At 46.4% G+C, this 72,089-nt stretch overlaps 1 pseudogene; it reads left to right on the forward strand.

Moving 5' to 3' along the window:
* The first annotated feature begins 27,247 nt into the window (after positions 1-27,247).
* Positions 27,248-28,192, forward strand: LOC141167352 (olfactory receptor 5AR1-like; annotated as a pseudogene).
* Positions 28,193-72,089: the final 43,897 nt, after the last annotated feature.

Consider the following 72,089-nt stretch of genomic DNA (forward strand, 5'->3'; position numbering starts at 1 on the left):
AATTTTTTATCTGCATCTAGCTCTGAAAAAATATTTGGGCTTGGACTTGTAGCAGTGTGTGGGACTTGTTATATTAGTCCATCTAAACTAACCTACACCTGGTTGCAAATTCAAAATAATTTTTATTTGCATCTACTTCTGAAAAAATATTTGGGCTTCGGCATGTAGCAGTGTGTGAGACTAGTTCTATTAGTCCATCTATACTAACCTCCACCAGGTTGCAAATTCAAAATAATTTTTATCTGCATCTAGCTCTGAAAAAATATTTGGGCTTGGGCTTGTAGCAGTGTGTGGGACTTGTTCTATTAGTCAATCTATACTAACCTCCACCAGGTTGCAAATTCAAAATTTTTTTTATCTGCATCTAGCTCTGAAAAAATATTTGGGCTTGGGCTTGTAGCAGTGTGTGGGACTTGTTATATTAGTGCATCTAAACTAACCTACACCTGGTTGCAAATTCAAAATAATTTTTATTTGCATCTACTTCTGAAAAAATATTTGGGCTTCGGCATGTAGCAGTGTGTGAGGCTAGTTCTATTAGTCTATCTATACTAACCTCCACCAGGTTGCAAATTCAAAATAATTTTTATCTGCATCTAGCTCTGAAAAAATATTTGGGCTTGGGCTTGTAGCAATGTGTGGGACTTGTTCTATTAGTTCATCTATACTAACCTCCACCAGGTTGCAAATTCAAAATAATTTTTATCTGCATCTAGCTATGAATAAATACTTGGGCTTGGGCTTGTAGCAGTGTGTGGGACTTGTTCTATTAGTCCATCTATACTAACCTCCACCAGGTTGCAAATTCAAATAATTTTTATCTGCATCGAGCTATGAAAAAATATTTGGGCTTGGGCTTGTAGCAGTGTGTGGGACGTGTTCAATTACTCCATCTATACTAACCTCCACCAGGTTGCAAATTCAAAATAATTTTTATCTGCATCTAGATCTGGAAAAATATTTGGGCTTCGTCTTGAAGCAGTGTGTGGGACTTGTTCTATTAGTCCATCTTTACTAACCACCACCAGGGGGCAAATTCAAAATAATTTTTATCTGCATCTAGCTATGAATAAATATTTGGGCTTGGGCTTGTAGCAGTGTGTGGGACTTGTTCTATTAGTCAATCTATACTAACCTCCACCAGGTTGCAAATTCAAAATAATTTTTATCTGCATCGAGCTATGAATAAATATTTGGGCTTGGGCTTCTAGCAGTATGTGGAATTTGTTCTATTAGTCCATCTATACTAAACTCCACCAGGTTGCAAATTCAAAATAATTTTTATCTGCATCTAGCTAAGAATAAATATTTGGGCTTGGGCTTGTAGCAGTGAGTGGGACTTGTTCTATTCGTCCATCTATACTAACCTCCACCAGGTTGCAAATTTAAAATAATTTTTATCTGCATCTAGCTCTGAAAAAATATTTGGGCTTGGGCTTGTAGCAGTGTGTGGGACTTGTTCTATTAGTCCATCTATACTAACCTCCACCAGGTTGCAAATTCAGAATAATTTTTATTTGCATCTAACTCTGAAAAAATATTTGGGCTTTGGCTTGTAGCAGTGTGTGGGACTGCTTCTATTAGTCCATCTATACTAAACTCCACCAGGTTGCAATTTCAAAATAATTTTTATCTGCATCGAGCTATGAATAAATATTTGGGCTTGGGCTTGTAGCAGTGTGTGGGACTTGTTCTATTAGTCCATCTATACTAAACTCCACCAGGTTGCAAATTCAAAATAATTTTTATCTGCATCTAGCTCTGAAAAAATATTTGGGCTTCGGCTTGAAGCAATGAGTGGGACTTGTTCTATTAGTCCATCTATACTAACCTCCACCAGGTTGCAATTTCAAAATAATTTTTATCTGCATCTAGCTCTGAAAAAAATATTTGGGCTTCGGCTTGTAGCAGTATGTGGGACTTGTTCTATTAGTCCATCTATACTAACCTCCACCAGGTTGCAAATTCAAAATAATTTTTATCTGCATCTAGCTATGAATAAATATTTGGGCTTGGGCTTGTGGCAGTGTGTGGGACTTGTTCTATTAGTCCATCTATACTAACCTCCACCATGTTGCAAATTCAAAATAATTTTTATCTGCATCTAGCTCTGAAAAAATATTTGGGCTTGGGCTTGCAGCAGTGTGTGGGACTTGTTCTATTAGTCCATCTATACTAACCTCCACCAGGTTGCAAATTCAAAATAATTTTTATTTGCTTCGAGCTATGAGTTAATATTTGGGCTTAGGCTTGTAGCAGTGTGTGGGACTTGTTCTATTAGTCCATCTATACTAAACTCCACCAGGTTGCAAATTCAAAATAATTTTTATCTGCATCGAGCTATGAATAAATATTTGGGCTTGGGCTTGTAGCAGTGTGTGGGACTTGTTCTATTAGTCCATCTATACTAAACTCCACCAGGTTGCAAATTCAAAATAATTTTTATCTGCATCTAGCTCTGAAAAAATATTTGGGCTTCGGCTTGAAGCAATGAGTGGCACTTGTTCTATTAGTCCATCTATACTAACCTCCACCAGGTTGCAATTTCAAAATAATTTTTATCTGCATCTAGCTCTGAAAAAAATATTTGGGCTTCGGCTTGTAGCAGTATGTCGGACTTGTTCTATTAGTCCATCTATACTAACCTCCACCAGGTTGCAAGTTCAAAATAATTTTTATCTGCATCTAGCTATGAATAAATATTTGGGCTTGGGCTTGTGGCAGTGTGTGGGACTTGTTCTATTAGTCCATCTATACTAACCTCCACCATGTTGCAAATTCAAAATAATTTTTATCTGCATCTAGCTCTGAAAAAATATTTGGGCTTGGGCTTGCAGCAGTGTGTGGGACTTGTTCTATTAGTCCATCTATACTAACCTCCACCAGGTTGCAAATTCAAAATAATTTTTATCTGCATCTAGCTCTGAAAAAATATTTGGGCTTGGGTTTTGTAGCAGTGTGTGGGACTTGTTCTATTAGTACATCTATACTAACCTCCACCAGGTTGCAAATTCAAAATAATTTTTATCTACATCTAGCTTTAAAAAAATATCTCTGCTTGGGCATGTAGCAGTGAGTGGGACTTGTTCTATTAGTCCATCTATACTAACCTCCACCAGGTTGTAAATTCAAAATAAATTTTATCTGCATCTAGCTCTGAAAAAATATTTGGGCTTGGGCTTGTAGCAGTGTGTGGAACTTGTTCTATTAGTCCATCTATACTAACCTCCACCAGGTTGCAAATTCAAAATAATTTTTATCTGCATCTAGCTATGAATGAATATTTGGGCTTGGGCTTGTAGCAGTGTGTGGGACTTGTTCTATTAGTCCATATATACTAACCTCCACCAGGTTGCAAATTTAAAATAATTTTTACCTGCATCTAGCTTTGAAAAAATATTTGGGCTTGGGCTTGTAGCAGTGTGTGGGACTTGTTATATAAGTCCATCTAAACTAACATACACCAGGTTGCAAATTCAAAATAATTTTTATCTGCATCTAGCTCTGAAAAAATATTTGGGCTTGGGCTTGTAGCAGTGTGTGGGACTTATTCTATTAGTCAATCTATACTAGCCTCCACCAGGTTGCAAATTCAAAAAATTTTTTATCTGCATCTAGCTCTGAAAAAATTTTTTGGCTTGGGCTTGTAGCAGTGTGTGGGACTTGTTATATTAGTCCATCTAAACTAACCTAAACCAGGTTGCAAATTCAAAATAATTTTTATTTGCGTCTAGCTCTGAAAAAATATTTGGGCTTCGGCATGTAGCAGTGTATGGGACTTCTTCTATTGGTCCATCTATACTAACCTCCACCAGGTTGCAAATTCAAAATAATTTTTATCTGCATCTAGCTCTGAAAAAATATTTGGGCTTGGGCTTGTAGCAGTGTGTGGGACTTGTTCTATTAGTCCATCTATACTAACCTCCACAAGGTTGCAAATTCAAAATAATTTTTATCTGCATCTAGCTCTGAAAAAATATTTGGGCTTCGGCATGTAGCAGAATGCGGGACTTGTTCTATTAGTCCATCTATACTAACCTCCACCAGGTTGCAAATTCAAAATAATTTTTATCTGCATCTAGCTATGAATAAATATTTCGGCTTGGGCTTGTGGCCGTGTGTGGGACTTGTTCTATTAGTCCATCTATACTAACCTCCACCAGGTTGCAAATTCAAAATCATTTTTATCTGCATCTAGCTCTGAAAAAATATTTGGGCTTCGGCTTGTAGCAGTGTGTAGTACTTATTCTATTAGTCCATCTATACTAACCTCCACCAGGTTGCAAATTCAAAATAATTTTATCTGCATCTAGCTCTGAAAAAATATTTGGGCTTGGGCTTGTAGCAGTGTGTGGAACTTGTTCTATTAGTCCATCTATACTAACCTCCACCAGGTTGCAAATTCAAAATAATTTTTATCTGCATCTAGCTATGAATGAATATTTGGGCTTGGGCTTGTAGCAGTGTGTGGGACTTGTTCTATTAGTCCATATATACTAACCTCCACCAGGTTGCAAATTTAAAATAATTTTTACCTGCATCTAGCTTTGAAAAAATATTTGGGCTTGGGCTTGTAGCAGTGTGTGGGACTTGTTATATAAGTCCATCTAAACTAACATACACCAGGTTGCAAATTCAAAATAATTTTTATCTGCATCTAGCTCTGAAAAAATATTTGGGCTTGGGCTTGTAGCAGTGTGTGGGACTTATTCTATTAGTCAATCTATACTAGCCTCCACCAGGTTGCAAATTCAAAAAATTTTTTATCTGCATCTAGCTCTGAAAAAATTTTTTCCCTTGGGCTTGTAGCAGTGTGTGGGACTTGTTCTATTAGTCCATCTATACTAACCTCCACCATGTTGCAAATTCAAAATAATTTTTATCTGCATCTAGCTCTGAAAAAATATTTGGGCTTGGGCTTGCAGCAGTGTGTGGGACTTGTTCTATTAGTCCATCTATACTAACCTCCACCAGGTTGCAAATTCAAAATAATTTTTATCTGCATCTAGCTCTGAAAAAATATTTGGGCTTGGGTTTTGTAGCAGTGTGTGGGACTTGTTCTATTAGTACATCTATACTAACCTACACCAGGTTGCAAATTCAAAATAATTTTTATCTACATCTAGCTTTAAAAAAATATCTGGGCTTGGGCATGTAGCAGTGAGTGGGACTTGTTCTATTAGTCCATCTATACTAACCTCCACCAGGTTGTAAATTCAAAATAAATTTTATCTGCATCTAGCTCTGAAAAAATATTTGGGCTTGGGCTTGTAGCAGTGTGTGGAACTTGTTCTATTAGTCCATCTATACTAACCTCCACCAGGTTGCAAATTCAAAATAATTTTTATCTGCATCTAGCTATGAATGAATATTTGGGCTTGGGCTTGTAGCAGTGTGTGGGACTTGTTCTATTAGTCCATATATACTAACCTCCACCAGGTTGCAAATTTAAAATAATTTTTACCTGCATCTAGCTTTGAAAAAATATTTGGGCTTGGGCTTGTAGCAGTGTGTGGGACTTGTTATATAAGTCCATCTAAACTAACATACACCAGGTTGCAAATTCAAAATAATTTTTATCTGCATCTAGCTCTGAAAAAATATTTGGGCTTGGGCTTGTAGCAGTGTGTGGGACTTATTCTATTAGTCAATCTATACTAGCCTCCACCAGGTTGCAAATTCAAAAAATTTTTTATCTGCATCTAGCTCTGAAAAAATTTTTTGGCTTGGGCTTGTAGCAGTGTGTGGGACTTGTTATATTAGTCCATCTAAACTAACCTACACCAGGTTGCAAATTCAAAATAATTTTTATTTGCGTCTAGCTCTGAAAAAATATTTGGGCTTCGGCATGTAGCAGTGTATGGGACTTCTTCTATTGGTCCATCTATACTAACTTCCACCAGGTTGCAAATTCAAAATAATTTTTATCTGCATCTAGCTCTGAAAAAATATTTGGGCTTGGGCTTGTAGCAGTGTGTGGGACTTGTTCTATTAGTCCATCTATACTAACCTCCACAAGGTTGCAAATTCAAAATAATTTTTATCTGCATCTAGCTCTGAAAAAATATTTGGGCTTCGGCTTGTAGCAGTGTGTAGTACTTATTCTATTAGTCCATCTATACTAACCTCCACCAGGTTGCAAATTCAAAATAATTTTATCTGCATCTAGCTCTGAAAAAATATTTGGGCTTGGGCTTGTAGCAGTGTGTGGAACTTGTTCTATTAGTCCATCTATACTAACCTCCACCAGGTTGCAAATTCAAAATAATTTTTATCTGCATCTAGCTATGAATGAATATTTGGGCTTGGGCTTGTAGCAGTGTGTGGGACTTGTTCTATTAGTCCATATATACTAACCTCCACCAGGTTGCAAATTTAAAATAATTTTTACCTGCATCTAGCTTTGAAAAAATATTTGGGCTTGGGCTTGTAGCAGTGTGTGGGACTTGTTATATAAGTCCATCTAAACTAACATACACCAGGTTGCAAATTCAAAATAATTTTTATCTGCATCTAGCTCTGAAAAAATATTTGGGCTTGGGCTTGTAGCAGTGTGTGGGACTTATTCTATTAGTCAATCTATACTAGCCTCCACCAGGTTGCAAATTCAAAAAATTTTTTATCTGCATCTAGCTCTGAAAAAATTTTTTGGCTTGGGCTTGTAGCAGTGTGTGGGACTTGTTATATTAGTCCATCTAAACTAACCTACACCAGGTTGCAAATTCAAAATAATTTTTATTTGCGTCTAGCTCTGAAAAAATATTTGGGCTTCGGCATGTAGCAGTGTATGGGACTTCTTCTATTGGTCCATCTATACTAACCTCCACCAGGTTGCAAATTCAAAATAATTTTTATCTGCATCTAGCTCTGAAAAAATATTTGGGCTTGGGCTTGTAGCAGTGTGTGGGACTTGTTCTATTAGTCCATCTATACTAACCTCCACAAGGTTGCAAATTCAAAATAATTTTTATCTGCATCTAGCTCTGAAAAAATATTTGGGCTTCGGCATGTAGCAGTATGCGGGACTTGTTCTATTAGTCCATCTATACTAACCTCCACCAGGTTGCAAATTCAAAATAATTTTTATCTGCATCTAGCTATGAATAAATATTTCGGCTTGGGCTTGTGGCCGTTTGTGGGACTTGTTCTATTAGTCCATCTATACTAACCTCCACCAGGTTGCAAATTCAAAATCATTTTTATCTGCATCTAGCTCTGAAAAAATATTTGGGCTTCGGCTTGTAGCAGTGTGTAGTACTTATTCTTTTAGTCCATCTATACTAACCTCCACCAGGTTGCAAATTCAAAATAATTTTTACCTGCATCTAGCTCTGAAAAAATATTTGGGCTTGGGCTTGTAGCAGTGTGTGGGACTTGTTCTATTAGTCCATCTATACTAACCTTCACCAGGTTTCAAATTCAAAATAATTTTTATCTGCATCTAGCTCTGAAAAAATATTTGGGCTTGGGCTTGTAGCGGTGTGTGGGACTTGTTCTATTAGTCCATCTATACTAACCTCCATCATGTTGCAAATTCAAAACAATTTTTATCTGCATCTAGCTCTGAAAAAATATTTGGGCTTGGGCTTGTAGCAGTGTGTGGGACTTGTTCTATTAGTCCATCTATACTAACCTCCACCAGGTTGCAAATTCAAATTAATTTTTATCTGCATCTAGCTATGAATAAATATTTGGGCTTGGGCTTGTAGCAGCGTGTGGGACTTGTTCTACTAGTCCATCTATACTAACCTCCACCAGGTTTCAAATTCTAAATAATTTTTATCTGCATCTACCTCTGAAAAAATATTTGGGCTAGGGCTTGTAGCAGTGTGTGGGACTTTTTTCTATTAGTCCATCTATACTAACCTCCACCAGGTTGCAAATTCTAAATAATTTTTAGCTGCATCTAGCTCTGAAAAAATATTCGGGCTTCGGCTATTAGCAGTGTGTGGGACTTGTTCTATTAGTCCATCTATACTAACCTCAACCAGGTTGAAAATTCTAAATAATTTTTAGCTGCATCTTGCCTGTAAACTAATTTTGGGCATATTAGCTGTGTGTGGTACTCATTCTATTAGGCCATGTATACTAAGCTCCACCAGCTTTCAAATTACTAATAATTTTTAGCTGCATCTTGCCTGGAAAATAATTTTGGGCATAGTATCAGTGTGTGGTACTCATTGTATTAGGCCATCTATACCAAGCTCCACCAGCTTTGAAATGAATAATAATTTTTGGCTGCATCTAGCCCGGAAAATTTTTTTTCTTCCCAATAGTGGTAGCAATAGAAATATGGGGCGCGCTCCTGGCTAACCAAAATATACGCTTCATAACAAAAAACTCCAGCCTAGCACACTCCATTAATAAGATGGCATCATCGTCTCTCCCGTCTACGCCGGCTAGCATTCCTTTGCCTAAAACACAATGCATTGGTCCGCGCTAGCCACGATGCTGAGGGGTCTAAAGCTGCTGCTAACGCTTTATCACAATTCTATTGGCAGATTTTCACAGAGCTCCTCCCCAAAGCCCACCCATCGGGCAACAGTTGCCCACCCTCCCTATGGGATCTAGTTATGAATAGTTGATGCCATTAATCAGAGTGTCAGTTGCCCCGTCGCCTTGGCAAGCATACGGTAAGGAATAGGAAGAGTGAACACGACTAGTAGCAGGCAGATGGGTTGACCAATGTGAACAAGCCAGATTACAAGTCATCATAGAATTTCTCCACCAGCTAATGATGAGGGGCATATCAGGGGCGTCAGCGCAGCGATGTCTGACCGGAGTAGCATTTCACTTCCAACTACTGAATTGGGGAGATGTGACAAAGAGATTCATCATCAGACAATCCTTAAAAGGGTGGAAAAGGGGTCAGCCAAGTCAGGAGAGTAGACGTCCCGTCCCGTGCCACTAAAACTGATTTCTCACATCATATCCCTAACACCATTAACATGACACTCACAATTTGAAGCAACACTACTGTCTACTGCATTTGCGATCGCCTTCTCCGGGGCGCTATGCATAAGCGAATTAGTCCCTCTATCCAAAATTACCACCAGTGGAGGCTTATTACACCAGGATGTAGTCATAGCCAATAATGCAGTACGTCTACGCATATGCCAATCGAAAACGGTTCCAGCAGGCAGGGGCACTTGGGTACTTCTACAACCCAAAAACGGTACACTGAGTCGGGTAACAATAGTAAAACATATATAACCATGAGATCACAAAGTAATTTCTTCCTATCACACATTGATGGAACACCATTATCAAGATACCAGTTCCAAGCTATATTTAATAAATGCGTAACATCGGCAGGGAACCACCCCAAAGATTACGGGACACACTCAATCCGCATAGGCGCGGCCACGGAAGCAGCAAGAGCAGGTCTGTCAGAAACGGAAGTTCAGAGGATAGGGAGATGGCGATCCACGTGTTTGGCGAGATACAAAAGACCGGACTTGTTATCCTAACATGGTTTGTTTCTTTTACAGGTGACGCTAAGCCAACAGTGTGGGTGATAGGCCACTCGCATATATATTGGGCAGAAAAAAGGCGGGAGGAAATTAGAGTTTCATAACACATATTTCAACTGGAGAGGTATTGGAGGCCTGCTATGGCCACAGGTACTAATGGAGGTAATCAAGGTAGGGAGAGAGGCAAGAGGTCCGGTCATCTTAGTAATACAGACCCGGGGAAACGACCTAGGTCATCACAAGAGTGCATAACTAATGGCAATAATGGAACTAGACACTGAGCGCTTCAGAGAATTTTTCTCAAAACTAACTATAGTATAGTCAGAGATTGTGAAGATAGCAGTATGGCAAGGAGCGCGAGACATCACGGCCATCGAACGGACAAGGCGGGTAATAAATATTCGGATGGCAAAATTTAGAAGAGACAGAGGCGGTGTAGTGATACAACACCGACAACTGGAAGGAGATAAAGCAGACCTCATACGGCCCGACGGTGTTCACGTAATGGATATTGGACTGGACATATTCCTGTCAGGACTCCAGGATGGAGTGGAACAAGCGTTAAGAGTGATGGATGGGGGTCAGAGTCCTGCATACGAGTACGCAGGATCCTCCGTCGCCTGGAAATAGAAAGGACATGTTGGAGAGTTACACTTGTTGGCCAACTTGCCAGTGTGGAGACCCAGGGCATACTGCAACAAGCTGAATTATTTTAGAAATAAAATGCCTTTCTAATGGAATGAGTATAAAGAGTTAATAAAGCTGTGACCGATGCTCACCCATCCAGTTGTAAGAGTTACATTATTGTATTATCAAGGAAAGGGGGGCAGTAGGGGGGCTGAGCGTCTGGGTTTGGTTGGGGTTCCCCACAGTCTGCCTAGGCTAGATGCATTTAAAAATTCTTATTAGATACACAGGCGGTGCAGCTTGTTCGCAGCTCGACTACTACGCCCAAAGTATTGCCTAGGCTAGATGCAGTTAAAAATTCTACGCTGACTAGCAGACACTGATGCTTTGAAGCAGATCTCTGAGTAAACAGCTCTTCAGACTCAACCATCTGTGTTACCCCAAGCCATAGTGTATGTAGTTTCTTACAGTTAAAAGGGGGGGGGTGACGCAACCTACCTGGAATTGACGATGCCAACATCACGTAAAACACAGCAAGGGGACTCCAAAAAGAGTCTCCATTTTTTCCAAAAATTGTGGCACAGACACCACTTAAGTGGCATCAATTTCCCCAGAGTTGCTTAAAACGGTTGGTGAGGTGATTTTACCAAATCCTCAAGCTTTTAGTCTCCCCAGGATGACACAGGGGTTGAAAAGTCCTTGCGGATCCATGATTTGTTCATCTTTATGAACGTGAGTCTGTCTACATTCTCAGTGGACAGCCGCGTGCGCTTATCAGTCAGCACACCACCAGCAGCGCTGAACACACGTTCAGAGAGAACGCTGGCTGCAGGGCATGACAAGATCTCCAAGGCGTGAGTGGCGAGCTCCGGCCATTTTTCCAGATTGGAAGCCCAAAATGAGCAAGGGTCCAGTGACACAGTCATAGCTACGATGTTCACTTGGAGATACTCCTGTACCATCTGTTATGTTCTGCTACCAGAGCTAAGGAAAGAGAGGAAATCTGTCCCTACGATAGAACTCAGCTGAATCCCTACGATGTAACAGGGAACCTGATCCTGCGATCAGACCTGCTAAAGTCCTAAGCTAGTCTGTACGGAGACCTATAGATGTGGGGAAGGAATCCCTACAAGTACTAAGGACTGGGAGGAAAATGGGACACCTCCTAACAGAAATAGTAGCAGACAGACAAACAAACAAAATATATAGAACACTGAGGTCCGTAGACCAAGCAAACTAACAGAGTTAGATACAGAGCACAGGCTAGCTAGAAAGTAGTTATACAATGAAGTCCAGCAAAGCCAGAAGGGCGGAGCAGGATTAAATAGGCCAACGAGGTCATGTGACCAGCAAAGGAAAAAACCTAAGAGCAAGGTTCTAACAGTACCCCCCCTTCTAAGAGGATCCTCCGGATCCCCTAGGACCAGGCTTATCAGGAAATCTCCTATGAAACGCTCTGATAAGTCTGGACGCGGAAACATCATCTGACCTCACCCAAGAGTTATCCTCGGGTCCGAAACCTTTCCAGGCCACCAGATACTGCAAACTACCTCTATACCGTCTAGAGTTAAGGATGCGAGAAATTTCATATTCCCCGTCCTCCACCACCGGAGGAACAGAGGCAGAGGCGTCACCATCCGATACAACAGCTTTTTTTAACAGAGAGACATGAAATACCGGATTAATTCTCCAGGAGGTAGGAACCTCCAACCTAACAGCAGATTGGTTGACAACCTGAAGCACCTTAAAGGGCCCTACAAACTTGGGACCCAATTTCTTAGAAGGAATCCTCAACCGCAGATTCCTAGAGGACAACCAAACCATGTCACCAACAGCGAACAAAACCTCCTGTCGTTTCCTATCAAAGTAGTCTTTAGATTTTTTGTTGGCCTCCTGAAGATTACCACGCACATCCGTCCAAACTCTCTCCAAATCACCGGAAAAATTCTCCTCCTCAGGCACGGCAGATCCCAACTTGGAGAACGACCCAAACGACGGATGTCTCCCAGAACAACAAAAAAAAGGCGAACAACCAGCAGAAGAAGATGTATGATTGTTCAGAGCAAATTCAGCAAGTGGCAGAAACTCAGACCACCCCTCTTGATTGTCTGCCACAAAACAACGCAAGAACTGCTCAACATCCTGGTTTTTCCTTTCTGTCTGGCCATTAGATTCAGGATGATATCCGGACGAGAACGACAGATGAACTTCCACCCTGTCACAAAAGGCACACCAAAAACGAGCCACGAACTGAGGACCCCTATCAGAAACAATGTCAGTAGGAACGCCATGAAGTCTGACAATTTCCTTGACAAAGGCCTTAGCGAGCGTTTTAGCGCAGGGCAGTTTGACGAAGGGAACCAAGTGACACATCTTGCTAAAACGGTCCACGACCACCCAGATGACAGTAAAACCCTCAGAGGGGGGAAGGTCAGTTATAAAGTCCATAGCCAAATGTGTCCAAGGAGCTCTGGGAACCTCCAAAGGACAAAGCAACCCCGCAGCAGGAGTATGTGAGGACTTAGATCTAGCACATATAGTACATTGACGCACCCACTTAATGACTTCCTTCTGCCATCCAGGCCACCAAAAACTGCGACCCACCAGTCTCTTGGTCTCAGAGATTCCGGGATGACCTGCCAACCGAGATTCGTGACACTCAACAAACAAATCTCTCCTAAAGGTCCCAGGCACAAACAACCTCCCATGAGGAGTGTTAGATGGGGCATTCTCCTGTGCTTTAAGAATCTCATCTTCCAAAACGGAGTCCAAAGCAGCTATCACAACACCTTCTTGTAAAATGTTCTCCTCTTTCTCAGCACCGACTATGGGAGAAAAACTGCGAGACAAGGCATCCGCCTTAAGATTCTTAGTACCAGGGATGTAAGTAACGGAGAAATTAAACCGCGAGAAAAACAGTGCCCACCTAGCCTGACGGGCATTCAGGCGCTTGGCAGCATCAAGATATATCAGATTTTTATGATCCGTAAGAACCTGAACGGGAAATTCCGCACCTTCCAAGAAGTGGCGCCAGTGTTCAAATGTGAGTTTAATAGCCAATAATTCCCGATTACCAATATTGTAATTCAGTTCAGTCTCCGAAAAATTTTTTTGAAAAAAAGGCACAGGGATGTAATCCATCCCCGTTATCCTGAGACAATACTGCGCCAACCCCCACCGAAGAAGCATCAACCTCAACCAAAAACGGCTTAGTCACATCAGGCTGCATAAGGATGGGAGCAGAGGTGAACCTCTCCTTGAGATACACAAAAGCTTCAATGGCCTCAGAAGACCACTGAACCGCATCAGCACCTTTCCTGGTGAGATCGGTCAGAGGTTTGACAATACTAGAAAAATTTTTTATGAATTTTCTGTAATAATTGGCGAAACCTAAAAACCTCTGTATCGATTTCAAACCAATAGGCCTAGGCCATTCCTGTACAGCTTGAACTTTAACCGGGTCCATCTCAAAACCTTCGCTGGAGATAATGTAACCCAAAAAAATAATTCTCTGTACAGCGAACTCACATTTCTCCAGCTTAGCAAAAAGCGAATTGTCCATTAACAATTGTAATACCTCACGTACGCTCCGCCAATGAGACTCCAGATCCGGCGAATAAATCAAAATGTCATCCAAATACACAACCACATTTTTGCCGATCAAAGGTCTAAGGATGTCATTAATAAGATTCTGAAAAAATGCAGGAGCATTAGTAAGACCAAAAGGCATAACCAGATTCTCAAAATGACCCACAGGAGTGTTAAAAGCAGTCTTCCATTCGTCACCCTCCTTCATGCGCAACAGATTGTATGCCCCCTTAAGGTCAATTTTAGAGAACCACTTGGCCCCCATTAACTGGTTAAACAGATCAGGAATCAATGGCAGTGGGTAAGGATTGCGTACAGTAATTTTGTTAATCTCACGAAAATCCAGACAAGGACGTAAACCGCCGTCCTTTTTTTTTACAAAAAAAAAATCCAACCGCCACAGGAGACTTAGAGGGCCTAATGTGACCGGCGGCCAAACTTGTCTGTATGTATTCATCCAAAGCCTTCCTCTCAGGAATAGTAAGGTTAAATAAACGACTTTTAGGAAGAGTCGCTCCAGGGACAAATTCAATAGAACAATCATAGTCTCTATGGGGAGGCAAAACCTGCGATTCCTTCTCAGAAAAAACTCTCCAAAAATCCTGAATAGGAACAGGCAATTCTCCCCTATCCAAAGCTGCAATACGCCCGTTACAACACTTGTCATAACATTTATGGCTCCAGGATTTAATTTCATTGGTAGACCAATCCAGTACAGGATTGTGAAATTTTAACCAGGGCAATCCCAATATTACTGGAGAAGGCAAGTTATTCAAAACTACCAAATCCAATTTCTCATGGTGAACACCATTAATAGTGAGAGGAAATTCACAGACCTTGAGAGTAATATTCTTCAAAGGGGAACCATCCACAGAAACCACAGCAATGGGGGATGATAAAGGTTCGGGTTTTAAATTGAGTCTTTCCAAGAATCCCCCATCAATTACATTCAGAGTAGATCCACAATCAACTAACACCCGAAATTCCATTAATTTTTCCTGAGCAATCGTGGAAGCAGCTAAAAATACACCCTTGGAATTTAAACAGGCAATACGGGCATGACTGACCATTTTTTTTTCTTTCTTCATACGAAGCTCACAGCCTTTAATCAAATGACCAGATTTTCCGCAATAGAAACACAAGCCTTCAGAAAATCGACGGTCTTTTTCTTGAGAGCGAGGTGCCACCGATCCAATCTCCATCGATTCACCACTGTTAGTACACACATTCTCATAACCAGAAACTGACATAGCAGAGGATTTGCTCTCATTAACCCTTGCACGCAGTCTCCTATCCACCCGTATAGCTAATTGCATAGCCTGTTGCAAATCTTCAGGTGTAGGATAAGCAATTAGCAGGTCTTTAACCCTTTCATTGAGCCCAGCAAGAAATAGACTTTTCAGAGCAGAATCGTTCCACCCTGTTTGAGTAGACCAACGACGGAAATGAGTACAATATTTTTCCACATTACCTGATCCCTGTCTCAAACGTCTTAACTCAGTCTCAGCTGATGCGACACCTGTCAGGATCATCATATAATAGTCCCAAAGCAGAAAAAAAACTATCCACTGATCTGAAGCATGTATCACTAGGTTGCAAAGAAAAGGCCCACTCCTGAGGCTCTTTGCGCAAAAGTGACATTATGAACCCTATGCGCTGGGATTCATCCCCAGAGGACTTGGGTCTCAAACGAAAATACAATAAGCAAGCATTTTTAAATGAAAAAAATTCTCGGTGTTCACCAAAAAATAAATCCGGCAAACATACCTTAGGCTCCAAGAAATGTGCTCCAGGACAGTTACTCAAGTGCTGACGGAGCTCGGCCACCTCCAGAGAGAGTCCCTGCAGGCGATGAGCCAAATCCTGAACCGACACCATGATGGAACAGAAAAATCTTTCCTTAGAGAATTTGCAGGCTGGACTTACTGTTATGTTCTGCTACCAGAGCTAAGGAAAGAGAGGAAATCTGTCCCTACGATAGAACTCAGCTGAATCCCTACGATGTAACAGGGAACCTGATCCTGCGATCAGACCTGCTAAAGTCCTAAGCTAGTCTGTACGGAGACCTATAGATGTGGGGAAGGAATCCCTACAAGTACTAAGGACTGGGAGGAAAATGGGACACTTCCTAACAGAAATAGTAGCAGACAGACAAACAAACAAAATATATAGAACACTGAGGTCCGTAGACCAAGCAAACTAACAGAGTTAGATACAGAGCACAGGCTAGCTAGAAAGTAGTTATACAATGAAGTCCAGCAAAGCCAGAAGGGCGGAGCAGGATTAAATAGGCCAACGAGATCATGTGACCAGCAAAGGAAAAAACCTAAGAGCAAGGTTCTAACACCATCCTCTCTAGGCGTTGACTATGTGTCAGACTTCTTGTCTCCTGTGGCCTTGCAAAGGATGGGCTTAAAAAGTGGCGAAACGATTCCACAAAATTGCTGTTACCAGCAGATACTGTGTTACTGTTACGGTTTGAGTGATGAAGTCTCGACAGTACCACGGTTTGCAAGTTAGAACTGTGAGATTCACTACGAGCACCACTGGTGTTTTGTGGAAAAGCACATGTAAGATTCTGCAACAGCCTCTGCAGATACTCCTGCATGCGTGAATCCCTTTCTATGGCAGGAATTATTTCTGCAAATTTACTTTTGTACCGGGGATCTAAGAGTGTGGCAACCCAGTAGTCGGGATTACTTCGAATTCTGACAATCCGAGGGTCATGTTGCAGGTAGTGCAGCAAGAAGGCACTCATGTGTCTTGCGCATCCAGGAGGACCAAGTCCTTGTTGTGTTGGTAGTGAGGTAAGAATCATGCTTCCTTCTTCTGCCCTCTCCCCCCAACCTCGCACAACAGAAATGTGATCAAGGTCTCCCTCATCTGATGAGTCTTACATGCCCATCGCCAGTTCGTCCTCCACTTCTTCCTCGGCTCCTGCACCTTCCTCAACACTTTGGCTGCCACCATGCGCCCTGGTTAATAGCTCTCCCCCACCCTCCCATGCCTGCCGCCTTGGTGCTGCCGACCGTCTGGACCTTGGAAATGTTATCCCTTCCGCATATGACTCCTCCTCTACTTCCTCCACCTCCTCTTGTCCCACCACCTGACTCTGAATTCTTTTTAACGTGTGCTCCAGCATGTAAATCACAAGAATAGTCATGCTGATAATGGCATCGTCGTCAGCACTAAACATCTTCGTCGCCATTTCAAAATTGTGCAGAAGGGTGTGTGGCGCCCTTGAGGGTTCAGTCGCCACAGAGGTACTGCATCTCACCCAGAGATGTGGTATCTCACCCTCAGGTAAGGAAGGAGTATGGCTCGGGACCCTAACACCTGCATCCAACACATACCCGCAGTGGGGGTAGGGCGAGATTGCTCTTAAGGGAGAGCACAGTCCCAGGTCCCTAGCTGGTGGGAGGGTCCTATGTAGTGGGTGTGGGTGGAGAAAGCAGCTTAGGGGAGCACATGACAGGGAGAGTATGAATAGGAAGCCATCTTAGAAAGAGCAAGCCAGTCAGAGGAGGAGAAGTGACAGGAGCAGAGGCTGTGCATGAGCTCTGCTCCGGAGGCGGGCCTAGCCTGGGAGGCCCAGGACTGAAGGAGAGAAGAGAGGAGTGGGAGCAGGAAGGCTCCAGGAACTGAAGGGACCCTAGGGGTACGGGCCATGCAGAAGGCCACCCGTAAGCCCGCTGCTACCAGGAGGTAGAGGTCTCAGGCCAGATAAGGGGAACCAGTCCCTCAACTAGCGGAGAAACAGCAAGGCTCAACTAGAAACCGGAGGCTACAGCATTTCATGTACTGCAGCCCAAAGTCCACACAGTCTCACTAAGAAGGTAGCCACATAGGACGCTGGGGATGGAACACACGTCGCCCGCCAAGGCCCGAGGATACCGGATAGAAGTGTCACTGGGTGTGAGGTGCAGGGAGAATGCCAGAGAAAGGACACACAGAAGGGGGTCCTGCTAAGTACTCCGGAGCTGTCTGGGGGTGGACTGAGCCCCTCACGGAGTACGCACAGCACAACGGGGGAGATTGCTCTGGTACCTGTAATCTGGACTGCAACAACTGTGAGTAAGATCTTGGGACTCCATCACACGGACTCTGTGTTCATTACTGACTCCCTGCACTACAACCACAATCATCCACCCACACTGACCTGAAGCTACACTCTTCCTGTGGGGAGTAATAATACCATTGCTGCAAAACCACCAGCTTCAGAGGACTGTTCCGCAGCGGCGGCCCCTTTGGCCGAACTCCACAGGTGGCGAAGTCGGACATAATAAAACCCATATATACAAATTACCCTTGGATTGACCGCCCTGGGTCACGGACTGGGTCGCCGCCACAGTGACTACAACCCCCAGCGCCTACTGGCCCGGCTCCGGGTACCCCACGGCCCAGGGGGCGCGTCAACTTCATAGGTCCCTGATCTGAGACCACTCCTGCAGCGTGATTTGCCTCACCTCTGGATCTTGTTGGCCCAGGCTATACGTCAGAACGTATTGCACCAGGGCTTGTTGGTGCTGCCACAGTCGCTGCAACATGTGCAGAGTTGAATTCCACCATGTCGGCACATCGCATTTCAGCCGGTGAACTGGCAGGCCCAACGACTTCTGTAGATATGTAAGTCGTTGATCTGCGGGATGCGAATGGTGGTAGTGAGCACACAGCGATCGTGCCCTCTGCAGAAGGCCATCTAGTCCGGGATAGTGGGCTAAAAATTGCTGGACAACCAGGTTCAACACGTGAGCCATACAAGGCACGTGTGTGACATTGCCCCGGCGAAGGGCCGCACCCAGGTTTGCAGCATTGTCACACACAGCCTTCCCTGGTTGCAGGTCCAGTGGAGACAACCATTCATGAAACTGGGTCTCCAGAGCTGACCACAACTTCTTAGCTGTGTGACTCACATTTCCAAGACATTTCAAAGTAAACACCACCTGATGCCATTGAGCCCTGCTGCCAGCATATTAAGGAGGTATGAAGGATTCCTTCTGCGCAGTTAGAAAGCGTGTGGCATTACCAGACAGGCTTTGTGTGCAGGTGGAGGACCGAGAGGAGGTTGAAGAGGCAGAAGCAGTGGAGGAACTTCTAGATAAAGAGGATCGACGTACAACTCATTGGGACGGCAAGACTTGGACAGCAGCCCCTTGTCCTGCTGTCACCATAGTTACCCAGTGTCCAGTCAGCGACATGTAACGTCCCTGTCCATGCTTACTCGCCCAATTGTCTGTGGTGAAATGCACCCTGTCACACACATAGTTTCTCAAAGAAGCGGTGATATTGTGTGCGACATGCTGGTGGAGCGCAGGCACACCTTTCTTTGAGAAGTAGTGCCGACTGGGCATCTGGTACTGGGGCACTGCGACGGACACCAGGCGGAAAGACATCATTTCTGTAGCCAAGAGATTGCAGATGGTGAAATTCAACCTCTTAGCTTTGTCATGGCTAGGAGGAAATGGTCTTTTACTTGTCCACATCTGAGGGTCCGAGGGCTGGCTGTTGTGCTTAGACGGGGTTGAGTAGGGTGTCCCCGGCAAACTTGCTGGTCTGTGAGGAAGATGCAGGCGGAAAAGTTAGGTTGCCTTGTTCCAAGGTGGTGCTCTCGATGTTGGAGAGCGCTCAACACCAGCTGGTGTTTCCACTTCCAAATGAAATGATGACCTGCAAATCACACTGGCTGTTGCGGGTAAAGAGGTGGCAGGTCTGCATCCAAAAACATGTGTGACTGCTGTCCCCCCAGTCACAGAGGATGAAGAGGCCGTGGATGCACAAGATGTGGCAGACGGTGGTTGGCACGGCCCGCTAGGCTGCATTGTAGCACAGTGAGCTTCCCACTGCAACTTATGCTTCAAGTCCATGTGACGGCTCATGCATGAAGTACTCAAACTATGGATTTTTTGGCCTCTACTTAGCTTTTGGTGACAAATATTACAGATAACACGAGTTGGGTCATCCTTATCTATCTGAATAAATACCAAGGCTATGCAAGGCTTAGAGAACATGCGACCTGAAGAGCCACTACGACTTGTGGTCAGAGGCAGAGTTGTGGTTGAGGATGCAGTTGTTGACGTGCTTCCAATACTCCGTCTCTGTCCAGGAAGGCGCAACCTAACCTCGTCGTCAATAACATTTGTGACGCTCAGCTGTGCTTGGTATCACAGATCCTAGAAGAGTGCATTGATGGAATCCTCCACAAGAGGCCCCCATAAACATTCACACATCTCCACCTTCCACCTCAGACCAGCAGAGGGAGCCCGTTAGGGAAGGTGGAGCTAGGCAGTTCAGTTCCTCTGAAGAGTTCCTGCAGTAGAAAAGCCTAAGAGAGGTCAGTCTGCAGTGGAGCTCAGTCTAGTCTAGAGAACTCTGTTAATAGTTCAGCAGTGGAGCACGAGGCTCCTGTTAGCTAGATTCAGGGAGCCCAGTTAGAGCTTAAGGTGTGCCGGCGCCATAAGATCGGTGAAGCGCGGCAAGTTGCCATTAGTGTGTATAGCCTAGAGAGGGCCCGAGTAGGCCGAAGGTGAGTGGAGAGTTAGTACTTAACCCCGAAGCATTTACCGGACACCATATCCGAGCTTACCGGGATCTCTATGACCCAGTAAGGCATAACCAGAATCCCTGGAGAACTACAAGTCCCAGAATCGCTAAGGTGCTAATACGGAACAGAGCCAGGAGACGCTTAGGCCCCGCATACTGGGAGCGTGAACTCCAAGACAAGGCCCTACCACAAGGTCAGCCAGCCCAGGACAGAGACAAAGTTAGGCCTAGCTCCAGGCAGGTCCGAAACTTACTACGCAGAGGCAAGAAACAGGAGGCCCTACACCCGCTCATTGGGGAGGATCCTGATATGCACCTTTCACCCTACAGTGCTCCGGGATGTGCCTGAATTTCCACCAGTAAAAGGTTCTGAAGTGACTGCCGTGTCCGTTCCCGCTCTTGCTCTGACTCAGCTGGGTCTCGCCTGTCCTGCATTCCCCCTTGCATACGCTTTTCTGAGGCCTAGCTCTACCGGTGGGGAGCTATACCATCGAGCTTCCTTATCACCGGCCCCAGTGGACTACTGCAGTGCTGGTGTTTCTCACCAGATACCACAGGTGCATCACGAACTCTTATAAAATTAAAAATTATCCACCCTTTTTAAGACTGACCTCAGGGTACGGGCCCGGAAGCTGACCACCGCGACATCCCAAAGGCCAGGCAAAGGCCCGGGTACCGAGTCATCCCCATCCCCTGGGCTAGTCACATCCTCCTCCACCTCCTCTGCTGACCTCATCGACTGGCTGACTGTGGGTTGACAGTAAGTGGGATCTCCAACCTCGTCATCATCACCCTGTGTGTTCTCACACCCGTCATCCTCAGAGCCAACCTCTTCCTGCCCTGACCGAAAAGTCAAGCTGTTGCTCCAATCAGGTATTTGAGTCTCATCATCGTCTTCATCATTGTCTCCACCAACAGGAGTTACAGTTTGGGAACTAGGGTCTACATTATGCTCAGAGCCTTCTTCATCTGGTCCTGGATCCGACTCATAAAGATTCTGGGCATCAGTGCAGATCATTTCCTCGTCTGGAATAACAGAAGCTCTGGAGCAGACCTCCATTTCCCAGGCTATAGTATGAGTAAACAGCTGTGCAGACTCAATCATCTGTGTTACCCCATTCTCAGACAGGCAGCTGGAGACTTGGGAACTGTGAGGAAGCAAGAGCGATTGGGGTGACACCTCTGAGGACTGGAGTATTTGTGATGTTGAAGTTGAGGTGGAGGAGAGCCCACTTGAAGGAGTACTTGATATACGTTGAAGCACCTGCCCTTTTTGTGCCTCATCTGGAATTTGTAGCGATGGGCGTGTCCGTAAGAAAGGGATCGTATCACATTGTCCACGAAAAGAAGTAGACATCTTAGTTTGGCTGGAAGATGGTCTTTCTTCTGCAGATGTTACCCCCCCCACCGCGGGGGGGCTTGACCCTCCATCGGACAGGCACCAGTATTGAGAGAGGGGGAATGGCCATCAGGGTCCACCGCAGCTCTGGCACAAACCCGTCGACACGGAGGTCGCATGGGCAGGAATGGACTGGCCGTGTCGACTTCGCACTTTTTTTGGTTTTAGAAGGGCATGACATGCCTATATCTGTGTCTCCCCCTCCTTTTACTCCTCCACCTCTTTTCTTTTCGCATGACTATATGTACTTGTCACTTTTCCATGTGTTAGTTGTGTCTTCTGAGCAGTTTGTCAGCTTTTGGACACCTTTGAAGGTGTTTTCTATGTGTTTTTGTTTGCCTACCATTGGTTTTAACAGTGTTCGACGAACCGAACTCGAACACTACGGGGGTGGCTCAACACTAATTGTGATGTCCAGAAACTCCACCTTACTTGTATTATATAAATAGGTCAACTTAATGTTGAACACGTTCACATTGCCCTGATCCATGAATCAATGCAAATCACATTCTGTACATTGCTAAATGATAAAGAGGTCATCTATGTAAAGTAACCAGCATTGCACATATTCGCACCCAGCGGCAAATATCTCCCTCTCCCAGTACCCTGGGAAGAGGTTGGCAAATGTAGTCACACAGGCCGTACCCATTGCAGTGCAGCATTTCTGTAAATATATATATATATATATATATATATATATCTATCTATATATCTTGAGATGTGTCTGCTACTTGATGCCTGTTAATCCTATCTGACGTGCTGTTAATTTGTGTTTTTTGAGGCTGATAACTATATTGAACTTATCCTCTGCAGCAAAAGTAATTTTTAGTCTTACTATATTGATGAAGTACTGCGTAAAAGTTTTAGGCAGGTGTGGAAAAATGCTGCAATGTAAGAATGTTTTCAAAAATAGAAATATTAGTAGTTTATTTTTATCAATTAACAAAGTGAACAGTGAATGAACAAAATCTAAATCAAATCAATATTTGGAGTAATAACCTCCCTTTTCCTTCAAACCACATAATTTCAATGTAGCATCGGCGTCTCTGCCTCCTGCTAGGCAGAGACGCCGTCCCTCTCACCTTCCTGTTCAGCGAGCAGCGTCCTCCAGCGCTCCTTCCCTCGCTGCTGACGGTGCGTGCTCCTTCCCGGGTACTGTGCTTAGGGCGCGCGCGCGCTCCCCCTTTCTTAAAGGGGCCGCGCGTGTCGTCCTAAGGAGTCCCCGGCCAATTGCTGGAGGACTTCCCATATGTAAGGCACCTCCTCCAAAATGGAGGTGCCCGAGCAAAGTTGTTTGCACTGTGTCTCACCTGTGCTTCAGCCCTCAGGTTCCGCTGCTAGCCTGACTTCTCGTCCTGCCTGCCAGCCTGTTATCTGCCTCGTCTGTCAGACCGCTCACCTGGGAGCGTCCACCAGTTACCTGCCTGTTACCTGCCTCGTCTGACAGACCGCTCACCTGGGAGCGCCCACCAGTTACCTGTCAGTTACCCGCCTCGTCGGTCTGCCCGCTCACCTGGGAGCACCTGCCTGTTTTCTGCCAGCCTGCCTGGAGACCCTGCCGTCACTTGCTGTGACCACCTTCCTGGTAAACCTAAAGACTGTTACTGGCCCTGCTTTCTCGAACTGTGACCACCTGTCAGCTACCAGAGACTTCCGCCTGCTTGCTGTGTCCATCCACCATACCGGTCAGTCCCAGCCATCTGACCCATGGGAGTCACCTGCTCTCTTACAAGGTCGTCCCCAGAGTAGCACCTGGTCCCTCTGCCCGGATCCTCCCTGGTCACGGTGTCGTTTGCTGCCGTACGACCAGGGTCGGTTCGGGTGGATACTTAGTCACGCCCCTCTGGGTCCGTCCTTGCACCTCGGCACAGAGGTTCCACCACCCGGACCCGTAACATTCAACATGTGCTGTTCAATATCTTTTGTAGAAGCACCAAGAAATTGGCAACTTTGAGGACTGTAGGTAGCTTAGTGCAGCAGATGAAAAACACATCAAGCTTACTTCCCTTCGAAATTGGAAAACGTCAAGTAGTGCTTTTAGTTCAGATCTGGCAGAAACCAGTGGAACCCAGCTACATCCATCTACTATTCAAAGAAGTCTAGCCTATTCAAGGAAAAATTGCAATTAAAAGCCATAACTTAAACATGGAAAAAAAGCAGAGCAACTCAACTATGCACGAAAACAGATGAACTGGAGTGCGGAAAAATGACAGCAGGTGCTTTGGATTGATGAATCAACATTTTAAACATCTGACTGTTGCAGAAGGCAGTTTTTTCACCAAAGGGCTGGTAGTGCAATGTCTGTAGACAACAGTGAAGCATGGTGGAGATTCCTTGCAAGTTTGGGGCCCCATTTCAGCAAATGGTGGATTTGATCGCGATTAAAGGTGTCTTCAATGCTGAGAAATACAGGCAGATACTTTTCCATTATATTATACCATCATGTAGGTGTCTGATTGGCTTCACATTTATTTTGCAGCAGGGAAATGACCCCAAATCCAGCCAATGTCATTAAAAATTATCTTTACTGTAAAGAAAAACAAGGGGTTCTGGAACTTATAATATGGCCCCCACAGAGCTCAACATAATCCAGCCAATCTGGGATTACATGAAAAGACAGAAGGATTTACACAAGCCTCATACACAGAAAATTAGACATTTGAAATATCCTTCCTGTCAAGTTCTTTCAAAATCTGTGTGCAGGTGTACCTAGAAGAATTGATGATGTTTTGAAAGCAAAGGGTGGTCACACACCAAATATTGATTTCAATTAGATTTCTCTTTTGGTGATTCATTTTTGAATTTTGTTATTTGATACAAATAAACTATTAAAGGGAGTCTGCCACCTCAAAAGGTCAATTATACTGCATAAACATTTATACAAGGGGTGCAGCACCTATAAAAATCATACCAGGCATATACAGTTGAACTTAAGATTTGCTGAAAAATCTTTCATTTAATATGCAAAGGAGGGCACTTTGGTGCCACCTTGGCATAGTTTGGTGAACTGTTGCACCCTATTATTTGCCTATTTAAGATAGACCCTTATCTTGATTGACAGCGCTTCATCTGTAAGGTTGAACACTGTCTAAATTTTGCAGTTTGCATGCCTGCGCTTGTACTCTGAAACTAGAGAAGCTGAGTAACCTGCTGATTTTCTCTGATGAAGTCCCCTTTAGACTGATTAGTTCATCTTGAAGAATGATTGTCTGGAGAAGAAAAGGTTAGCACTACCATGTGTCCTGTGAGATGCCAAAAGTAAAGCATCATAAGACCATTCGTGTGTTGTTGTTGCTTTTCATCCAAGGTAGGGGACTCACTCATAATTTTGCCTAAGAACACTGCCAGTTGGATCTAACATCCTCCTTGAGCAACTTCTCCCAACCATCTTGGAACAATTTGGTGATCAATGCTTTTTCCAGCATGATGAAGACCATGTCACAAGGCAAAAGTGATAATTGAATGGCTCAGTGAACGCAAAATTGTAATTTTAGGTCCATGCCCAAGAAACTCCACAGATCTCAATCCCATTGGGAACCTGTGGTCAATTCTCAAAAAGCGGGTGGAAGAAAACCAAAGAAATTGTGAAAAACGCCAAGCACTGATTAGACAAGAATATGTTGTCATCAGTCCGGACTTGACCCAGAAGCTGATATCCAGGGAGATGGGCAGAAGTCTTGAAAAATAAGGGTCAGCACTATAAATATTGAGTCTTTGCACAAACTTGAAGTATTTGTCAATAAAAGTGTAAAAACTTATGAAATGATTATAATTGTACTGAACCATAGAATCAATGGACTAAAAGTTTGAAAATCACTTAAGTAGCAAACTTTGTGAAAACAAAACTTTGTGTTAGTCAGTCTCAAAACGTTTGGTCACAACTGTAGCAATTATTCTGTTTGCCATTTTTGGTAATAGAACTTTTTATTGGCATCATGTTTTCTGGTGTGTAATATTATTATTATTATTATTTATTATAGCGCCTTATATTCCATGGCGCTTTACATGTGAAAAGGAGTATACCTAGCAAACAGCAAGTACAATAATTTGAACAAGAACGAGTAACCGACTGGTACAGGAGGAGCGAGAATCTCAATTTTCTACAGTGTTTTTCTGTAAGGGGCTATCCAGGGCTTAAGAATGTGTTCCAGCTTCCATCGTGGATAAAAGAAGTTTATTGTTATAATGGCAATTCCATATGAAATTTGATAGTCATAGCAACGCATTTCAAACTCAATATGCGAACTTTGTCAAAGCTTTGATCCACGATGGAAGCTGGAACGCATTCTTAATCTCTGTTTGCAAGTGAGATTCCGTGTTCCAGGACGCCCAGGAGTGTAGGTGAGCTGGCTTCTTTTTCTCTGTTGTCCAGGGCTATTTGTTTTTTACTATGGGTCTAAGAGCTAAGAAGAATCTCCCGGCAGTGGGCTTCAGGAAAATGGTCATCAGAGGCGGCACATGCACAAATTTAGATCTCGGCTCAATGACTTTGGCGCCCATTTTCCTGAAGCCCCCCACCGGAAGATCAATGTGCAGAGCGGGGTATCTGCTCCTACCTACACCACTAACATTTTCTTGAAACCCACTGCCAGGACACCGCATCATCCCAGTCCAGGGCCCGCAGCACCGCCCCACTCCTGCCGCTGCCGGCTTCCTGCAGCGGCGACCCTGCCTCCTTTGACACCGCTCTCCTGCCGCCACCCCTCCAGTAAGCAAACTAAATTCAGACTATAAGATGGGCTCCCATTTGACACATTAAAAAAAAATTTTTTCCTGTCTTCCGACTCAAAATTTGGGGTGCGTCTTATGGTCTGCTGCATCTTAGCCAGTAAAATACAAGATTTTTTAATGAACCTTAAATAATTAAAACTAGCAATATAAATAAAGTGTGCATTTTATGTGCTAGTTATCAACATACAAAAGGTATTTATTATGTTTTGTAATTTCTCAATTGGCCCCAATTCCTGGAGGGTTATGTAACATTTATAAGCAGGCTTCTTTATGTTTTACCAGATGAGTGAGACCTACTGTAAGAATACTAATCCTAGCATTGGTTCTCCAGGTAATTACATTGCGTCAATGCACATAAATATAAATTGTATATAACTCTTTATTGTTGTCCATAGTATTTACAAGCTAGTTTATTAGGTGTTTGGGATATTGCTATCTCTTATCTCTTACAAAATAAATGTAGAAAAAAAATAAACTTTTCTTATACTGGAGAATAGGAATAAAATACATTGCATTGCAGTCTTTTTACCAGTTAGCCTCCCACTAAGCACTGTAGGGGGTGCTAAAAGAGGGCTCTGTGGAACATAACTCTTCTTGATGACTATCATGTTCAGAAAAGATATCTGGAAGACAGTTGGTTTTATGTATTATATTGATTTCGTTTCTGCTACCTATATACTTTTATTTTTATATTTCATTTACTTAACGTGATTAAATCCTTCCATTGTCATATCTGAGATTAATCCAAACTTGTCATCATATAGTTTAAATAACTGGAAAAATTCCTACATTCCTAATAAATATGAAACATGATAGATTTATTTAGTATTGGTTGCATTGTGGAATTAGATCCATTGACACATAACCGTTGTATCTTTGGAAAGACAACATGAGTGACTGTCCAAACCGAAGCACCTAAGATGAATTTCACATTGCCGCCTTCTCTATGTCTTCATGGGGCCAGCTTCAGCTATTTTTTGGAATTTTGATTATTTATATATTCGCTATGTTGGGGAATCTGACAATTCTCTTTCTTGTGTGTTTGGTAGAAAAATTACACACCCCAATGTATTTCTTCTTGAGTAACCTTGCCGTTCTAGATGTCTCATCCATCTCTACTTCGATCCCTAAACTACTTTTTATCACCTGGACACAGGATCACAGGATCTCTTTTAGTTGCTGTATGACACAGTTATTTTTCTTCCTTTTATGTGTTAATGGTGAAGTTTACATGCTGACATCGATGGCCTATGATCGCTATGTGGCGATATGTAAGCCCTTACAATATTTCAGAATAATGAGAAAGAACGTGTACATTGGAATGGCCGCTGCCTGTTGGCTTCTTGGTGCATTAAACTCTCTATTACATACATTACTGACATCTGTTCTACAATTCTGTGATTCACGTGTTATCAATAATTTCTATTGTGACCTCAATTCTTTAGTTGATCTTTCCACTACTGACACTCAGAGCCGGAAAGTCTTCATGTTTTTTGAACTTTGCGGTATTTTTCTTGTACAATTTATTCTCACCATTTTTTCATATGTTTTTATCTTCTCCGCCATATTAAAGATTCATTCTTCAGCTGGACGTATGAAGGCTTTCTCCAGTTGCACCTCCCATATCCTCACTGTTACGTTATTATACACACCAAGTCTGTTCTTGTACATGAAAACAGGTTCTGATGATTCTATGGAACAAGATATGTTTCTGTCCATGCTTTATCTTGTACTAGTTCCATTGTTGAATCCTCTTGTCTACAGTCTGAGAAATAAAGATGTTTGGGGGGCTATTGTAATGTTAAAAGGAAACATGGTAGTTGCTCAAAAATAAAAATAAAAACATACATGTAGAGAATTCTCCTTTGGTTCAAATAATATGGGGATAAGCTTGCTGTAATAGAAAGCACCCTGAATTGTTTCTCTGAAGGATATGCAAGCTAATCTACATAGCTTTCATCTATGTTCAACCTCCTTAAAAGTGTTCTCCAGACAGAGATAAAAATAAATAAAGTAGATGGCATTGAAATACCTTTCATTAGCAAATCAAACACATTTTGTTATATGAATGCATCACAGAATTAAAATGGTTGCCTTCTAGTTTCACTGATAGAAAACTGTTTAAGAATATTAATAGGGCTGCTTCCTTTTAGCATGTGCAGTAGAAACTCTGTAGCTGCCACCTGAAGATACTTTAGGCCATTTTCTGTCAAGCTTTCACCAGATCACAGCAGCCACTCAGAATTCATAAAAACAGGATGGACAGCAGTGTGAGCAGCCTGGTCTTACCTCAACACCTGTTGTATTTCCAGTATTAAATCAGAGAGACCAGATGGACAGCAGTGTGAGCAGCCTCTTCTTACCACAGTACCCCTGGTATATCCAGTATTAGATCAAATTAACATGTTGGACAGCAGTGTGGGCAGCTTCTCCTTGCCTCAGCAACCCTGGTATCTTCAGTATTAGATTTATAGACAGGATGTACAGCAGTGTGAGTAGCCTCTTCTTACCTCAGCACCCCATGATATCTCCGATATTAGATTAGACAGACAGTGACAGTGGACATCAGTTTGAGCAGTCTTTTCTTATCTTAGTACTCCTTGTATCTCCAGTATTAGATCTATAGACAGGATGGACAGCAGTGTGAGCAGCCTCTTCTTACCTTAGCAACCTTGTTATCTCTAGTGTTAGATCAGCATATTAAAGTTTTAAAGACCAAGCAATTTTTCACTGTTACGCTTCAATTTTTCTCTCTGCTTCTTTCAAGGGCCATAACTTTTTTATGTTCCTGCTGATAAAGCCATACAATGACTTGTTTGTGTGACACTAGTTTTACTATTGAACAACATAATCCATTTTATCAAACGGCATGGAGTATTATAAAATGAAAAAAAAATTCCAAGTGAAGTGAATTTGCAAAAAAATACAATTTCACAATTGTTTCCTGGTAGTGATGCGCGAACGTGCTCACCACTACATGGTACTTGACCGAGCATCAGCCTGCTAGACATGCTCGGCACTCGCTGAGTATTTCCAGGTTGTTCGGGCGGGAGCTCGGGTCCCCGCCTTGCATGTTTGGTGCTCTTTAGAGAGCCAATCAACATGCAAGGATTGCTTGCCACGCAATGTAATGCCGTAGCCATGTTGGTTGTGGCATTACAGTGATTGGCTTCCACATAGCGTCATCGGGTCTGTATAAGACCTGGCGCCGCCATGCTCGTCACAGTCTACACGGGAACCAGGCAGAGTAGGGAGAGGTGCTGCTGTGTGAGGGAGAGATTTGCTTGTTTATTAGTTAGTATAGGTATTCCAGAACATATCTATATATCCATCTGAACTAACAGTCCTTCTGAGGACTAATCCAGCTGCATATATTCAGTGGTGATAACAGGAGTTAGGCAGGCAGAGAAATTTGTGAACACTATACAGCACAATAGTGCCCATTGCACTTTCTGTCTGATCCTGGTGTTACAGATATTTGTTGACATAGCCAAAGATATCAGGGGCTAGGGCTATTTTTTTTTTAACTTAATCTTGATTATTTGCTTAAAAAGCAACTCAGGCAGGCAGCACAATAGTGTCCATTTCACATTCGGTCTGATCCTGGTGTTACAGATATTTGTAGACATAGCCCCAGATATCAGGGGCCAGGGGTAATCCTGATTGCTTAAAAACCTATAAAGCAATCCAGACACCATTTTTTCCTCCATTTGCTTCTTAGCACAGCAGAATAGTCTTGAGCCAGCCCTGTAGTGTTCGGGTTCGGTTCGCTGAACACCGGTATGTTCGCCGAATGGTTCGTCGAACGGTTCGTCGAACACCGTTAAAACCAATGGCAGGCAAACAAAAACACATAGAAACACATAGAAAACACATAGAAAACACCTTCAAAGGTGTCCAAAAGCTGACAAACTGCTCAGAAGACACAACTAACACATGGAAAAGTGACAAGTACATATAGTCATGCGAAAAGAAAAGAGGTGGAGGTGTAATAGGAGGAGGAGACACAGATATAAGCATGTCATGCCCTTCTAAAATCAAGAAAGGCTGGAATAAAAATCTAAAATCAGCCTACCAACACTCAGACGTCGTGACAAGAAAATTAAAAAAAGAAATATCTTTAGGTAGAATGGTGGTTCTATTCAGAACACTCTCCTTACAAGACGTAGTGGTATCCCCGCTGGGAGTAGTGCCAAAAACGGAACCCAATCCATTCGGACTAACCCACCATTTGTCATATCCAAGGGGCAGGTCAGTAAACGACAACATCGATGCGGAACCAAGTACAGTAGTATATACTGTACAACCTTTGACAAGGCAATCAGGCGGGTCAAGAAGTTGGGAAGGGGCACCCTAATGGCCAAAACAGACATTGAGGGGGCATTCCGCTTACTTACTACCTGTGCCTCCGAATAGTGTCCGCCTATTGGGCTGCTTCTGGGAAGGAGCATACTATATAGATCGTTGTTTGCCCATGGGGTGCTCCATATCCTGCTCACTATTTGAGGTGTTTAGTTGCTTCCTCGAATGGGTCGTCATGAACGCTTTTAGGGGGCACATATTATCCATTACCTCGACGACTTCTTATGCCAGGGCCCAAAAGATTCGCCACAGTGTGAATACACGCTGTAGTCCACCTGTGAGAAGGAGAGAGCTGGAGGGAGCGCGGACACCACAGAGCTGAAGGGTTAGATGGAGAATGGAAGAAGGAAAGAGGGCGAGGGAGGTAAGGGAGTACGGTGGAAGGCCAACTTGAGCTCCCCCACGTTCCTGCTGGGCGGGGAACAGCCCTGTGAAGAAAATCCGCTTGCGCATCCCTTTGAGGTTACGGATGCGAGCGGGCAGAGGGACTACGCTAGAGTGCGAAGCCGACACAGCCATGCCGTTCCTACCCGTGCGACCTCCGTGTCGCCGGGTTTGTGCCAGAGCCACGGTGGACCCTGATGGCCAGCCCCCCTCTCCAAATACTGGTGCCTGTCCTCTGGTGGGTCGAGACCCCCCGCGGTGGAGGCAGGTCTAAGCTCTGTAATTTAAATTGGCTCTGTAATTTGAATGAGTACACTTTAAATCCTTTTACAAGGATCTATTGGAGGGCAAGTCTGCTGCCAGCAGCCGCGGTAGCAGGAAGAAGTGGAGCCTGCCGTGTGCTGCTGTGTCTGGGGTGTAGAGAGAGCTCCTGGGAAGGGAGGTTTTGTTTTTCCATCTGGGACTTTATGTCTGCCCCCTTCCTAGGAAAGCAGGCTTGTTCTTGGATTGGCCTCTGGGGCTGGGCCCCCGGCTCCTGCCCCCCGGTCCAAGCTGGTGGGGGGGCGGGAGGAATAACATCCCGGCCGGGATGACCAGGACCTGGTCCGGAAAAGGCAAGGGGTCCAGCATGAAGACCAGAGGGACCCCCAAGGCCACGGCCGCAGTGGCTCCTCCCCCGGAGGTAGGCTGAGTATGAGCAGGGGTGCTGCAGCGGTACCCCTTGATTGGGGCACCAAGGTGGCGAAGGAGTCCACGGTCAGCTATGGCTCCCGCATCCATGCGCACCTCTGCGAGTATGAGGATGCCTCTAAGAAGCTAAAATCCCTCTGGGGGGAGTTGAGGGTAGCTCAGGAGGGGTCCGATAGGGCCTCTAGCAGCACAAAATCCTGAGCTATCCGCCGCGGTCAGGAAGATCAAGGAAATCATTCAGGAGGTGGAGAGCCGGCGGTGTACCATCCTGGCCGGCAGCGGGCCATTCCGGGAGAAACTCGAGAATGATGACCAGTTCAGAGCCATGGCCGGTGGATCTCTGGAGGGGTCATGGAGCTCCAGCCAGGGGGTGGTGGTGGAGGATGAGGAGGAAGAGGACTGTGAGGAGGAGGTCTTGCCCTACCCGCCATCTGGTGGCCTGGTAAGTGATCTCCAGGCATCGCATAGTGGGATAGCCCCTGAGCAGATGGGTCTCCCGTCTGATTCTGGCCCTTCAGAGGGCAGCGGGAGCGAAGGGGAGGATGAGGGGGGAGGATGAGGAGGGCGGTAGTAGCAGCAGTGAGGGGGGTTGCCTCGTCATGAAGCAGATCAGGCAGATCAAGTGCCCGGTACGATTTACTCAGCTGATGTTCGGGGACGAGATCTGCGAGGACAAGGCAACCAGGAAAGGTACGAAGAGGAAGAAAGTAAAGAAAAAGCAAAAAACATCTGTGGCACATAAGTTTGTGTATGTCCCCCTCTCTGGGCCCCCCCGGTCCCGTTGTGCGGTGAATGTACAGGTATGAATGTGGTGAATGGAAGGGGTCGGGGCTATGAGGGGCAAGTTGAGGTCTTCCCTAGCCGAGGGAGAGACTTTTTCTTACCGTACATGTTATTTTAACTGGACTCTGTGATTTTGGATTTGGGCTATGTCTTGTTGGGGTTTTTGTTTCTTGTATGTTTGTATTTGTGGTTATATTTGCGTTTTGTATGAGTTTTGAATTTTTATAATAAAAAAAGAGTTCCAGCTCCAGTAGCGTCCATTAAAGCTGCTGCAGTTAAAAAGCTTTAATAAGGATCGAGCTTGGCAGTCCTCTGTAAGGCGTGCTACCACCAGTCCCAGCCCCTTTGCCTTGGGGCACCTCCCCAATGCTCTTGACTGAGTGTCCCAGGGGCCCGAAGCGTTTACTTTGAAAAAATTCAGTGTCCAAACGACAGGTGGTGTAGCTTGCTTAACAGCTGGGCTACTCCGCTGACTAGTAGACACTGCTACTAGGCCCAAAGTATTGCCTAGGCTAGATGCAGTTAAAAATTTGTAATTAGATCTACAGGCGGTGTAGCTTGCAAAACAGCTGGGCTACTCCACTGACTACCAGACACTGCTGCTATGCCCAAAAGGATTTACTGGGTTAGATGCATTAAAAAAATTGTTATTAGATACACAGGTGGTGTAGCTTGCTTCTGATGGGCTACTCCACTGACTACCAGACACTGCTACAGGCCCAAAAGGATTGGCTGGCTTAGATGCAGTAAAAAATTGGTATTAGATATACAGGTGGTGTAGCTTGCAACACAGATAGGCTACTCCAATGAGTAACAGACACTGCTACAGGCCCAAAAGGATTGGCTGAGCTACACTTAGCCAAATGCTGTGAAAAACACTTGTACAGCACTGGCACAGACCTGCCTGGCAAAAAGTGCTAGGAACTGCTGTAACCTAGCCATCAAAAGGGCTGCAATTACAACTAGTCCCTACTCCCTAAACCTATCTCTCTATGTAACTGCAAATTCACTCGCAATTCACACAGTTATACTGTATAACGCCCACTGCAGCAGCGGTGCAGTCTAACACTCAGCTGCAGCAGTGAGAAAATGGTGACGACAGGGAAAATGGCTGGGTCTGGGTGACATACACAGCCAATAACACATGCCCTTGCTTGTGTGAAAAAAAAGCACTTCGCTGTGTGTGTGCTGCTGATAGGCTGACAGACTGCACCGCCCCACTGTAAATGAGGAAAAAAAAAATGGAGATCGGCATTATTTCTGCAGAGATCCATCCCTTGCCCCTCCCCCCTCCCACTCTACACTGAAACTATCTATTAACTTTGATTAACAGTATTACTGTGAAAAAATCCAGTTACGCTTTTGGTGCGCGAACAGTTATCGAACATAACCTCGAACAGCCGAATTTTTTGCAAATCGTTCGGGTTCATCGAACGGCTCGAACACCACCCAAAACAGCTCGAATTTGAGATTGGCGAACAGTTCAAGTCAAACACCACTCATCTCTACTGCAGAATACAGTCAGATATTTTCCATATTACAGCGATAAAAATCAAGCCATTTGTAGTGACGTGAAAAATATACTCCATTTAAAATGGGCAAGGTGCATGGCAAGGGACGTGGAAGTGGATATGATGGTGATGGTGAATGCCTAGGCCGAGGCTGCGGGCAAGCTGAAATTGTGCCACAACAAACACGCACATCTTGTCGCTCAACCTTCCTGTACCAATTGCTATGGGACCAGAGCACACCTCTTTTGAACCCAGAGAAGTGTCAAAAGGTTGTTGGTTGGATAGCAGATAATGTTTCCAGTCACTTTGCCACCACCACCACCCTGTCTTCCACACGGTCAAGTCTCAGTAGCCGTGAGTCTGGACCGCATATGCCTTACCCTGATCCTCCTTTCTCCCACCATGCCGAGTGCCCGGAGACACAATTGACAAAAAACCACAAGGGGCTGAAACATTTTGGTGTAGTTCTCTTACATGTGGAATAAATGAATTAATCGTATAGATGTGAGTGCTGGGATCTTTGTACTTTGAGTTCCCGGAGACAACTGATCCCACACTTGGACACTCCAAAGAGCTGTTCACTTTTCCATTTATAGGTTCGGGCTTCTCACCCGGTCCACTTGAAGCGGGGCAAGAGGAAATCGTGGGCAGCGATGCCCAAATATTTGAGCAGATATGGTCACACGAAGGCAACGGTGGGAAAGTGCAATCACTGTCGTAAGAGGTGGATGATGATGATGAGACACAATTGCCAGAAAGTCAGGAGGAAGATCAGGGTGTGGAAGTGGAAGACGAGGTGGTGGACGATGAAGTCATTGACCCAACCTAGCAGGGGGACGTGCAGAGCAATGACAGAAGTACACAGGGGGAGGAATACATAGCACTACAATAGGCAGAAAGAAGCAGTGTGATGGCCGCAGACACAAGGCAGGCAACCATTCCCTGGAAGACAAACACGACGGAAGTTGCCAGTACAACTGTTAGGTCTTCCCGAGTCTGGTTGTTTTTTATAGACTCTGCAGATAACCCCAAAAAGGCCATTTGCCCCAACTGCCAGGCCAGCATCAGCAGGGTTAGCAAAACTTACAGCCTGACCACCACCACATGGCAGTAAAGCACCCGACTAGGTGGGCAGAATGCCAGCGTCTAGAAACAGTGTCTGTGGGTGATACCACTGCTTCTTCTACTGTTATGTGTGCATGCCAATCCCCTGTTCATAGTGCATGCAAAGATGCCTCCCGCTCTGTACCCGTCGTTACACACTCTCAACTAGCACCATCAGCAAGCACGTCCACGTCCTTGCTCCAGCGCAGCATTCAGTTGTCCCTACCCCAGTCCATTGAATGCAAGCGCAAATACGCAGCCAAAGCCCCACAGGCCACACTACTAAATTCCCACATTTTATGAATTCTTGTGCTCGAAATGTTGCCTTTTAGGCTCATAGAGATGGAAGCATTGCATCCCTCAGTGCTCCGTTGCCAGCCGCCACTATTTCCCCCGGTGTGCCATCCCCGCATTACACAAGCAGGTGTCCCAAAACATTAGCCGTGCCCTCAACAATGCAATAACTGGGAAAGTCCACCTACCCATTGACTTGTGGACAAGTGCTTGTGGGCAGGGACAGTACATCTTGCTGACGGCACACTGGGTAAACATAGTGGAAGCCGGGACCCAGTCGGACCTTGGGATGGAACACGTCCTCTTGACGTCCAGGATTGTGGGCCCCAGGTCAATCAGGGTTGCCCCCACAGTCTACAGCTCCTGCACCTCATCCTCCTCAGCCTCCTCCATCTTGCTGACGGCACACTGGATTAGTGAACACGTCCTCCTGATGCTGAGGATTGTGGGCCCTGGGTTAATCAGGGTTGGCCCCCACATTTTACAGCTCCTACACCTCCTTCTCCTCTTCAGCCTCCATCTCCGTAATGACCACCTCAGTCACAAGCTCGAAGCACTGCAGCACTGCCTCGGCTAAGTAGCATCATGCTGTGCTGAAGCTAATATGCTTACATGTAAAGCAAAAAACTGACCAACAATTCTATTGGTCTGAACACATGCCTGCTGCAAAAGACTGCAAATACTATATAATGGAAAAGCAGCGGCAATATATTGTGTTAGAGGTCAAAATACATGAATACATAGGAAATATTGCATCTAGACTGATTTGTCACTTAATGAAATATACTTACAAAATGAAGGTTTTTTTGCTCATAATTTGGCCAATTCATGTGTGACAAATCAGTCTAGATGCAATATTTCCTATGTATTTATGTATTTTGACCTCTAACACAATATATTGCCGCTTCTTTTCCATAATATAGTACTTAGGTGACAAACCGCACAAAGCTGAAGAGTTGTGGATGGCTCTGAAAGAGCAGGCAGATCTGACGCTGACAACACTGAACCTACAGCCAGGCATGGTCATGTGTAACATTTAGTGTTGAGCCACCCCCGTAGTGTTCGAGTTCGGTTCGGTTCGTCGAACACCCGTATGTTCGCCGAACTGTTTGTCGAACTGTTTGTTGAACACCGTTGAACACCATTAAAACCATTGGCAGGCAAACAAAAACACATAGAAACACATAGAAAACACATAGAAAACACTTCAAAGGTGTCCAAAAGCTGACAAATTGCTTAGAAGACACAACTAACACATGGAAAAATGACAAGTACATATAGTCATGCGAAAAGAAAAGAGGTGGAGGCGTAAAAGGAGGGGGAGACACAGATATAGGCATGTCATGCCCTTCTAAAACCAAAAAAGTGCGAAGCCGACACGAACAGTCCGTTCCTGCCCGTGCGACCTCCGTGTCGCCGGGTTTGTGCCAGAGCCGCGGTGGACCCTGACGGCCAGCCCCCCTCTCCCAATACTGGTGTCTGTCCGCTGGTGGGTCGAGCGAGCCCCCCTGCGGTGGAGGCAGCTCTAATCTTTTTAATTTAAATTGTCTCTCTAATTTGAATGAGTACACTTTAAATTCTTTTACAAGGATCTATTGAAGGGCAAGTCTCAAGCCAGCAGCCACGGTAATTCCAGCTCCAGTAGCGTCCACTAAAGCTGCTGCAGTTAAAAAGCATTTATAAGGATCGAGCTTGGCGGTCCACCGCAAAGCGTCCTACCGCCAGTCCCAGCCCCTGTGCCTTGGGTACCTCCCCGAGCTCTTCACTGAGTCTCTCGGGGGCCCGAAGCATTTCCTTTGAAAAAACTAAGTGTCCAAACTACAGGTGGTGTAGCTTGCTTAACAGCTGGGATAATCCGCTGACTAGCAGACACTGCTACTAGGCACAAAGTATTTCCTGGGCTAGATGCAGTTAAAAATTTGTAATTAGATACTCTCGTTGGATGCTGAGAAAGCATTCCATAGAGTCTTCTGGCACGCCATATATTATTCTCTTAAAAAGCTTGGGGTAGGGGTCTAGGGGACCCTTTTATAGGCAAAATCACGGCCCTGTATCGCAATACATCACCTAGGCTGAAGATAAAAGGAACATTTTCATCACCTTTCATAATCACCAATGTGACAAGGCAGGGATGTCCTCTGTCCCCTCTCTTATACATCCTAGTGACGGAGCTCCTGCTCTCATCAATTCGCAATAACCCCAATATTAGGTGGATTGAGGTGGGAGGCACCGAGTACAAGTGCTCTGCATTTGCTGATGATGTCCTAGTATATATCACTCAATCACATATATCCATTCCTGCTGTTATGGCTGAAATAGATCACTTTGTTACATGGTCAAATTTTAAAATTAATGCAGCGAAGTCTGAGGCCCTCGATGTCTCCCTCCCCAAATCCATACAGGATTCCATCCAGTCCAACTTTCCCTTTGCCTGACACTCACAGGGTATCAAATACTTAGGAATTCGTATTCATAGAGACCTCTCCCATCTATGTTATCTTAATTTTGGGCCCTTTATTGAACAACTCCATACAGAACACGGTTGGCAAGTTAGAACTGTAAGATTCACTACGTGAACCACTGGTGTTTTGTGGAAAAGCACATGTACACTGTGTTCCAAATTATTATGCAAAAAGTGTTTAGGAGTGATAAGGGAAGAATTTTTTTGTTTGTCAGTTGAACTCATTGATGGTGATGTGTGTCAGGGCTCTTTATATCACTAAAGCAATTGCAGACACCTGTGCTAATTAGTTTGGCAGGTGTGTCCAATGAAAGGCAAGACTACTTAAGAAGGCTGTCCCACATTATTAAGCAGCCTACATTTTCTGCCAAAATGGGAAAGAAAAAGGATGTGTCGGCTGCTGAGAAGCAACAAATTGTGGAGTGTTTAGGTCAAGGCATGACTACAATCAACATTGCCAAGACACTTCATCCTGATCATCGCACAATCAAGAAGTATGTAGCTGATTCACAGTACACACGTGTGCGTGCTGATAAGGGAAAATGGAGGACTCTTTCCTACAGGCAATTACGTCAGGTTAAAAGAGCATCGGCAAAAAAGCCTTGTCATAGCAGCAGACAAGTTTTTGAAGCTGCTGGTGCCTCCAACGTCCCCCGAACAACAAGATGCAGGGTCCGCCAGAGGTTTGCAGCTGTGCGTAAGCCATCTTGTCGACCTCCTCTATCTACTGTACACAAGCGGAAACGGCTCCAGTGGGCCAAACAATACATGAAGACTGACTTCAAAACTGTTTTGTTCACCGATGAGTGCCGTGCAACGCTCAATGGTCCAGATGGATGGAGTGGAGGATGGCTGGTTGATGGACACCCCATGCAAACGCGGCTACGGCGCCAGCAAGGAGGAGGTGGAGTAATGTTTTGGGCTGGAATCATGCGGAGAGAGATTGTTGGCCCCTTTAAGATCCCTGAAGGGGTAAAGATGAACTCCATAATGTATGTGGAGTTTCTCAAACAGCACTTCCTGCCATGGTTCAAGAAGAAGAACTGTGTAATCCGCAGCAAGAACATTTTCATGCATGATAATGCACCGTCTCATGCTCCACATAACACATCTGCATCTCTGGCTGATATGGGCATAAAAGGGGACAAACTTATGGTGTGACCCCCATGCTCCCCTGACCTCAACCCCATTGAGAACCTCTGGAGCATCATCAAAAGGAGTGTCTATGATGGTGGGAGGCAGTTCACATCTAAGCAACAGCTCTGGGAGGGTATTCTGTCCTCATGCAAAACAATTAAAGCAGAAACCATAAAAAACCTGACAAATTCAATGGACAAGAGAGTTCAGAAGCTCCTTTCGAACAAGGGGTCCTATGTGGAAATGTAACATCACCTAGAATAAAGTTTTGAGCTGAAAACTGTTTGATTTCAGTTTCTAATAACCTGCTAATGCTTATAATTTCAAAAATGACAATTTTTTTGTTCTTTATTAAAATGAAAAGGTTGATCGAAGAGTGTGGGGATCTAAGAGTGTGGCAACCCAGTAGTCAGGATTTTTTCGAATTCTGACAATCTGAAGGTCATGTTGCAGATAGTGCAGCAAGAAGGCACTCATGTGTCTTGCGCATCTAGGAGCCCCAAAATTATTTTCCGGTCTAGATGCAGCTAAAACTTATTATTAATTTGAAAGCTGGTGGAGCTTAGTATAGATGGCCTAATAGAATCAGTACTGCAAACTGCTTCAAGGCCCAAATTATTTTCCAGCCAAGATAAAGATAAACATGATTAGAAATTTTAAATCTGGTGGAGTTTAGTATAGATGGCCTAATAGAATCAGTACTGCACACTGCTACAAGGCCCAAATTATTTTCCAGCCAAGGTACAGATAAACATGATTAGTAATTTTAAATCTGGTGGAGTTTAGTATAGATGGCCTAATAGAATCAGTACTGCACACTGCTACAAGGCCCAAATTATTTTCCAGCCGAGATACAGATAAACATGATTAGTAATTTGAAAGCTTAAAACGGTTGGTGAGGTGATTTTAACAAATCATTAAGCTTTTACTCTCCCCAGGATGACACAGGGATAGAAAAGTCCTTTCGGATCCATAATTTATTCATCTTTATGAACTTGAGTCTGTCTACATTATCAGTGGAGAGCCGCGTGCGCTTATCTGTCAGCACACCACCAGCAGCGCTGAACACACGTTCAGACAGAACGCTGGCTGCGGGGCATGACAAGATCTCCAAGGCGTAAGTGGCGAGCTCCGGCCATTTATCCAGATTGGAAGCCCAAAAAGAGCAAGGGTCCAGTGACACAGTCATGGCTTCAATGTTTACTTGGAGATATTCCTGTACCATCGTCTCTAGGCGTTGACTATGTGTCAGACTTCTTGTCTCCTGTGGCCTTGCAAAGGATGGGCTAAAAAAGTGGTGAAATGATTCCGCAAAATTGATGTTACCAGCAGATACTGTGTTTCTGTTACGTTTTGAGTGCTGAACACTCGACGGTCCCACTGTTGGCAAGTTGGAACTGTTAGATTCACTACGTGCACCACTGGTGTTTTGTGGAAAAGCACATGTAAGATTCTGCAACAGTCTCTGCTGAGACTCCTGCATGCGTGCATCCCTTTCTATGGCAGGAATAATTTCTGCAAATTTACTTTTGTACCGGGGATCTAACAGTGTGGCAACCCAGTAGTCAGGATTATTTCTAATTCTCACAATTCGAGGGTCATGTTGTAGGTAGTGCAGCAAGAAGGCACTTATGTGTCTTGCGCATCCAGTAGCACCAAGTCCCTGTTGTGTTGGTGGCGAGGTAACAATCATGCTTCCTTCCTCTGCCCTCTCACCCCAACCTCGCACAACAGAAATGTGATCAAGGTCTCCCTCATCTGATGAGTCTTCCATCAGTTCGTACTCCACTTCTTCCTGGGCTCCTGCACCTTCCTCACTAGTTTGGCTGCTACCATGCGCCCTGGTAAAACCTTCTCCCCCACCCTCACATGCCTGCCGCCTTGGTGCTGCCGACCGTCTGGACCTTGCAGATGTTAGCCCTTCCGCATACAACTCCTCCTCCTCTACTTCCTCCACCTCCTCTTGTGCCACCACCTGACTCCGAATTCTGTTTAACATGTGCTCCAGCACGTAAATCACCGGAATAGTCATGCTGATAATGGCATCGTCAGCACTAAACATCTTCGTCGCCATTTCAAAACTGTGCAGAAGGGTGCATAGGTCCCTGATCTGAGACCACTCCTCCACCGTGATTTGCCCCACCTCTAGATCTCGTTGGCCCAGTCTATACGTCAGAACATATTGCAGCAGGGCTTGTCGGTGCTGCCACAGTTGCTGCAACATGTGCAGAGTTGAATTCCACCGGGTAGGCACATCGCATTTTAGCCGGTGAAGTGGCAGGCCCAACGACTTCTGTAGAGATGTAAGTCGCTGAGCTGCGGGATGCGATCAGCGGAAGTGAGCACACAGCGACCGTGCCCCCTGCAGAAGGCCATCTAGTCCGGGATAGTGGGCTAAAAATTGCTGGACAACCAGGTTCAATACGTGAGCCATACAAGGCACGTGTGTGATATTGCCCTGGCGAAGGGCCGCACCCAGGTTTTCAGCATTGTCGCACACGGCCTTCCCTGGTTTCAGGTCCAGTGGAGACAACCATTCATGAAACTGGTTCTCCAGAGCTGACCACAACTCCTCAGCTGTGTGACTCACATTTCCCAGACATTTCAAAGTAAAAACCGCCTGATGACGTTGAGCCCTGCTGCCAGCATAGTAAGGAGGTGTGCAGGATCCCTTCTGCGCAGTTAGAAAGCTTGTGGCATGACCAGACAGGCTTTGGGTGCAGGTGAAGGACCAAAAGGAGGTTGAGGAGGCAGAAGCAGTGGAGGAACTTCGAGATAAAGAGGATTGATGCACAACTCGTGAGGACGGCAAGACATGGACAGCAGCCCCTTGTCCTGCTGTCACCATAGTTACCCAGTGCCCAGTCAGCGAAATGTAACGCCCCTGTCCATGCCTACTCATCCAAGTGTCTGTGGTGAAATGGACCCTGTCACACACAGAGTTTCTCAAAGAAGCGGTGATGTTGTGTGCGACAAGCTGATGGAGCGCAGGCACACCTTTCTTTGAGAAGTAGTGCCAACTGGGCATCTGGTACTGGGGCACTGCGACGGACATAAGGTCTCGAAAATCCTCTGTGTCCACCAGGCGGAAAGGCAGCATTTCTGTAGCCAAGAGCTTGCAGATGGTGAAATTCAACCTCTTAGCTTTCTCATGGCTAGGAGGAAATGGTCTTTTACTTGTCCACTTCTGAGGGACCGAGGGCTGGCTGTTGTGCTTAAACGGGGTTGAGAAGGGTGTCCCCGGCAAACTGCCGGTCTGTGAGGAAGATGCAGGCGGACATGTTAGGTAGCCTTGATCCAAAGGTGGTGCTATCGATGTCGGACTGCGCTGAACACCAGTTGGTGTTTCCACCTCCAAAGAAAATGATGACCTGCCAATCACGCTGGCTGTTGCGGGTAAAGAGGTGGCAGGTCTGCGTCCCAAAACAGGTGTGGCTGCTGTCCCCCCAGTCACAGAGGATGAAGAGGCCGCGGATGCACAAAATGTGGCAGACGGTGGCCGGCCAGGCCGGCTAAGCCGCATTGTAGCACAGTGAGCTTCCCACTGCAACTTATGCTTCATATCCATGTGCCGGTTCATGCATGAAGTACTCAAACTATGTATTTTTTGGCCTCTACTTAGCTTTTGCTGACAAATGTTACAGATAACACGAGTTGGGTCATCCTTATAGATCTGAAAAAATGCCCAGGCTATGCAAGGCTTAGCACCCATGCGACCTGAACTGCCACCACGACTTGTGGTGAGAGGCAGAGTTGTGTTTGAGGATGCAGTTGTTGACGTGCTTCCAGTACTACGTCTCTGTCCAGGAAGGCGCAACCTGACCTCGTCGTCACTAGCATCCTCCTCCACCTCCTCTACTGACCTCATCGACTGGCTGACTGTGGGTTGACAGTAAGTGGGATCTCCAACCTCATCATCATCACCCTGTGTGTTATCACACCCGTCGTCCTCAGAGCCAACCTCTTCCTGCCCTGACAAAAAACTCAAGTTGTCGCTCCAATCAGATATTTGAGTCTCATCATCGTCTTCCTCATTGTCTCCACCAGCAAGAGTTACAGTTTGGGAATGAGGGTCTACATTAAGGTCAGAACCTTCTGCGTCTGGTCCTGGATCTGACTCATAAAGATTCTGGGCATCAGTGCAGATCATTTCCTCATCTGGATTCACAGAAGCTCCGGAGCTGACCTCTGATTCCCAGGCTATAGTATGAGAAAACAGCTCTGCAGACTCAACCATCTGTTCTACCCCCATACTCAGACGGGCAGCTGGAGACTTGGGAGCTGTGAGGAAGCAAGTGCGATTGGGGTGACACCTCTGAGGACTGGAGTACTTGTGATGTTGAAGTTGAGGTGGAGGAGAGCCCACTTAAAGGAGCACTTGATATCCGTTGAAGCACCTGCTGTTTTTGTGCCTCATCTGGAATTTGTAGCGATTGCGTGGCCGTAAGAAAGGGATCTTATCACATTGCACACTAAAAGAAGTAGAAATCTTAGTTTGGCTGGAAGATGGTCTTTCTTCTGCAGATGTTACTGTTGCTTTAACACCTACCCCACGGACACAACCTTTTTTTCCCTTCCCAACACGCCTATTCCCCTTTCCACCAGCAGCAGGCCTTTTCCCACTCATTTTGGTGGTTAACTAATTGACAACTCTGGAGTTGTTTGCACAAAAAACAATGGATGGGAACCGAGCAGAGCTGAGTGGCCAAACTGTGGTATTAGCCCAAAAGTATTGGCTGGGTTAGATGCAGTAAAACAATTTTATTACATACCCAGGTGGTGGATTCTAGCATAGATGGACTAATAGAACACGTCCCACACAGTGCTACAAGCCAAAATATTTTTTCAGAGCTAGATGCAGATAAAAATTATTTTGAATTTGCAACCTGGTGAAGGTTAGTATAGATGGACTAATAGAACAAGTCCCACACAGTGCTACAAGCCCAAATATTTTTTCAGAGCTAGAGGCAGATAAAAATTATTTTGAATTTGCAACCTGGTGGAGGTTAGTATAGATGGACTAATAAAACAAGTCCCACACACTGCTACAAGCCCAAATATTTTTTCAGAGCTAGATGCACATAAAAATTATTTTGAATTTGCAACCTGGTGGAGGTTAGTATAGATGGACTAATACAACAAGTCCCACACACTGCTACCAGCCCAAATATTTTTTCAGAGCTAGATGCAAATAAAAATTATTTTGAATTTGCAACCTGGTGGAGGTTAGTATAGATGGACTAATAGAACAAGTCCCACACACTGCTACCAGCCCAAATATTTTTTCAGAGCTAGATGCAGATAAAAATTATTTTGAATTTGCAACCTGGTGGAGGTTAGTATAGATGGACTAATACAAGTCCCACACACTGCTACAAGCTCAAATATTTTTTCAGAGCTAGATGCAGATAAAAATTATTTTGAATTTGCAACCTGGTGGAGGTTAGTATAGATGGACTAATAGAACAAGTCCCACACACTGCTGCAAACCCAAATATTTTTTCAGTGGTAGATGCAGATAAAAATTATTTTGAATTTGCAACCTGGTGGAGGTTAGTATAGATGGACTAATAGAACAAGTCCCACACACTGCTACAAGCCCAAATATTTTTTCAGAGCTAGATATAGAAGAAAATTATTTTGAATTTGCAACCTGGTGGAGGTTAGTATAGATGGACTAATACAGCAAGTCCCACACACTGCTACAAGTCCAAATATTTTTTCAGAGCTAGATGCAGATAAAAATTATTTTGAATTTGCAACCTGGTGGAGGTTAGTATAGATGGACTAATAGAACAAGTCCCACACACTGCTAGAAGCCCAAATATTTTTTCAGAGCTAGATGCAGATAAAAATTATTTTGAATTTTCAACCTGGTGGAGGTTAGTATAGATGGACTAATACAGCAAGTCCCACACACTGCTACAAGCCCAAATATTTTTTCAGAGCTAGATGCAGATAAAAATTATTTTGAATTTGCAACCTGGTGGAGGTTAGTATAGATGGACTAATACAGCAAGTCCCACACACTGCTACAAGCCCAAATATTTTTTCAGAGCTAGATGCAGATAAAAATTATTTTGAATTTGCAACCTGGTGGAGGTTAGTATAGATGGACTAATAGAATGATGCTATGCCCAAAAGGTTTTACTTGGCTAGGTGCAGTAAAAAAATTTGTATTCTATACACAGGTGGTGTAGCTTGCAACACAGATAGGCCACTCCACCGACTACCACACACTGCAAGAGGCCAAAAAGGATTTGCTTAGCTAGATTTAGCCAAATGCTGTGAAAAAAACTTGCACAGCACTGGCACAGACCTGCCTGGCAAAAAGTGATAGGAATTGATGTAACCTAGCCCGCAAAAGGACTGCAATTACAATTAGTCCCTACTCCCAACCTATCTATTTAAGAGCACAGACCTGCCTGATAAAAGTCGTAGGAAATGATGTAACCTAGTCCTCAAAAGTACTGCAATCACAACTATACTGTGTTCCAAATTATTATGCAAATAATATTTTCTCAGATTTTCCCAAATTACCTATATGAATTGCAGTCATTGTAATTTTCCAGTCAAATAACTATTAGAGTACAATTGAAAGGTTTTTGTACAAAGTGCCTATGATAGCAGTAGATTTAAAAAAAAAATAAAAAACTTAAACTGCACTCAAAATTAGTGTTGAGCCACCCCCGTAGTGTTCGAGTTCGGTTCGGTTCGTCGAACACCCGTGTGTTCGCCGAACTGTTCGTCGAACTGTTCGTCGAACACCTTCGAACACCGTTAAAACCAATGGCAGGCAAACAAAAACACATAGAAACACATAGAAAACACCTTCAAAGGTGTCCAAAAGTTGACAAACTGCTCAGAAGACACAACTAACACATGGAAAAGTGACAAGTACATATAGTCATGCGAAAAGAAAAGAGGTGGAGGAGTAAAAGGAGGGGGAGACACAGATATAGGCATGTCATGCCCTTCTAAAATCCAAAAAGTGAGAAGCCGACACGTTCAGTCCGCTCCTGCCCGTGCCACCTCCGTGTCACCGGGTTTGTGCCAGAGCCGCGGTGAACCCTGACGGCCAGCCCCCCTCTCCCAATACTGGTGCCTGTCCGCTGGTGGGTCGAGCGAGCCCCCCTGTGGTGGAGGCAGCTCTAAGCTTTTTAATTTAAATTGTCTCTCTAATTTGAATAAATACACTTTAAATCCATTTACAAGGATCTATTGGAGGGCAAGTCTCATGCCAGCAGCCGCGTAATTCCAGCTCCAGTAGCGTCCACTAAAGCTGCTGCAGTTAAAAAGCTTTTATAAGGATCGAGCTCGGCTGTCCACCGCAAGGCATCCTACTGCCAGTCCGAGCCCCTATGCCTTGGGGTGCCTCCTGATGCTCTTCACTGAGTATCCCGTGGTCCCGAAGCATTTCCTTTGAAAAAATGAAGTGTCCAAACTACAGGTGGTGTAGCTTGCTTAACAGCCGGGATAATCCGCTGACTAGCAGACCCTGCTACTAGGCACAAAGTATTTCCTGGGCTAGATGCAGTTAAAAATTTGTAATTAGATACTCTCGTTGGATGCTGAGAAAGCATTCCAGAGAGTCTCCTGGCACGCCATATATGATTCTCTTAAAAAGCTTGGGGTAGGGGTCTAGGGGACCCTTTTATAGCCAAAATCACGGCCCTGTATCGCAATACGTCACCTAGGCTGAAGATAAATGGAACTGTAGCACCCTGAGGGCTCGGTTGCTACAGAGGTATTGCACCTCACCCAGAGGTGTGATATCTCACTCTCAGGTAAGGATGTAGTGTGGATCAGGACCCGACACCTGCATGCATTACACCACATTGCCGTGGGGCAGGGCGACCAATATTCCCCTGAGATGGGCACGACAGTCCCTGTCCCTGGCTGGAGTGGGGGGAGGGAACACTGAGGAAGGGGAACCCTGTAGTGCAGGAGCAGGGAGGAAGCAGTTCCTGGGTGCATTGAGAAGGGAGTATAAAAGGTGGGCACCATCTTAGTTCAGTGCAGAGAAGTCTGAGCAGAAGTGGCAGGGAGCAGGGGCTCTGCATGAGCTCTGCTCCGGAGGCGGGCCTAGTAACAGAGGACCAGGCCTGGAAGAGGGAGAAGGAAGGAAGAGGATCGGAGAAGGCTCCAGGAACGAGGAATGAAGGGATCTCAGGGGTGCGGACGGGCGAGTCGCCACCGCACGCCCGAATCCACCTGCGTGGAGGGGTCAGGCCAAAGGGGGAGACCGGTCCCCGAAACTAGTGGAGGCAGGAAACGACCCTCAGCTAGAAACAAGAGGCTGTGACATTTTATGTGGCGCAGCCCCTCGCTACACCCGCTAGGAAGGCACCACATAGGGTCAGGGAAACTGGCGCCAAGTTTACCAAGAGGAGGCCCGAGGCAGCCGGACAGAAGGGTTGGTGTAACGGGTCTGGGAGGCGGAACCTCTGAGCTACTATACAAGGGGGCGGTCCTTGTAAGGGAGCGGGTGGCGACCAGGCAGGCAGTCACAGCAGGTGACCGGGATAGTCTCTAGAAGAACGGGCAGGAGGTCACGGCAAGTGACCGGGGCAGTCTCTGGATGAACGGGCAGATGGTCACGGCAAGTGACCGGGGCAGTCTCTGGGTGAACGGGCAGATGGTCACGCCAAGTGACCGGGGCAGTCTCTGGGTGAACGGGCAGATGGTCACGGCAAGTGACCGGGGCAGTCTCTGGGTGAACGGGCAGATGGTCACGGCAAGTGACCGGGGCAGTCTCTGGGTGAATGGGCAGATGGTCACGGCAAGTGACCGGGGCAGTCTCTGGGTAAAGGGTTGGTATGACCTGTGGCGGCTGATGGTAGACGTGAGCTCCCAGGTGAGCAGGCGAGAGTCTCTGGATAAACGGGTGGTCACAGCATGTGACGGCGGAGCCTCCAGGAAGACCAACAGACAGGCGGCAGATGAGCGCTCCCAGGTGAGCGGGCAGAAGTCTCTGGACAGGTGGGTGGTCACAGCATGTGACGGCAGAGCCTCCAGGTAGGCTAGCAGACAGGCAGCAGATGAGCGCTCCCAGGTGAGCGGGCAGGAGTCACTGGACAGGCAGGTGGTCACATCACGTGACGGCAGAGCCTCCAGGTAGGCTAGCAGGCAGGTAGCAGAAGGGCGCTCCCAGGTGAGCGGGCAAGCTGGTCCATAGACAGACTGACAAGAGTTGGAAGGCAGACCGTCGGACCTCAGGCAAGCAGGCAGGTAGTTGATGTGCGCTCCCAGGTGAGCGGGCAAGCTGGTCCTTAGACAGACTGACAGGAGTAGTAAGGCAGACCGTCGGACCTCAGGCTAGCAAGCAGGTAGTTGAATATCAGGCTGGAATAGGACAGCAGGCTGGCAGGAATCTGGCAGGAATCTGGCAGGTATCTGGCAGGTAACTGGCAACGGGACCTGAGGGCTGAAGCAGAGTAGTGAACAGTGCAACAACATTGCTCGGGCACCTCCATTTTGGAGGAGGTGCCTTATATATGGTGAAGTCCTCCGGCCATTGGCCGGGGACTCCTTAGGACGGCGCGCGCGGCCCCTTTAAGAGGGAGGGAGCACGCGCGCCCTAAGCACAGTGGCCGGGAAGGAGCGCGCGCTGCCAGCAGAGCGGGAGGAGGACGCCGGGCTTGGAGCAGAGAGGTGAGGGGAACAGCGTCCCTGCCTAGCAGAGGGCAGGGACGCCGACGCTACAGTACCCCCCCTTTACCCCCCCCCTTTTTTAGGCCAGACAGAAATTTAGCAAGGATGAGAGGGGCATGGATGTTCTCCCGGGGCTCCCACGTTCTCTCTTCAGGACCAAACCCCTTCCAATCTACTAGAAAAAAGGTCTTCCCTCTTACCCTTTTGGTGGCCAGAATGTTCTCTACCTCAAATTCGTTTTCAGCGGAAACCGGAGTAGGAGGCGTACCTGTAGACTTGGAAAAAGAGTTAAGTACCACGGGTTTGAGGAGAGATACATGGAATGAGTTAGGGATCCGCAAGTTGGCCGGGAGTTTCAATTTATAGGCCACCGGGTTGATCTGACTGATGACCTCCAGAGGACCGATGAACCGAGGCCCTAACTTATAGGAAGGAATCTTGAGCCGGACATACTTGGACGAGAGCCAGACCTTATCCCCTGGACGGAATTGAGGAGGATCCAGACGTTTTTTGTCAGCATGTCTTTTCATACGCTCGGATGACAGAAGGAGTGCGGACCGGGTACTCTCCCATGTGGAGGAAAATTTGTTAACAAGAGATTCCGCAGCCGGATTGTCCACCGAGGTGGAGACGGGAAACGGGATCCAAGGATGCTGACCGAAGACTACAAAAAACGGGGATTTGGATGAAGATTCGCTCTCGTGATTGTTGTACGAGAATTCGGCCCATGGCAGGAGATCCACCCAGTCAGAATGGTGGGCATTAACGAAGTGCCGGAGGTAACTGGTCAGGATCTGATTGATCCGCTCCACTTGACCATTAGACTGTGGGTGGTAAGCGGAGGAGAAGTCCAGGGTGACGTCTAGCAATTTACAAGTGGCTCTCCAGAAACGAGAAGTGAACTGTACCCCACGATCCGACACGATGTGACGGGACAGGCCATGAAGACGGAAGATGTGGCGGATAAAGTCTTTAGCCTGCTCGGGTGCAGACGGGTGGCCTGGCAGGGGAATGAAGTGAGCCATCTTGGAAAAGCGGTCAGCGACCACCCAAATGACCGTACAACCGGCAGAGACGGGAAGATCAGTTATGAAGTCCATCGCTATATGCTGCCAGGGGGCAGCAGGTACTGGCAGAGGAAGAAGGCGACCGGCTGGCAGGTGTCTCAGAACTTTGTTGCGGGCACAGGACACACAGGCAGAAACAAAGTCTATTACATCCTTGCGCAGGTTAGGCCACCAGTAGTGCCGGGAAATAAGCTGGAGGGTCTTTTTCTGACCGGCGTGGCCAGCTAGTTTAGACGAATGACCCCAGTGTAGGATCTTCTCCCGATCAGGTACCGATACGAACGTCTTACCGGGAGGGAGACGATTTAGACTCACGGGAGCCACCTGCATTACTCTGGCGGGATCGATGATATGTTTAGGTTCTTCCTCGAGATCAGATACCAGAAAGGATCGGGACAAGGCGTCTGCTTTGATGTTCTTGTCAGTCGGGCGAAAATGTAGAACAAAATCAAAGCGAGCAAAAAACAAGGACCACCGGGCTTGGCGCGGATTAAGTCTCTGGGCATGCTGGAGATAAGCCAGGTTCTTGTGGTCAGTGTAAATTATTACCGGATGAAGAGCCCCCTCGAGTAGGTAACGCCACTCCTCCAATGCCATCTTGATGGCCAATAACTCTCGGTCTCCTATGGAATAATTGCGCTCAGAAGAGGAGAAGAGTTTGGAGAAGAAGCCGCAAGTTACCATCCTCCCGGAAGAAGATTTTTGAGTAAGTACAGCTCCGGCTCCAGAGGAGGAGGCGTCAACCTCCAGAAAGAACTGCTTGTTGCCGTCCGGACGATGCAGCACCGGGGCGGAAGAGAAGGCCTGTTTTAAGGAAAGAAAGGCCTCCTCTGCTTCGGGCGGCCACTCTTTGGGATTAGTACCCTTACGGGTGAGCGCGGAAATTGGGGCAGTCCGGGAAGAGAAGTGCGGTATGAAGAGGCGGTAGTAGTTGGCGAAGCCCAGGAACCGCTGAATGGCCTTCAACCCCTCCGGTCGGGGCCATTTCTCGATGGCAGACAGTTTCTCTGGATCCATTCGTAGGCCGGTCTGAGAAATAATGTAGCCCAAAAACGGAAGCGAGGTCTGCTCAAAGAGGCACTTCTCGTATCTAGCGAAGAGGTGGTTCTGCCTGAGCCTGAGCATGACCTGACGAACGTCCCTCCGGTGAGTCTGGAGATCCGGAGAGAAGACCAAGATGTCGTCCAGGTACACCACAACGCAGGAGTAGAGAAGGTCCCGGAAGATGTCATTGACCAACTCTTGAAAGACGGCAGGAGCGTTACAGAGACCAAAGGGCATTACCAGATATTCATAGTGGCCGTCCCGGGTGTTGAATGCAGTCTTCCATTCATCCCCTTGACGGATACGGACCAGGTTGTACGCCCCACGGAGGTCCAGTTTGGTGAAGACTCTAGCCCCCCTCAGGCGATCAAATAATTCTGGAATGAGCGGAAGGGGGTACTTATTCTTCACCGTGATTTGGTTAAGGCCTCTATAGTCTATACAGGGACGGAGAGAGCCGTCCTTCTTTTTTATGAAGAAGAAGCCTGCTCCCGCCGGGGAGGTAGATTTCCGGATGAATCCCCTGGCCAAATTCTCCTCAATATATTCGGACATCGACCGGGTCTCAGCAGCGGACAATGGGTAAATACGCCCACGGGGAGGAGTAGTACCGGGTAACAGGTCGATAGGACAATCGTATGGTCTATGAGGGGGTAATGTCTCTGCCTCCTTTTTATTAAAGACATCAGCAAATGACCAATAGGGAATCGGAAGTCCAGGTAGATTAGTTGGGGTAGGAGAATGACGGACAGGATGAACAGGAACCAAACAAGTCTTATGACAGTCCTGTCCCCAGCGAAGGACTTCTCCGGTCTGCCAGTCAAGCACGGGTGCATGTCTCTGGAGCCAAGGTAGACCTAGTAAGAGGGCGTGAGAGAGTCCAGGCAGAACATGAAAAGAGATGCTCTCAGAATGCAGCATTCCCACCTGCAGAGTTACGGATTCGGTGATGAGTTGGATGGGACGTGGTAAGAGGCCCCCATCCACAGCAGCGACAGATAATGGTACAGCCAGAGGTTTGGTGGGAATGCGGTATTTTTCTACCAGGGACTGTGAGATAAGATTCCCAGCCGCTCCAGAGTCAAGTTGGGCTAGTTCGAAATAACGATTCTCCCCGCAGATAATAGAGACTGACAGTAACAGAGATGGAGAGGATTTATTCTTGTCTAGGTTGACCTCTCTGAGCGAACCTAGACACAGGCATTTCCCGACCTCTCCGGGCAGGTACGGATCCGGTGCTCCTTACTGCCACAGTAGAAGCAGCTCCCTTCGGCACGGCGTAAGTCCTGACGGGTTTTGACCATCTTGGTCTGGTCGACCTGCATAGGCTCAGGAGAGTGTACCTGGGGAGAGACGAATTTCTGAAAAGTAGGAGCTAGACGTGGAAACCTCCTCTCACGGGTGACCTCTTTGGCACGCTCCTGGAACCGTAGGTCAATCCGGGTGGCAAGAGTTATTAGGTCATCGAGAGTGGTAGGAATGTCCCGACCGGCAAGTTCATCTTTAATACGGCCGGACAGACCCTCCCAGAAGACGGATACCAGAGCGTCGTTATCCCAGGCCAGCTCCGAGGCAAGGGTACGGAACCGTATGGCATATTGGCCAACGGTGAGATTTCCCTGACGGAGGCGTAGCAGAGATGATGCGGATGAGGTCTTCCGTCCGGGTTCGTCGAAGACTTTCCGGAAAGCCGTGAGAAAGGCAGGCAAGTCGGACACCAGGGGGTCTCCTCTCTCCCATAGAGGATTTAGCCAGGCCAGGGCCTCCCCGGTGAGATGGGACATGATGAAGGCAATTTTGGCCCGGTCGGAGTTAAACTGGTGGGACAGGAGTTCAAAGTGCAGGGTGCACTGATTTATGAAGCCCCGAGCCTGAGCGGAGTCGCCTCCGAAGCGAGGAGGTGCAGAAAGCCGGGGTCCGGGGTAGGATACCATGGTATTGGTGGGCAGCGGAGCTGCCGGGTTGCGAGTCATGGCACTGGCGGTGGTTGCTGGTGGAGCAGTCAGAGTGTCCAGGTGAGAATTGACATTCCGCAGGTGACCCAGGATGGACTCCTGTTGGGACCTCTGACGGGACAGTTCATGACAGAGGTCCGAGAGCGAGGGAGCTTGGGTGCCACCGGGTTCCATGGCCCGAGCAAACTGTAACGGGTCTGGGAGGCGGAACCTCTGAGCTACTATACAAGGGGGCGGTCCTTGTAAGGGAGCGGGTGGCGACCAGGCAGGCAGTCACAGCAGGTGACCGGAACAGTCTCTAGAAGAACGGGCAGGAGGTCACGGCAAGTGACCGGGGCAGTCTCTGGATGAACGGGCAGATGGTCACGGCAAGTGACCGGGGAAGTCTCTGGGTGAACGGGCAGATGGTCACGGCAAGTGACCGGGGCAGTCTCTGGGTGAACGGGCAGATGGTCACGGCAAGTGACCGGGGCAGTCTCTGGGTGAACGGGCAGATGGTCACGGCAAGTGACCGGGGCAGTCTCTGGGTGAACGGGCAGATGGTCACGGCAAGTGACCGGGGCAGTCTCTGGGTAAAGGGTTGGTACGACCTGTGGCGGCTGATGGTAGACGTGAGCTCCCAGGTGAGCAGGCGAGAGTCTCTGGATAAACGGGTGGTCACAGCATGTGACGGCGGAGCCTCCAGGAAGACCAACAGACAGGCGGCAGATGAGCGCTCCCAGGTGAGCGGGCAGAAGTCTCTGGACAGGCGGGTGGTCACAGCACGTGACGGCAGAGCCTCCAGGTAGGCTAGCAGACAGGCAGCAGATGAGCGCTCCCAGGTGAGCGGGCAGGAGTCACTGGACAGGCAGGTGGTCACAGCACGTGACGGCAGAGCCTCCAGGTAGGCTAGCAGGCAGGTAGCAGAAGGGCGCTCCCAGGTGAGCGGGCAAGCTGGTCCATAGACAGACTGACAATTGTTGGAAGGCAGACCGTCGGACCTCAGGCAAGCAGGCAGGTAGTTGATGTGCGCTCCCAGGTGAGCGGGCAAGCTGGTCCTTAGACAGACTGACAGGAGTAGTAAGGCAGACCGTCGGACCTCAGGCTAGCAAGCAGGTAGTTGAATATCAGGCTGGAATAGGACAGCAGGCTGGCAGGAATCTGGCAGGTATCTGGCAGGTAACTGGCAACGGGACCTGAGGGCTGAAGCAGAGTAGTGAACAGTGCAACAACATTGCTCGGGCACCTCCATTTTGGAGGAGGTGCCTTATATATGGTGAAGTCCTCCGGCCATTGGCCGGGGACTCCTTAGGACGGCGCGCGCGGCCCCTTTAAGAGGGAGGGAGCGCGCGCACGCGCGCCCTAAGCACAATGGCCGGGAAGGAGCGCGCGCTGCCAGCAGAGCGGGAGGAGGACGCCGGGCTTGGAGCAGAGAGGTGAGGGGAACAGCGTCCCTGCTTAGCAGAGGGCAGGGACGCCGACGCTACAGTTGGTAAGAAAGGCCAGACAAAGGACACACAAAGGGGGTCCTGTGAAGCACTCCAAAGTTATCTGGGAGCTGTCTGAGCCCCTCACCTGGTGAGCACAGTACGACGTGGGCAGCCGTTACCTGCAGACGTGGTCTGGATAATAAGAACTGTGAGTAAAGGCCCTGGACTGCATCACTGACTCCGTGTCGTTACTGCTGCTGCCCTGCACCATCACCCCCATCCTCCGCATACACTGCCCTGAGGCTATACTCCTCCCGTGGGGAGTTATGCCACGCTCTGCTGCACCCACAACACCAGCCTCAGCGGTCTGCCCTGGAGCGGCGGTTCACTCTGACCGCAATCCACGGGTGGCGTAGTCGGACATTTAAACATCAAAACCACATAAATAGTTCCGCCACTGGTTTGACCGCCCTGAGCCACGGAACCGGGTTGCCTCCACGGAGACTACAACCACCAGCATCCACCAAAAAGGGTCCGGCTCCGGGTGTCCCAAGGCCCAGGGAGCGCGTCAGAACTAGTGTTGAGCCACCCCCGTAGTGTTCGAGTTCGGTTCGGTTCGTCGAACACCCGTGTGTTCGCCGAACTGTTCGTCGAACTGTTCATCGAACACCTTCGAACACCGTTAAAACCAATGGCAGGCAAACAAAAACACATAGAAACACATAGAAAACACCTTCAAAGGTGTCCAAAAGCTGACAAACTGCTCAGAAGACATAACTAACACTTGGAAAAGTGACAAGTACATATAGTCATGCGAAAATAAAAGAGGTGGAGGAGTAAAAGGAGGGGGAGACACAGATATAGGCATGTCATGCCCTTCTAAAATCCAAAAAGTGAGAAGCCGACACGGCCAGTCCGCTCCTGCCCGGGCCACCTCCGTGTCGCCGGGTTTGTGCCAGAGCCACGGTGAACCCTGACGGCCAGCCCCCCTCTCCCAATACTGGTGCCTGTCCGCTGGTGGGTCGAGCGAGCCCCCCTGTGGTGGAGGCAGCTCTAAGCTTTTTAATTTAAATTGTCTCTCTAATTTGAATGAATACACTTTAAATCCATTTACAAGGATCTATTGGAGGGCAAGTCTCATGCCAGCAGCCGCGGTAATTCCAGCTCCAGTAGCGTCCACTAAAGCTGCTGCAGTTAAAAAGCTTTTATAAGGATCGAGCTCGGCTGTCCACCGCAAGGCATCCTACTGCCAGTCCCAGCCCCTATGCCTTGGGGTGCCTCCTGATGCTCTTCACTAAGTATCCCATGGTCCCGAAGCATTTCCTTTGAAAAAATTAAGTGTCTAAACTACAGGTGGTGCAGCTTGCTTAACAGCCGGGATAATCCGCTGACTAGCAGACACTGCTACTAGGCACAAAGTATTTCCTGGGCTAGATGCAGTTAAAAATTTGTAATTAGATACTCTCGTTGGATGCTGAGAAAGCATTCCATAGAGTCTCCTGGCACGCCATATATGATTCTCTTAAAAAGCTTGGGGTAGGGGTCTAGGGGACCCTTTTATAGCCAAAATCACGGCCCTGTATCGCAATACGTCACCTAGGCTGAAGATAAATGGAACTGTAGCACCCTGAGGGCTCGGTTGCTACAGACGTATTGCACCTCACCCAGAGGTGTGATATCTCACTCTCAGGTAAGGATGGAGTGTGGATCAGGACCCGACACCTGCATGCATTACACCACATTGCCGTGGGGCAGGGCGACCAATATGCCCCTGAGATGGGCACGACAGTCCCTGTCCCTGGCTGGAGTGGGGGGAGGGAACACTGAGGAAGGGGAACCCTGTAGTGCAGGAGCAGGGAGGAAGCAGTTCCTGGGTGCATTGAGAAGGGAATATAAAAGGTGGGCACCATCTTAGTTCAGTGCAGAGAAGTCTGAGCAGAAGTGGCAGGGAGCAGGGGCTCTGCATGAGCTCTGCTCCGGAGGCGGGCCTAGTAACAGAGGCCCAGGCCTGGAAGAGGGAGAAGTTAGGAAGAGGAGCGGAGAAGGCTCCAGGAACGAGGAATGAAGGGATCCCAGGGGTGCGGACGGGCGAGTCGCCACCGCACGCCCGAATCCACCTGCGTGGAGGGTTCAGGCCAAAGGGGGAGACCGGTCCCCGAACTAGTGGAGGCAGGAAACGACCCTCAGCTAGAAACCGGAGGCTCTGACATTTTATGTGGCGCAGCCCCTCGCTACACCCGCTAGGAAGGCACCACATAGGGTCAGGGAAACTGGCGCCAAGTTTACCAAGAGGAGGCCCGAGGCAGCCGGACAGAAGTGTTGGTAAGAAAGGCCAGACAAAGGACACACAAAGGGGGTCCTGTGAAGTGCTCCAAAGTTATCTGGGAGTTGTCTGAGCCCCTCACCTGGTGAGCACAGTACGACGTGGGCAGCCGTTACCTGCAGACGTGGTCTGGATAATAAGAACTGTGAGTAAAGGCCCTGGACTGCATCACTGACTCCGTGTCGTTACTGCTGCTGCCCTGCACCATCACCCCCATCCTCCGCATACACTGCCCTGAGGCTATACTCCTCCCGTGGGGAGTTATGCCACGCTCTGCTGCACCCACAACACCAGCCTCAGCGGTCTGCCCTGGAGCGGCGGTTCACTCTGACCGCAATCCACGGGTGGCGTAGTCGGACATTTAAACATCAAAACCACATAAATAGTTCCGCCACTGGTTTGACCGCCCTGAGCCACGGAACCGGGTCGCCGCCACGAAGACTACAACCACCAGCATCCACCAAAAAGGGTCCGGCTCCGGGTGTCCCAAGGCCCAGGGGGTGCGTCAGAACATTTTCATCACCTTTCACAATCACCAATGGGACAAGGCAGTGATGTCCTCTGTCCCCTCTCTTATACATCCTAGTGACGGAGCACCTGCTCTCATCAATTCGCCATAACCCCAATATTAGGTGGATTGAGGTGGGAGGCACCGAGTACAAGTGCTCTCTATTTGCTGATGATGTCCTAGTATATATTACTCAATCACATATATCCATCCATGCTGTTATGGCTGAAATAGATCACTTTGTTACATGGTAAAATTTTAAAATCAATGCAGCGAAGTCTGAGGCCCTCGATGTCTCCCTCCCCAAATCCATATAGGATTCCATCCAGTCCAACTTTCCCTTTGCCTGGCCCTCACAGGGTATCAAATACTTAGGAATTCCTATTCATAGAGACCTCTCCCATCTATGTTATCTTAATTTTGGGCCCTTTATTGAACAACTCCATACAGACCACGGTTGGCAAGTTAGAACTGTAAGATTCACTACGTGAACCACTGGTGTTTTGTGGAAAAGCACATGTACACTGCGTTCCAAATTATTATGCAAAAAGTGTTTAGGAGTGATAAGGGAAGAATTTGTTTGTTTGTCAGTTAAACTCATTGATGGTGATGTGTGTCAGGGCTCTTTATATCACTGTAAGCAATTGCAGACACCTGTGCTAATTAGTTTGGCAGGTGTGTCCAATGAAAGGCAAGACTACTTAAGAAGGCTCTCTCACATTATTAAGCAGCCTACATTTTCTGCCAAAATGGGAAAGAAAAAGGATGTGTCGGCTGCTGAGAAGCAACAAATTGTGGAGTGTTTAGGTCAAGGCATGACTACAATCAACATTGTGCGATGATCAGGATGAAGTGTCTTGGCAATCAAGAAGTATGTAGCTGATTCACAGTACACACGTGTGCGTGCTGATAAGGGCAAATTGAGGACTCTTTCCTACAGGCAATTACGTCAGGTTGAAAGAGCAGCGGCAAAAAAGCCTTGTCATAGCAGCAGACAAGTTTTTGAAGCTGCTTGTGCCTCCAACGTCCCCCGAACAACAAGATGCAGGGTCCTTCAGAGGTTTGCAGCTGTGCATGCGCCATCCTGTCGACCTCCTCTATCCACTTCACACAAGCAGAAACGGCTCCAGTGGGCCAAACATTACATGAAGACTGATTTCAAAACTGTTTTGTTCACGGATGAGTGCCGTGCAGTGCTCGATGGTCCAGATGGATGGAGTGGAGGATGGCTGGTTGATGGACACCCCACGCAAACACGGCTACAGCGCCAACAAGGAGGAGGTGGAGTAATGTTTTGGGCTGGAATCATGGGGAGAGAGATTGTCGGCCCCTTTAGGATCCCTGAAGGCGCTAAAGATGAACTCCATAATGTATGTGGATTTTCTCAAACAGCACTTCCTGCCATGGTTCAAGAAGAAGAACCGTGTATTTCACAGCAAGATCATTTTTCTGCATGATAATGCACCATCTCATGCTGCACATAAAACATCTGCATCTCTGGCTGATATGGGCATAAAAGGGGACAAACTTATGGTGTGACCCCCATGCTCCCCTGACCTCTACCCCATTCAGAACCTTTGGAGCATCATTAAAAGGAGTGTCTATGATGGCGGGAGGCAGTTCACATCTAAGCAACAGCTCTGGGAGGGTATTCTGTCCTCATGCAAAACAATTGAAGCAGAAACCATCCAAAACCTGACAAATTCAATGGACGAGAGAGTTCAGAAGCTCCTTTCGATCAAGGGGTCCTATGTGAAAATGTAACATCACCTAGAATAAAGTTTTGAGTTGAAAACTGTTTGATTTCAGTTTCTAACAACCTGCTAATGCTTATAATTTGAAAAATGACCATTTTTTTGGTCTTTATTAAAATGAAAAGGTTGATCGAAAAGTTTGGGGGATCTAAGAGTGTGGCAACCCAGTAGTCATGATTACTTCGAATTCTGACAATATGAGGGTCATGCTGCAGGTAGTGCAGCAAGAAGGCACTTATGTGCCTTGCGCATCTCGGAGCCCCAAAATTATTTTCCGGGCTAGATGCAGCTAAAAATTATTTTTAATTTTAAATCTGGTGAAGCTTTAGTATAGATGGCCTAATAGGATCAGTGCTGCACACTGCTACAAAGCCCAAATTATTTTCCAGTCAAGATACAGATAAACATGATTAGTAATTTGAAAGCTTAAAACGGTTGGTAGGGTGATTTTAACCAATCATCAAGCTTTTACTCTCCCCAGGATGACACAGGGGTAGAAAAGTCGTTTCGGATCCATGATTTGTTCATCTTTATGAACGTGAGTCTGTCTACATTATCAGTGGAGAGCCGCGTGCGCTTATCTGTCAGCACACCACCAGCAGCGCTGAACACACGTTCAGACAGAACGCTGGCTGCGGGGCATGACAAGATCTCCAAGGCGTAAGTGGCTAGCTCCGGCCATTTATCCAGATTGGAAGCCCAAAAAGAGCAAGGGTCCAGTGACACAGTCGTGGCTTCAATGTTTACTTGGAGATACTCCTGTACCATCGTCTCTAGGCGTTGACTATGTGTCAGACTTCTTGTCTCCTGTGGCCTTGCAAAGGATGGGCTAAAAAAGTGGTGAAATGATTCCGCAAAATTGATGTTACCAGCAGATACTGTGGTTCTGTTACGGTTTGAGTGCTGAACACTTGACGGTCCCACGGTTGGCAAGTTGGAACTGTGAGATTCACTACGTGCACCACTGGTATTTTGTGGAAAAGCACATGTAAGATTCTGCAACAGTCTCTGCTGATACTCCTGCATGCGTGCATCCCTTTCTATGGCAGGAATAATTTCTGCAAATTTACTTTTGTACCGGGGATCTAACAGTGTGGCAACCCAGTAGTCAGGATTATTTCTAATTCTCACAATTCGAGGGTCATGTTGCAGGTAGTGCAGCAAGAAGGCACTCATGTGTGTTGCGCATCCAGGAGCACCAAGTCCCTGTTGTGTTGGTGGCGAGGTAACAATCATGCTTCCTTCCTCTGTCCTCTCCCCCCAACCTCGCACAACAGAAATGTGATCAAGGTCTCCCTCATCTGATGAGTCTTCCATCAGTTCGTCCTCCACTTCTTCCTGGGCTCCTGCACCTTCCTCACTAGTTTGGCTGCTACCATGTGCCCTGGTAAAACCATCTCCCCCACTCTCACATGCCTGCCGCCTTGGTGCTGCCGACCGTCTGGACCTTGCAGATGTTAGCCCTTCCGCATACAACTCCTCCTCCTCTACTTCCTCCACCTCCTCTTGTGCCACCACCTGACTCCGAATTCTGTTTAACATGTGCTCCAGCATGTAAATCACCGGAATAGTCATGCTGATAATGGCATCGTCAGCACTAAACATCTTCGTCGCCATTTCAAAACTGTGCAGAAGGGTGCATAGGTCCCTGATCTGAGACCACTCCTCCAGCGTGATTTGCCCCACCTCTGAATCTCGTTGGCCCAGGCTATACATCAGAACGTATTGCACCAGGGCTTGTCGGTGCTGCCACAGTCGCTGCAACATGTGCAGAGTTGAATTCCACCGGGTAGGCACATCGCATTTTAGCCGGTGAAGTGGCAGGCCCAACGACTTCTGTAGAGATGTAAGTCGCTGAGCTGCGGGATGCGAACGGCGGAAGTGAGCACACAGCGACCGTGCCCTCTGCAGAAGGCCATCTAGTCTGGGATAGTGGACTAAATATTGCTGAACAACCAGGTTCAACACGTGAGCCATACAAGGCACGTGTGTGACATTGCCCCGGCGAAGGGCCGCACCCAGGTTTGCAGCATTGTCGCACACGGCCTTCCCTGGTTTCAGGTCCAGTGGAGACAACCATTCATGAAATTGGTTCTTCAGAGCTGACCACAACTCCTCAGCTGTGTGACTCACATTTCCCAGACATTTCAATGTAAAAACCGCCTGATGACGTTGAGCCCTACTGCCAGCATAGTAAGGAGGTGTGCAGGATCCCTTCTGCGCAGTTAGAAAGCTTGTGGCATGACCAGACAGGCTTTGGGTGCAGGTGGAAGACCGAGAGGAGGTTGAGGAGGCAGAAGCAGTGGAGGAACTTTGACATAAAGAGGATTGACGCACAACTCGTGGGGACGGCAAGACTTGGACAGCAGCCCCTTGTCCTGCTGTCACCACAGTTACCCAGTGCCCAGTCAGCGACATGTAACGCCCCTGTCAATGCCTACTCGTCCAAGTGTCTGTGGTGAAATGCACCCTGTCACACACAGAGTTTCTCAAAGAAGCGGTGATGTTATGTGCGACATGCTGGAGGAGCGCAGGCACACCTTTCTTTGAGAAGTAGTGCCGACTGGGCATCTGGTACTGGGGCACTGCGACGGACATAAGGTCTCGAAAATCCTCTGTGTCCACCAGGCGGAAAGGCAGCATTTCTGTAGCCAAGAGCTTGCAGATGGTGAAATTCAACCTCTTAGCTTTCTCATGGCTAGGAGGAAATGGTCTTTTACTTGTCCACATCTGAGGGACCGAGGGCTGGCTATTGTGCTTAGACGGGGTTGATAAGGGTGTCCCCGGCAAACTGCCGGTCTGTGAGGAAGATGCAGGCGGACATGTTAGGTTGCCTTGATCCAAAGGTGGTGCTATCGATGTCGGACAGCGCTCAACACCAGCTGGTGTTACCACCTCCAAAGAAAATGATGACCTGCCAATCACGCTGGCTGTTGCGGGTAAAGAGGTGGCAGGTCTGCGCCCCAAAACAGGTGTGACTGCTGTCCCCCCAGTCACAGAGGATGAAGAGGCCGCGGATGCACAAGATATGGCAGACGGTGGTTGGCCCGGCCGGCTAGGCCGCATTGTAGCACACTGAGCTTCCCACTGCAACTTATGCTTCATGTCCATGTGCCGGTTCATGCATGAAGTACTCAAACTATGTATTTTTTGGCCTCTACTTAGCTTTTGCTGACAAATGTTACAGATAACACGAGTTGGGTCATCTTTATCGATCTGAAAAAATGCCCAGGCTATGCAAGGCTTAGCACCCATGCGACCTGAAGAGCCACCACGACTTGTGGTGAGAGGCAGAGTTGTGTTTGAGGATGCAGTTGTTGACGTGCTTCCAGTATTACGTCTCTGTCCAGGAAGGCGCAACCTGACCTCGTCGTCACTAGCATCTTCCTCCACCTCCTCTGCTGACCTCATCTCTTGGCTGACTGTGGGTTGACAGTAAGTGGTATCTCCAACCTCATCATCATCACCCTGTGCGTTATCACACCCGTCGTCCTCAGAGACAACCTGTTCCTGCCCTGACAAAAAACTAAAGTTGTCGCTCCAATCAGGTATTTGAGTCTTATCATCGTCTTCCTCATTGTCTCCACCAACAGGAGTTACAGTTTGGGAATGAGGGTCTACATTATGGTCAGAACCTTCTGCGTCTGGTCCTGGATCCGACTCATAAAGATTCTGGGCATCAGTGCAGATCATTTCCTCGTCTGGATTCACAGAAGCGCTGGAGTCGACCTCTGATTCCCAGGCTATAGTATGAGTAAACAGCTCTGCAGACTCAACCATCTGTTCTACCTCATACTCAGACGGGCAGCTGGAGATTTGGGAGCTGTGAGGAAGCAAGTGCGATTGGGGTGACACCTTTGAGGACTGGAGTATTTGTGATGTTGAAGTTGATGTGGAGGAGAGCCCACTTAAAGGAGCACTTGATATCCGTTGAAGCACCTGCTGTTTTTGTGCCTCATCTGGAATTTGTAGCGATTGGCGTGGCCGTAAGAAAGGGATCTTATCACATTGTCCGCTAAAAGAAGTAGACATTTTAGTTTGGCTGGAAGATGGTCTTTCTTCTGCAGATGTTACTGTTGCTTTAACACCTACCCCACGGACACAACCTTTTTTCCCCTTCCCAACACGCCTATTCCCCTTTCCACCAGCAGCAGGCCTTTTTCCACTCATTTTGGTGGTTAACTAATTAACAACTCTGGAGTTATTTGCACAAAAAAACAATGGATGGGAACCGAGCAGAGCTGAGTGGCCAAACTGTGGTATTAGGCCAAAACTATTGGCTGGGTTAGATGCAGAAAAAAATTATATTCAATTTGCAACCTGATGGAGGTCAGTATAGATGGACTAATAGAGAAAGTCCCACACACTGCTAGAAGGCCAAATATTTTTTCAGAGCTAGATGCAGAAAAAAATATATTCAGTTTGCAACCTGATGGAGGTCTGTATAGATGGATTAATAGAACAAGTCCCACGCACAGCTAGAAGCCCAATATTTTTTCAGAGGTAGATGCAGAAAAAAATATATTCAGTTTGCAACCTGATGGAGGTCAGTATAGATGGACTAATACAACAAGTCCCACACACAGCTAGAAGCCCAATATTTTTTCAGAGGTAGATGCAGAAAAAAATATATTCAGTTTGCAACCTGATGGAGGTCTGTATAGATGGATTAATAGAACAAGTCCCACACACAGCTAGAAGCCCAATATTTTTTCAGAGGTAGATGCAGAAAAAAATATATTCAGTTTGCAACCTGATGGAGGTCAGTATAGATGGACTAATACAACAAGTCCCACACACAGCTAGAAGCCCAATATTTTTTCAGAGGTAGATGCAGAAAAAAATATGTTCAGTTTGCAACCTGATGGAGGTCTGTATAGATGGATTAATAGAACAAGTCCCACACACAGCTAGAAGCCCAATATTTTTTCAGAGGTAGATGCAGAAAAAATATATTCAGTTTGCAACCTGATGGAGGTCTGTATAGATGGATTAATAGAACAAGTCCCACACACAGCTAGAAGCCCAATATTTTTTCAGAGGTAGATGCAGAAAAAAATATATTCAGTTTGCAACCTGATGGAGGTCAGTATAGATGGACTAATACAACAAGTCCCACACACAGCTAGAAGCCCAATATTTTTTCAGAGGTAGATGCAGAAAAAAATATATTCAGTTTGCAACCTGATGGAGGTCAGTATAGATGGACTAATGCAACAAGTCCCACACACAACTAGAAGCCCAATATTTTTTCAGAGGTAGATGCAGAAAAAAATATATTCAGTTTGCAACCTGATGGAGGTCTGTATAGATGGATTAATAGAACAAGTCCCACACACAGCTAGAAGCCCAATATTTTTTCAGAGGTAGATGAAGAAAAAAATATATGCAGTTTGCAACCTGATGGAGGTCAGTATAGATGGACTAATACAACAAGTCCCCCACACAGCTAGAAGCCCAATATTTTTTCAGAGCTAGATGCAGAAAAAAATTATATTCAATTTGCAACCTGATGGAGGTCAGTATAGATGGACTAATAGAATGATGCTATGCCCAAAAGATTTTACTTCACTAGGTGCAGTAAAAAAATTGGTATTCTATACACAGGTGGTATATCTTGCAACACAGATAGGCTACTCCACTGACTAACACACTCTGCAATAGGCCAAAAAGGATTAGCTTTGCTAGATTCAGCCAAATGCTGTGAAAAAAACTTGCACAGCACTGGCACAGACCTGCCTGGCAAAAACTGATAGGAACTGATGTAACCTAGTCCTGAAAAGGACTCCAATTACAATTAGTCTTTACTCCCACAATCTATCTATTTAAGAGCACAGACCTGCCTGATAAAAGTCGTAGGAAATGCTGTAACCTAGTCCTTAAAAGGACTGCAATCACAACTATTCCCTACTCCCAAGCTATCTGTAGATTTGTGCGAAAATTGGCTTGAAATTAACAAGGTATAGCGCACACAGCAACAGCGGTGCCGTCTAACACGCAGCTGCAGCAGTGAGAAAATGGTGGCGACGGGGAAAATGGCTTGGTCTTATAGGGCAAGGACATGTGACATACACTGCCAATGACACATGCCCTTGCTTGTGTGAAAAAAAGCAGTTCGCTCCGTGCGTGCGCTGCTGATAGGCTGACAGATTGCACCTCCCCACTGTAAATGCGGGAAAGAGAAAAAAAAATGGAGATTTTCATTATTTATGCAGAGATCCATCCCCTGCCCCTCCCCCCGCCCCGCTGTACACTCAAACTGCGTATTAACATTAATTTTCATCATTACTGAGAAAAAATCCAGTTATGATTTTGGTGCACGAACAGTTATCGAACATAACCTTGAACAGCCAAATTTTTTTCAAATTGTTCGTGTTCGCCAAACGGCTCGAACACCGCCCAAAACAGGTTGGATTTGAGATTGGGGAACAGTTTGAGTCGAACACCGCTCATCTCTAGTAACAATGTCCGGAACCTGCTGGCGGCTATTAAGCAAGGCGAGTTCACACACGTACCATGCCTGGCCCATGTACTTAACCTTGAAGTTCAGCCGTTTCCCAGAACCTACCCAGATCTGCCAGTTCTGCTTGTCAAAGTACGCCACCTGTGTGCCCATTTTAGAAAGTCAGCTACAGCTTCCACCGCCCTTGCCATGCTTCAGCAGCATTTGCAGCTTCCTACCCACTGACTGGTGTGCGATGTGCCGACACGTTGGAACTCTACATTGCAGATGTTGTGAAGGATTTGTGAGCAGAAGAGGCAGTTATTGACTACCAGCATCAACAAGGTCATCGGTATTTAGGTCAGACTCCACACATAAGACCTCAGCAGTGGTCATGGATGTCAGTCATCTGTGCCATCCTTCAAAACTTTGAGGACTCCACCAAGATGGTGAACGGTGATCATGCCATAATTAGCATCACCATCTTCTCTGTCTTCTGAAATGCTCGCTGCTCACAATTAAAAAGGATGCATTGCAGGCGGAGCACGATGAGATGGCGCATGGAACCATAAAGAGTGATTACACACAGTCCAGCCTCTTCTCATCCCATCATGGATTGGGTGACAATGACGAAAAGGAGGAGGAAGAACAGAAGCTTGTGTCCTGCGCTATAGACAGTACTAACCGCACAACTGTCATACTGTCTGTTCAGCGTGGATGGGCTGAGAACAGGAATGATGAGGAGGAGAGCATGGTCAGTTGTCCTCTTGGTGAGGACACGGCAATATTGACCATTAGCACTCTGGTACACATGGCTGAGTTTATGCTATGCTGCCTTTCCCGTGATCCTCACGTTGTCCAAATTTTGGGTGCCAGTCATCACTGGTTGGTGACACTTGTAGACCCACGCTACAAGGAGAACATTCTATCTCTTATTCTCGCGGCGGACAGGTCTGTTAAATTGGGGCAGTAACAAAAGCCTCTTCTTGCGTAATTATTAAAAAAATTCCCATCTGAAAACGCTGGCAACAGAGGTCACAGTTCATTGGACAACCAAGGAGTACAGGCAAGAGAGACCCAAATCCAATCCAGCAGCTGCAGGGGAACACTGTCAAAGTTCTGGGACAGTTTTCTTAGACCCTCCCATTGCACAGGCCCTGATGCGTGGGTACTCTCACAAGGAAGATGCTGAAGGAGTACCTTGTTGATTGTACAAACATCCGCCATGATTCCTCTATGCCTTATAATTATTGAGTATTCAAGCTGGACACGTGGCATGAACTGGGTCTCTACGCCTTGCAGGTCCCAGCCTACCCTGCCGCAAGCGTTTTGTCAGAGCGGGTTTTTAGTGCCGCCGGGGGAATTATAACTGATAGGTGCTTCTGCCTGTCAACTGAAAACTCTGACAGGCTGACTCTTATAAAAATGAACACGGGCTGGATTGGGCCAGACTTTTCAATACCACTGAATGATAGCAGCATAGCATAAACTCAAATCCAGTGCCTTTTTCTCGGGAGATCTGTTCCCATGCACCTCTTCACACCCAGACATGGTTATATGCATCCTGATTTTGTCTCTTTGCTCTTGTCTCCTCCTTCTACTCATCCTCAATCACCATATGACCACCATATCTACCATATCACCATATGAGCAGTGATCAAAAGTTTACACACCCCAGCAGAATTTTTCCTTTCTTGGCCTTGTTTCAGAGAACATGAATGATAACAGAAAACTTTTTCTCCACTCATGGTTATTGGTTAGGTGAAGCCATTTATTGTCAAACTACTGTGTTTTCTCTTTTTCAATTTTAATGACAACCAAAAACATTTAAATGACCCTGATCAAAAGTTCACATACCCTGGTGATTTTGGCCTGATAACATGCTCAGAATTTGACTCAAATGGATTTGAATCGCTACTAAAGGTAACATCCTCACCTGTGACCTGTTTGCTTGTAATCAGTGTGTGTGCATAAAAGTTGAGTGTGTTTCTGTGATTCAGACAGATTCTTGCATCTTTCATCCAGCTACTGACGTTTCTGGATTGTGAGTCAGGGGGAAAGCAAAAGAATTGTCAACGGATGTACGGGAAAAGGTAGTTGAACTGTATAACACAAGAAAGGAATACAAAAAGATATCCAAGGAATTGATAATGCCAGTCAGCAGCTTTCAAACTGTGATTAACAAATGGAAAACCAGGAGCTCTGTAAAAACCAAAGCATGGTCAGGTAGGACAACAGAAATTTCGGCCACAACTGCCAGGAAAATTGTTAGGGATGCAAAGAAAAACCCGCAAATAACATCAGCGGAAATTCAGGACTTTCTGAAAACTAGCGGTGTGGCTGTATCAAGATGCATAATAAGGAGGCACTTGAAGGAAATTGAAGAAAAATGGGTTGCATGGTCGAGTCACCAGGAAAAAGACATTACTGTGCAAATGCCACAAAGTATCTTGCCTACAATACGCCAAACAGCACAGAGACAAGCCTCAAAACTTTAAGAACAAGGTAATTTGAAGTGATGAGACCAAAATTTAACTGTTTGGCCACTACCATAAATGTTACATTTGGAGAGAGGTCAACAAGGCCTATGATGAAAGGAACACCATTCCTACTGTAATGCACGGAAGTGGGTCGCTGATGTTTTGAGAATGTGTGAGCTACAAAGGCACAGGAAACTTGGTAAAAGTTAAAGAAAAGATGAATGCAGCACATTATCAGCAAATACTGGAGGCAAATTTGCACTCATCAGCTGCACATGGGACGTACTTGAACGTTCCAACATTACAACGATCCAAAACACAACGTCAAGTCGACCTGTCATTGGCTACAGCAGAACAAAGTGAAGGTTCTGGAGTGGCCATCTCTGTCTCCTGACCTCAATATTATTGAGCCTCTCTGGGGAGATCTCAAGAGCGCAGTTCTTGCTAGACAGCCCAGGAATTAACAGGAACTGGAGGATTTTTGCCAAGAAGAATGGCCAGCTTTACCATCTGAGAAAATAAAGAACCTCATCCACAACTACCACAAAAGACTTCAAACTGTCATTGATGTTAAAAGGGGCAATACACAATATTAAGAACTGGGTATGTAAACTTTTGATCAGGGTCATATGGATGTTTTTGGTTGTCATTAAGATTTAAAAAGAGAAAACACAGTAGTTTGACAATAAATGGCTTCACCCAACCAATAACCATGAGTGGAGAAAAAGTTTTTTTGTTATCATTCATATTCTCTGAAACAAGGCCAAGAAAGCAAAAATTCTGTTGGGGTATGTAAACATTTTAGCTCAACTTTATGTCTCTTCCATGGGGCATTGGAGTGCATTCAAATTTTTGGCAGCCCTTGCATTCACTGCATAGGCAATAACAGTATGGGAGACCCACTTCCTAATTATGGGAACATTGTTTTCATGAGGCCCTCCTCTACGTCTCTTCCATGGGGCATTGGAGTGCGTCCGAATTTTTGGCAGCTCTTGAACTGACTGCATTATCAATAACAATATGTGAGACCCACTTCCTAATAATGGGAACGTTTTTTTCATGGGGCCCTCCTCTATGTCTCTTCCAAGGGGCATTGGAGTGCATCCAAATTTTTAGACCCACTCCTTTCTAATGGGAACATGCCGTTACTGGGGCCCACCTCTATGTGTCTTTAAATAGTTATTGGGGTTTTTCTCAAATTTAAGCAGCCATTGGACGCACTGCATACCCTATAACTCTTTTCTATTTGGAACATTTTGTTACTGCGGCCCACCTCTATGTGTCTTTAAACTGGTATTTGGGTTTTTCCCAAATTTAGGCAGGCCTTGCAGTCACTGCATGGGCATTACCTCTATAGGAGACCCAGTCCTTTATAATGGTAATGATTTTTAATGAGGCCCTCCTCTATGTCTCTTGAAAGGAGTATTGGGATGCGTCCAAATTTCTTGGCAGCCCTTGCAGTCATTGGATACGCAATAACAGTATAGGAGACCCACTCTTTAATAATGGGAAAAACAAAGCAAAGCAGGCTGATGGCTCTCTAACAATAGTGAGAGCCAACTGCTGGCCCTTTTAGAATAGTAAGGGCCACCTGATAGCTCTATAAAAATAGGCTTTGTGCCTTTCAGAGTCCCTCCTTCATAAATGAAACAGGATGTGTCTGATCATGTCTCACACACAACATGGCCAGATAAGGTTGTAAAATGTTAAGATGACATTTATTGGTGAATGTATTTTTCACCATTGAAAGCAATGCAAAAGTGCAAAGACGAATCAAAAACGCTACGTGTGAACATAGCCCAAGGTGTGGAGGATCATTTTTGTTTTTGATTATTTATTTTTCCTTAGATACAAGACATTACCCTGGAAAGAATGTTCCTTAACATTTTTCCCAGGAAAATCCATTTTGGTTTTGTTTTTGTATGTTTCATTGTGAGTCCGTAAAAGTGGCATAATACTGTGACAACATTGTTGACAGCAGTGACCTGGGAGTTAGAGATGCTTCCAGGGGTCATCCTCATGCTGTTCCCATATCATTTGAGCACTGTTCCTATCGATTTTGGCAATTTTTAGGTCCTCTGCAGACGACCGGGGGAAGCCGTCGGAAAAATGCTCAAGTTTCCCATAGACTTACAGTATTCAGACCCCTTTAATTTTTCACTCTTTTTTTCATTGCAGCCATTTGGTAAATTCTAAAAAGTTCATTTTTTTCCTATTAAATTACACTCTGCACCCCATCTTGAAAAAAACAGAAATGTAGAAATTTTTGCAAATTTTTAAAAAAAGAAAAACTGAAATATCAGATGGTCATAAGTATTTAGACCCTTTGCTCAATATTGAGTAGAAGCCCCCTTTTGAGCTAGTACAGCCATGAGTCTTCTTGGAAATGATACAAGTTTTTCACACCTGGATTTGGGGACCCTCTGCCATTCTTCCTTGCAGAGCCTCTCCAGTTCTGTCAGGTTGGATGGTGAACGTTGGTGGACAGCCATTTTCAGGTCTCTCCACAGATGCTTAATTGGGTTTAGGTCAGGGCTCTGGCTGGGCTAGTCAAGAATGGTCACATAGTTGTTCTGAGGCCACTCCTTTGTTATTTTAAATATGACTTTGACTTAAATATGAGTGTCTGAGCAAAGGGTCTAAATACTTATGACCATGTGATATTTCAGTTTTACTTTTTTAATAAATTTGCAAAAATGTCTACATTTCTGTTTTTTTACAGTCAAGATGGGGTGCAGAGTTTACATTAATGAGAAAAAAAATGAACTTTTTAGAATTTATCAAATGGCTACGATGAAGCAAAGAGTGAAAAATTTAAAGGGGTATGAACACCCAATACTTTTGAATACTTACGACTTCTCAGGACAAAGACAGGAGCACTGTTTTATACAATCGCTGCAATTGCTTAGTCCCTTGTTATGTCGGAGTTCAAACTACTGCTTAAACAGCCAATTCCAGTCAACTTACATGGGTTCAGAGCAGATGGCCATTGAAGGAAGTTGGGGAGCAAGGGGCCTTTTGAAAAATGAATCTAGGTGAGACAGTTTCCTCACACGCGTCACTACTTTGATCCGCTCCTGGAAGCTGTGAAGGGAAGATATAGCAGGAGGTTCATGTCTTGGCTCATTGAAGACCCGTCGGAAGGCCACCAGGAAGGCCTGTAGGTCCAAGGTGCCTGGATCCCTTTTCTCCCACAAGGGGTTGATCCAAGTTAGGTCATCTCCTGTTAAGTATGGCATAAGAAATCCCACCTTAGCCAGTTTGGAATGAAAAGGGTGAGCAAAAAATTTGTAGTGCTGCATGCACTGATCCAGAAACCCACGGCACTGCTTAGGATCCCCATTGTACCATGGCGGATCAGACAGGATGGGTTCCACTCCAGGAGCGCAAGTCGCAGGTCAACTAAGCAAGGTCGCAGGGACTGCGACTTGAGCAGGTGGAGCAAAAGTCAAGGCTTCTGATCGGGTATTTAGAATCTGTGGAAAAAAAATTCTTCCTGTCGCATATAGTCAGCAAACAAAATTCAAATATTTCCAAGAGCGCACGACCATGGGGCTCAATGGGGACCATGACCTGAGCAAACTGTTACACTCCCACTCAGACTATTTAGAGTGAGCATGGATCGCGGTCTCACGGAATGAGGAGTGACTAAAGCCCCCGTCTCACATAGCGATATCGCTAGCGATAACGCTGCTGAGTCACGGTTTTGGTGACTCACCAGCGACCTCACCAGCGATGTCGCTGTGTGTGACACTTTGCAACGATCAGGCCCCTGCTGTGAGGTCGCTGATCGTTGCAAAGTGTCCTGGACCATTTTTTGGTCGTAGGCCTCCCGCTGGCCAGCACACATCGCTGTGTGTGACCAGCGGGACCAACGATCTGGCTGGTAACTATGGTAAACATCGGGTTACTAGGGGCACGCGCGCACTTAGTAACCCACTGTTTACCATGGATACCACTCTGCTACGGTGCGCGGAGGCTCCAGCGCACCGTAGCAGAGTGGTATCCATGGTAAACAGCGGGTTACTAGGGGCACACGGGCACTTAGTAACCCGATGTTTACCATAGTTACCAGCCTGCTCCTGCTTGCAGAAGGCTGGTAACGGGAGCAGGACATCGTGGAACGATTCTTTCCACGATATTGCTGCTCCCCTGATCGCTGGTGAGCCTGCCTGTTTGACAGCTCACCAGCGATGTATTAGCGATGCAGCAACGATCCCTGACAGGTCGTATCGTTGTCGGGATCGCTGCTGCATCGCTTAGTGTGATGGGGCCTTAAGTGCCACTCCCAGACTGATCTTAGATGCACAGCAACTGAAGGTGCAGCGATCCGAGTAGAGCCCGGGAGGGGTGAAACAAAGAGCTACAC

The sequence above is a fragment of the Phyllobates terribilis genome, unplaced genomic scaffold, assembly GCF_046119375.1.
Source record: "Phyllobates terribilis strain yellow unplaced genomic scaffold, ASM4611937v1 Scaffold_11__3_contigs__length_659146591, whole genome shotgun sequence".
Lineage (NCBI taxonomy): Eukaryota > Metazoa > Chordata > Amphibia > Anura > Dendrobatidae > Phyllobates > Phyllobates terribilis.